The sequence below is a fragment of the Ambystoma mexicanum genome, chromosome 3p (genome assembly GCF_040938575.1).
Source record: "Ambystoma mexicanum isolate Mex_15411 chromosome 3p, UKY_AmexF1_1, whole genome shotgun sequence".
NCBI classification, from domain to species: domain Eukaryota; kingdom Metazoa; phylum Chordata; class Amphibia; order Caudata; family Ambystomatidae; genus Ambystoma; species Ambystoma mexicanum.
The window spans coordinates 184,238,697-184,310,785 of NC_090925.1; the positions used below are offsets into that span (position 1 = coordinate 184,238,697).

At 45.6% G+C, this 72,089-nt stretch overlaps 1 protein-coding gene across 1 annotated transcript; it reads left to right on the top strand.

Moving 5' to 3' along the window:
• The first annotated feature begins 17,863 nt into the window (after nucleotides 1-17,863).
• LOC138579849 (cylicin-2-like) lies at nucleotides 17,864-45,395 on the top strand. Its single transcript, XM_069650080.1, has 4 exons — nucleotides 17,864-17,957; nucleotides 29,293-29,373; nucleotides 43,357-43,446; nucleotides 43,906-45,395. The coding sequence occupies exons 1-4, from the start codon at nucleotides 17,864-17,866 to the stop codon at nucleotides 45,393-45,395; spliced, it is 1,755 nt and encodes a 584-aa protein (XP_069506181.1).
• The last annotated feature ends 26,694 nt before the right edge of the window (nucleotides 45,396-72,089 follow it).

The window sequence follows — 72,089 nt, forward strand, 5'->3', positions numbered from 1 at the left end:
TACTCTCAAGCCTTGCTACTGCTACCGAAGAAACACAGTAGTGGAGGGCAGAGCTAGCTTTCAGCAGGGCTCAGACTGCCAACATGAGAATCTTTTGGGTTCTCCCTGCTACCTGAGAGTCACCAACATAAGATTTTCTGGGATCTCCCCATTAGTTGAAAGCTGTAGATATGAGAATTAGTTGGGTTTGCCCCACTACTCAAAATATATGCCGACATCTCACTGGTGAGAGTGGGTAAATGATTGGACATTACCTGAGGACAGTTAACAGACAAATGGATGACGAAAGACAAGCATTTTTAGGGAGACTTCAGCAGGCATAGATACAATGGTTGTTGGGGACATGGGATACGATGGAGGAAAGAATGTTCTTAAAATGTTGGCTGCTCCTTTCAGAGAGAGTCAGGGGAGTGATACAATGTTGAATATTAGGGGGGTGTTGTAAGAAATAGAAGCAGCCAGGCAGTGGGAAGCTTGTCCATGTAAAACTGTGGAACACTTTTTGATCTTTCTCCCTTTCTCAATTTAGTGGGGGTTGTCAAAGTGATGGGTATGCAGGTGAGCATCAAGGGCACCTTGGACTGCGCTGTACTCCAGCTCCACCTGGCTAGTCATCGCTCAGCAAACCAGGAAAGGTGTGCCTGAATGCCAGAACATGTTATCACCCCACCTCTGTCTCATGGCACCATGCTCAACGCTGTGATGCGGAAACATCTTCACCACCAGATGTGCTGGCAGATACTTCCTCTATGCCACTGGAGGATGCTACATTGGCAGAGGTTGTGGCGCATGGCACATGGTTATAATATATCAGATCATGCCATTCTGAAATGTCTTCGCACATTGCAGTTTTTTCAATGTATAATTCAGTATTCTTTTTAATTGCAGAATTTGCACACACTTCCCACTCCTCTGCCTGTACCTTCCCCTAATGTAAAAGGAAGTGCTGCCACCCCAGGAGGTGTTACCCTTTTCTTTGCCCACCACACAATAATCCAGAAATTCCATCTTTCCCCAAATAACAATAGCATCTCATCTCTAAATAGACCATGTTAAAGAGGCTATTTCCTAGCCATAACTCCTTGCAGTCAGCCATCCATGGAAATAAAAACACACTGTGCAAGGAAGAAAAAAAAGGACAGCCGGCTGAGAGCATCTTGTTTAATCAAATGTCTTACAAGCTTAAAAAAAGAATATCTAGCTGTATTTCTGCATCCTTCATGGTTTCATAAGATGACACGAATTGCACAATAATGTAATGCTACTATGAACCTTATATTTTGATAGGCTAATTTCCTTAAAGGTAAAATACATTTCTTGTTTTCAATTGGACATAAAAACTTCCTGAAACACATGATCATTTCCTGTCACAATAAACTCATTGATGCTAATCAGTATGACTTTGCTATTTTCCAAATTACACTGAACCACAAGATATATTTCGCAACCTTAAAAGAAAAAATAACAGTTTTGGGGATGACGCATGCTCCAGACAACTGCCATATACATAGATTAGGTGTCTGGTTTCTCATTGGCTAACTCACCTAGCTTATCTTTTTCTGACTCTATGCCAGTTTCATTTGTGAGCAACACTGTTGGAAATAATACATTCTACTAATTCATTCTGCTAACTCACTGCACCTTGGCTTGCTCAGGCCCCAGCTTTTGTAAATAACCTTGGATGCTATCGACTGTCTGCTCTCTGCAGCTCTGTATTTTCTGTGCTTTAAGCAATTTAAATCTTCATGAGGCTTTGAGGCCTATGGCCATTTGTGACACATGCCGTGGTGTTCATTTTGAAAAGAATGTATCCCTTTGCTATTGTTATGGGGCTTATTCTGATATGTTTTTCTAATTTATATTGGGAGTGGATAATAATTCTTATGTCAGGGAGCTATATTCTATGTTTTGTATGTTGTGCACAATGTAAACATTTCTTTATGTGTTTATGTTGTCCTAAAAAAACGTGTGCAATGTCACCTATTTTCTAATGTACCTACCTATAATACGGGCAGCATGGCTGCCTCAATGGACAATGCTTCTGACTTTTACAATGTTGGAAAGGAGGGTGGGGCACAGGCCCTGAATGCAATTTTCACCTGTCTATCGCCAGAGAGAGAGGGGGAGGATCTACACCTCTTCTGCTACAACCCTCCATCACACATACGTACACACACACCACACACACAGCAGCTTTATACATATCAATAACACTATGCCATGCTATGCCAAAGCTCACATCATTTACTCTATACTCTGTCCAGCCCTCAGGACAGGAGATAACCCAGCCTTGCAGAGCTGTCATTTATCAAAACTGGTGATCTCCCCTCTGGATAATACACATACCCGAGTTTCATGCCAAACCACAGAATCATATAGACACTCAGGACTTTGGTACTTCTACCTGGCACTCATCAACACCACAGGTTTTGCACCTGCTGCCCTTTGTATAGAACTAACTACTCATATGCTGCTCATTTTTTGCAGAGCTACACGCTAGCAGCTGCAACATGCAGGAAGTGTGCTGTGCAAGACCACTGTAGGATACATCACAGGGCGGGTTCTGCCAGCACCAGCTTAGTCTGCATATGTGTCATCCTCTTACTCTTTCTTTGGCTTTATTCCCCTCTTCCTCCTTACCCAGATATGCATTCTCCTCCTGCCGCAAACCGGTTTGGGTTCCATCTCCTCCTGCTCCTCCTCCTGTCCCTCATCCACATAGTCCTGTTCCTCTTCCTGCCCTGCATCTACCCTCTACAGTTTACCACCTCTTCATTTTCCTCCTCCTGTCTATCATCCACCTCCATGTGTTCCTCCTGCTGCCTCTCATCAACTCCTTTTGCTCATTCTGCTGCCTCTCATCCAACTCCTTGCACTCCTCTTGCTGCCTCTCATCCAACTCCTCATGCTCCTCCTACTGCCACTCATCCATCTCCTCACTTTCTCATCCTGCTTTTCATCCAGCTCCTCATGCTCCTTCTGCTGCCTCTCATCCAACCTCTTGTGCTCCTCCCGCTGCCTCTTATCCAACTCCTGGTGCTCTTCGCGTTGTCTCTCGTTCACCTCCTCACGTTTATCCTCCTGCCTCTCATCCACCTCATCACATTTTTCCTCCTGCCTCTCATACACCTCCTTGTACTCCTCCTGCTCCCTCACTCCTTGCGCTCCTCTCGCTGTCTCTCATCCAGCTCCTCACTTTCCTCATCCTGCTTTTCATCCAACTTCTCATGCTCCTCTTACTGCCTCTCATCCACCTCCTTGCGCTCCTCCCGCTGCCTCTGATCCACCACCTTACGTTCATCCTCCTGCTTCTCAGCAACCTCCTCTCCTTCCTTATCCTGCCTCTCATCCACCACCTTGCACTCCTTCTGCTGCCTCTCATCCACCTCCTCATGTTCCGCCTCTTGCCCAGCATCTACGTCTTCATGTTCCCCTCATGTTCTCTTAATCTCTGCATCTTCATGTCCCACGTAATGTAAGGAGGTGGATGAGAGGCAGTGCGATGAGCATGATGAGCTGGATGACAAAAGCAGGATGAGGAAGGTAAGGAGGTGGATGAGAGGCAGGAGGAAGAACTTGAGGAGGTGGATGAGAGGCAGTGGGAGGAGCGCAAGGATATGGATGGCAGGCAGCAAGAGGAGCGCAGGGAGTTGGATTAGAGGCAGCAGGAGGAGCACAAGAAGGTGGATGAGAGGCAGGAGGAGAAATGTGAGGAGGAGGATGAGAAACAGGAGGATGAGAGGCAATTGCTTGCGCTTCTCCTGCTATCTCTCATCCAACTCTTTGCGCTCCTCTCGCTGCCTCTCATCCACCTCCTTGCGTTCATCCTCCTGCCTCACATCCACCTCTTCACATTCCTCCTCCTGTCTCTCATACACCTCCTTGTACTCCTCCTGCTCCCTCACTCCTTGCGCTCCTGCAGCTGCCTCTCATCCAACTCCTTGCGCTCCTCACACTGCCTCCACCACCTTATCTTCCTCATCCTGCTTTTCATCTACCTCATCATGCTCCTCCTGCTGCTTCTAATCCACATCCTTGCACTCCTCCTGCTGTCTCTGATCGACCACCTTACGTTCATCCTCCTGCCTCTCATCCACCTCCTCATACTATCTCTCATCCACTTCCTCGCGCTCCTTCTGCTGCCTCTCATCCATCTCCTTGCAATCCTTCTGCTGCCTCTCATCTACCTCCTCATGTTCTGCCTCTTGCCTGGCATCTGCCTCTTCATGTTCTCCTCCTACTGTCTCTTAATCTCTGTCTCTTCATGTTCCACATCCTGCCGACCTTCCTCCTCATCGAAAGATCACATGCTCCCAAAGAGAACCATTTGTTTCTTGGCAACAGTTGTCATGGGGCACTAAGGGAAAGGATTTCACAAGTCTTTCAGCAAAGGGCTTCAAGGAGGGTTTCCCTTGATCTATTTTTGGGGTGAAGTAATGGAAAAATATTAAAACAAAGCAAAGTCAAAGATGTTTCCCAAGTGTTGTGTGGTGCACATGGGGCAAGCGCGCCATGAAAGCAAACGGACATGGGAGTTGTTGCTTGCTTGGTTACTGCTCGTGCATGTCCTGGTGTGACGAGCGGGTACCTATTTATTAGAGCAGTGCAGTGACGTGTCTACACACTGCTGCCTTAAAGGGGACCACACCACACTCCTCCTTTTTCATAATAACAAATAAAATAAGCACAACTGTAAACTTAATAACATAACAGCACAATAGCATTACGTCAAGCTTGCACTCATGTCTCATATTACTCATTAGCTATATATAATATAGTCCTGTAGCTATGCCGGCAAGCACCTGGACCCTCTGACTGGATGTTTCCGTACTTCTTCTTTGTCGTGCTCTATTTCAGTGTGCTCTCCTCTTTCCGTTTGCTCCAACGTGCTGTTCAAACCATCCATGGGTTGTGGATCACCACTCTCATCGTCACTCTCCACCACCTCCATCCTTAGGGTCTGACTTCTCATCTGCTGAGTATCGTTGCTTCCCTGGTCAAGGGACCTGCTTGTTTTCGAAAGTAGCATGAGTTTTGCGTGACAGTACCTTGACCATCAGACACCATCACAATGGATCCTTTCATATCCACCGCTTGAAATGGGTGGAGCTCATACGTGAGGTACTGAATACACAAATTGGGCCACCTTTATCTGCGGTACTGCACCTTCCTGTAATATAATAAGTAACCAAATATGGCCATTACGTGTGGCTTTAGGGACACGATGGTCCACATCAGTAGTGATGTCCGAATTATGCATGGCCGTAAGATATTGGAATATATTGGGTTTCATTCATTTCTATATATTCCATTTGACATTGTGTCAGTGATATGGCTAGAATAAGAGTTCACTCCACTACATTAGGACATCATCAGTCCCTTCCAAGATGGCGGCCCATTTCATGCCTGCATCTCTGCCCCGCGGATGCTCAGAGGATTGCAGCCAGGCGGTCACCATAGCAACTGATGCCGCAGTAACAGAAAGTCAATCCTCATTCTGTTGCTGATACCCACACGGACACAGAGGTGCCGCACAACTGTACTTAGATTACCAGTCACACGGAGGTAAGATCTCCCATAGATTCACTCAGTACATTAGAAGATTGGCTGCGGTACGTCAACCCAGCGTCTTCCAGCATAGATGTTCAAAAACAGAGACGAGAACACAGTCACTCTCGTGTTTTCTTTTCTCCATAGGTTAGCCATAATTTATTGACAGCAACAATGCGGCCACAGATGCCGTCCCATTAAAGAGGCTTTAACCCTCCAGAGGACGCATTGATCATTCAACCTCCTTTGCCTATTTAGGGTAAGATATTCCACCTTGTTGCATACATATATCTGGATTGCCCGATTATACGGACAATCAAATTATGGCGGCCATTACATCTATGCCTGCCTTGTCCTTCCATCCACAGAGGCATATTTACTTTGCTGCACCATTAAACCCCTGCAGGGACCATTCCCTGGGACACGTTGCTTGCTGTTGCAGGGTAAGAGTCTTCTTTATCACCACCCTTACAGCTAAGAGGTATTACTAAAATACAGTTGCATTTTTCAAAACACTGACTGATTCATGTCAGTCACCATTAAGGACCCGCCATGTGCATCTTTTCACAGGCGCACATTCACTTTGCCATATCTTCACACACTAACTTTGACTGGGTTGTTTGAAACAACACCTGGTTAGTTGCATCAACTTTTCGTGCAACGTGTTTTACAGCACGGTAAGTGAGCTTTTCCAATCCCGTTTAAAGATCGGACCTTTAAATACTTACAGAGCTTATTTTATCCTTGTCTCGATAACAGAGCACTGAATGACACTCTTTTCATTTTCTGTAGAGACATACCACAGACAGTGAGGAACCTTCAGAACAATTCATGTTCTGATGAAGGCTGTTTTATTGGAGCTACCCAAAATGTAATAGACCGAAACACTATTGTGTCGACTCTTGTTTGTCTTTGTATGCCAATGCGGCAGATAACATCCCTTGTTTAAGTCTTTATTATTTCACTGCAACCTTGTTTAATAAGACATAGCTGTATATGTAAAGAATCACCAGACAATTGATAAATGTACCTATGATAGCAACTGCTTGTTTCTTTGTTTTGAATGTGGAAGGTTCACTATATATGTTTTCATGGTATGTCATGTCTATGAACTTATTTGCAAAAATACATAAAAAATGACATTTTATGTTTGAAAAAGACTACTGAAGGGTTAGTGTGTTTTTTACTGTGGTTCCATTCGGGATCGTCCTGACCAATTGTTTATATATAGCTCATATGTGAGGGACAGCAGTTTCCCAGCGGGGTATCGAGAGCGCACCCAGACCTCATCTCCAAACGCCAAGTGTAATCATGTAGCCCTCTCCTGTTGGTCTCTCTTTCAATCACTTTATTCCTCTCCTCCCAGACCATTTTATTATTATTTGCACCTGGGGATCAGTTTTCATGGTCTGGGATAAGGCCTCAGGGCATCTCTGAAACAACGCTTCGGTCGGGGCCACACATGAGGAGCAATGGGACGTTGTGCAGTATTCGAGCAAGAAATGGTACGATGCTCTTTTTTCGTACATGTCTTGGCCATGCGCTATTCTTAAGACCTTATTTAGCGTGTGCATTAACCGCTCTGCTACTCCATTAGCCCTGGGCTAGCCTGAGGTGATATTCCTATGTTGTACCCGATTGGCATGCAGGAATTCTAAGAATCTTGCGCTTTGGAATGGTGAGCCATTGGCCAAGCATGCTTCCACTGGCAGTCCGTGAGTGGCAAATACCTTTCCCATGACCGGGTCACCATCATGCAGTAATGTTGATGCCACAAACTCCACCTCCTTGATACCTGGACCACTGGTCCACCATTACCAGAAAATGTGAGTCACTGACGGTGGACCCAAAGTACATGTGTATGTTTCCCAGGCATAACTACTCCTTTCCAACGATTCAATGCGTGTCTCTTTCTGCTCTGGGGCTACCGCTTGCCACTACACACATGCTTTTGACGGTTCTAGGTCATTTGTTCGAAAATAAATGGTCGTCAGGACAAATTGTCGACACCAAAAGGTCGACAGGTCAAATGGTCGAATTTCTTTTTTTTTCCACTTTTTTTTTTTTGGGGGGGGGGGTCCTACGCCCAACCCCCTTTTTTTTGCTAAAAACCCCTTTTTTCCCTAAACAAAAACCTAAAATATATATATATATAAATAAAAAAAAATCGACCATTTGACCTGTCGACCAAATTATGTCGACCATTTGTCTGTCGACCATTTGTCTGTCGACCATTTGACTGGACACCGCTTTTGACAATATTCTCTACTTTCTCTTCCAATCTGGGAAACCACTCTTTGTGACGCAATCAGGTCTTGGTCTTGGCTGTCCCTTGTGGGCCATGATGCACCAACTCTATTAACTTGGGTATTATCTTAGTGGGCACGACCTTCTTTGATCCTCGCGAATGGATACCTTCCTCTGTGAATACGGGTTCCCCTTTATGTATGAACATTGGTCAAGAGCCACCTTTACATTATTAGTTCATCTCTTTAGGTTCACTAGGACCCCTCTCCACACACCCTGGGTCAGGGGGACTCGTAGGATTTGGAAACATTCATCCTTTTCAGACTCTCTCTTCAGTTCCTCTATCAACATTGAGTTAGGGATTGTGGCCTCTGTGACCATGCAAACAAACCTTTCCATTCCTTCGTGCTGTACTGGTGCAATGAAAACACCCTCTAGGGCAAGGGTGCACAACTGATTTTGGCAGAGGACTTAATGAAACCTACATGCGGCCTATAGTGGGATGAAAAGTAAATCTGTTTGGGGTGGGGCGGTAGTTGGGCAGAGCAGGAGCGGTTTTCAACTGCAATTTTTATTCAATGCATGGCCCTGGTTCCCCCCACTCCATTCCACATGAATGGCATTGCACTGGTTTCCCCTATTCCCAAGACACCAAAATGTATGGCCATTGCCCTGGTCTAAGCCCCCCACCCACTAAATGGCATATCCCATGTCCCTTGACGCCCAACAAACTGCATGTCCCCCCCACCCACCACTAACTAGCATGGCCCGTGTCCCCCACCAAACTGCATGGCCCTGTTCCCCTATGCACTCCCATCCCCAGCAGTGGCATGGCCCTGGATCCTCATATCCCCAACCCCCACCAATGGCATGGTCATGGTCCCCATCCTATTCCCCCCACCAATGACATGGCCCTGGACCACCCTAAGACACACACCACCCCACCAATGGCCTGCCTCTAATTCCCCATATTGCCCACACCCACCAAACTGCATGGCCCTGGTCCCACCTATCCCCATCTAAGCCCACGCCCCCACCAATGCCATAACCCTGGTCCCCACCCTATTCCACCCACCAATGGCATGGCCCTAGTCCCTCATTCCCATATCCACCAAAATGCAAGGCCCTGATCCCTCCTGTTTCCTCCCACCCCCACCAATGGCATGGCCCTGGTCCTCCATGTACCCCCCACCCACGAAACTGCAAGTCCCTGGTCCCCCCTACTCCCTCCCACCCCCCACCAATGGCATGGCCCTGGTCCCCACCCTATTCCAGCCACCGATGACATGACCGTAGACTCCACCTAAAACCACAACCCCCCCAATGGCATGGCACTAGTCCCCCATTTTGCCCCACACCACCAAACTGCATGACCCTGGGACCCTCTATTTCCGCCCCACCCATACACTACACAGTCTCCTACATGTGTTAAATCATACCCACATTGTGGCCATATGGGTGTAGGTACAGTTTGTGTGTTCTTTTTCTGCCAGTTCGGTCTCTTCCCCACTTGTTTGATGACTGTGTGCCCACAACATGTACCTTTATGGCAGTATCCATTTTGGACACCCTGACATCCGTTAGTTCATGCGACTGGCCGAGCTCTAGAATGCGAGCCAGTGTGATGCCTGGCTCTCTCGGGATATGTCTCCTCTTCTTCCCAGACAGGCATCCTTGTATTAGCTGCTGTCTCACCTCCTCGTCCTCATTGGCATATGCACAGGTGAATGCCAGCTGGTGTAGCCTCCCATGAAAAACATCAAGGCTCTTGCTTTCCTTCTGTGTCGCCGGCCTCATCACAAAAGTTTCGTAATCGACATTGACCATGGGGGTAAAGTACTCTCTCGGGGCTGCTGCAGCGGCAGCATGGGAATTGTCAGTTGGTCTCGGGTTCTTGAACACTTTATGAACAGCTTGCAAGGACGGATACAGAATGGTGGACTTATTGGCCTGATCACTCAGCTCACCCGTGACATCAAAGTACCTTTGAGTCTTTCTATCTAGAGGATCCAGCATGGACCCAGGTTCGAGAGGGAGCACCTCAATGTCAAATTCAGTCAGGGGGGCCAGAGAACCATGTTGGCGGGCCAGTCTGCCAGCTTCATCTCCTGACATGGTTGCCTAGGAATGAACCAGAAAAGTCTTACACTTGCCCAACAACAGAAGGCCAGGGGCTTTAATGTGGATGTAAGATTGTACTTACCCAGAGCAGCCAGATGGCACTGCTCAGGGCATGCCACTGAAGGTGGCAGGGCTGTAGAAGGCAGTCAACGGGTGCACAAGCACTCAGAATCAGAGGTGCAGTCCTCCTGTGGCCAACCGCTGGCAGATGGCAGAAGTCGTATGGAGAGCACGCCACGTTTCCCGAGCAGTGGGCTGTGAAGTCCCAAACTTTTTTCAGGAGAAAATATTTTTGTTCCCATAAGCTCCCAGTGCTGGGCAAATCACTGCCTCAATGGGCCCGGGCATGGAATGAGGGAATCACCCCACCACAACCTACTCACTGTGTTGTCGGTGAAGAGACACAGGGCCTCATTACGAGGACGGCAGTCGAGTCCGTCATCGCTGTTATAAGGCTCTGGTCTCATCCGGCACCCATGTGAGTCCCCCACCACACACAGACACACACTGAACACGTGCGTACGGTTCAGGCTCCCCGGTCACTCTGCTGAGGCCGGGGAACGCCCCATTTATTTATACCACACGCGGCAGAGTGGCATCACTCTGCAGTGTGTGTACGCCCTTAAAGGAGCAGCCACCACACTCCTCCTTTTTCATAACAAAAACAGCAAAGAGATAAAGTACACACAAGGTATAACAACACACTGCACACAAAATAAATGACCCCTTTAATCACAGTCACCCCCCAGCCCATGAGTCACTTTCCAGTCCATGGGCTGGTCCCACCCATTCAGGGGTCCAAAACATAGTCACTCAGGTGGGCAGGCTTCCCCCTCCCAACCCTTTGAGGATACCTCCTGCCCATCTCCCGGATTGGGCCTTCCTCACCTGTGTTTCCCTGACCTGGGGAACTCGGCGGATGGGCCAGGCCAGCGCCCTAATCTGGTACATCACTGAAGTGCCTTCTCTGCAACACCTCCAGCCTGGTTTGTCTGACTTTCTTAAATAAGCTGGCATTGCGGGTGACAGAGGCAGTCCCATCTGAAGCAGTCACCCTTGAGCCATGCACCGCCACCACGTCTATCGGACCAGGCTCATATGTTAATGACAGTTTGCCTTGAGGGTGCTGGTTCTCTACCAGCTCCTCATCCTCCGGGGCTAGTTGCTGGGGGCGGAGTCCTCTCCTGATTTTCTCCTGTTCAATCCTGAGGCTCCTCTCCCATTTCACCTGCGCATTGTCAATGACGGCCGGCTCTTGCTCTCTCCCACTTCCGGGATAAGGCCCCTAGGACATCGCTTGAACATGGCTTCAGCCGGGGCCATTCCGGTAGATGCCTGCAGGGTTGCCCTGTACTCCCTTAGGAACTGACATAATGCCCTCTACAAACCATGTCCTTGGCTATGAGCGAAGACCATATTTAGTGTCCTCATAAAACGTTCTGCATCGTTGTTCACCCTATGCCAAAGAGGAGTGATCTTTCGGTGCTGGATACCATACTCCTCCATCAGTTGGGGCAAAACTATCCCCCTGGAATGGTGGTCCATTATCAGAACACAAAGTCTGAGACAGGCCATGGGTAGCAAAAATCTTCTCCAACGCCACGGCCACCCTGTCGAATGACACAGACTCAATGAATTCCACCTCTGGATACCTGGACCAATCGTCCACGACCACCAGGAAGTGTGTGTCCTGGCCTGTGGACCCGATGTCGGTGTGGACAATCTCCCAGGGTTTGGTCCCTCTTGGCATGGTCTCAATCAGGGGCTCCCTTTGGGGCTGGGGATACCGCCTGGCACCACACACAGGCTGCAACAAACTCCGCATCCCACGTCTCAAGGTCTGGGACCCACACCTTGTGATGCAGGCAAGCCTTGGTCTTGGCAATTCCCTGGTACCCCTTGCACTGCGGTATCACTATTCGATCCGAAGAGAAATGGCCCCGACTCCACGAACGCCAGCTCGTCCTTGACCCTCCATAGCTGTTCCTGCACCAATCTCACTTCCTGGGTCCTCAGAGCCAGCGTGTCCACAACCGACTTCCATGAGCGCTGTTGAAGGGCTGCCTTCAGGATGTTAAAGCATTCGTCAGCCGCCGCCGCCTGTTCCAGCTTGTGGATAGGCACTGAGTTAGGAGTGGCCTCCTCCAACACACATCTCATTTGCTCCTCAGCCTCCTCCGCACTGATGTCCATCCGGCTCACACCGCGGGTGTCTAGACAAATAGTCAGCAGCATTGTTGCTGCTGGCCTGGTACACCAGGTAGACACCATATTCAAGCAGCACCAACATCCACCTTTCAATGCGGGCCAGAGGCTTAGATGATGACCCAGCCAAGCTGGGCAAGAGGGGCTTGTGGTCTGTGACCACAGTCACCGGCCCTGCCAGCACGTATAGTCGGAAGTGACGACATCCGCACAGGACCTCCAGAGCCTCCCTTTCAATCTGGGAATACCGCTGTTCCGTCTCTGATAGCAACTTGCTTGCATAGGCGACCAGTTGGACCTCACCGTTGGCATCCATCTGTGTGAGAACCAAACGTCTGGCATCCACCACCATTTCTGATGATGGGGCCGGGTCGAAGAAGGCCATTGCTTCCTCTTCTGTCAGTGCCCCCTTCATGACTTCAAATGCAGCTTGCTCAAGGGGTCACCACTGCCACACAACATCCTTCTTGGTTAACGCACGCAATGGTTCTGACCGGGACGCGAGGTTCCTTATGAACCGGCTATGATATGTGAAAATTCCCAAGAAGCTTTGGACCTCCGATACGTTCTCCGGGGGCCGTGCCTCCACATGGTCCTTTACCTTCCGAGGGTCCAGCGACACGCCCCGTTCCTTGAACATAAACCCAATGATTCAATAGTCTTCTTAAGGAACTAGCAATTGTCCCTGTGTAACGTTTACCCAAGTGTCTGGAGCCGTTCCAAAGTCTTGACCAGCATGCCTAGGTGCTATGCCTCCGTCCTCTCAAACTCTAGGATGTTGTCGCTGATATTAAAGACGGCATCCAAATCAGCGAGGGCCCCACGGGTGATGTTCTGAAAGACCTCTGCCACCGACGACACATCAAAGCTCAGGTGCTTGTACCTGTAGAGGCTGCGGTGTATGGTGAATGTTGTTATATATCGAGAGTCCAGGTGTAGCACCAGCTGATGGTATCTGGCCCGAACTTCGAGCTTGGAGAAGAAGCGCGCCCCTTGCAGTTCAGTTATAATGTCGTCGATCGTGGGGGTGATGTGATGTTTGCGCTTGATCGCCTTATTCGGGAGCCTCATGTCCACACAGATGCGCACATAGTCTAGTTGTTTAGGCTTTTTGGCGATGACGATCGGAGACACCCAGGGGGTCGGGCCATCAACCTTCTCAATAATGTCCAACTCTGTCAGACTGTCAAGCTCCTTGTCCACTAGGTCCAGCAGATGAAATGGAACTCAGCACTGTTTCAGGGTGATGGGTTGGATTGACTAGTCAATGTGGAGCCTCACCAGATCTCCTGCCATGCGGCCAATGCCTTCAAACAGCTGGCTTCACTTCACCAGGAGCCCCTGGACATCCTCAACGTACACTGCATACGCAAAGCTCACAATGCCAAGTGCCTCCACTGCTGCACAATTCAACAGGGTGTGACATAGAACTGGGACTTGATGGACGACCCCCCGTGCTCCACGTTGACTACAAATGCCCCAGCCAGTGGGATAGGCTGTTCACCACCAAACATGAAGATGCCTGCTTTTGGCTTCTGTAGCTTGGGTGGTACCACCACCATAGCATCGTAATGCACCCTCGCCATAACATTGACAGACACCCCTGTGTCCACCAGCACCGGCACCATGGACTCATTTACCTTCACCAAGCAATGTGGCTGTCTCCTGTTTGTGGACCGCAGAGCACTGACACTTGAGATGAAGAAAATGTTCTCTTCCTCCTCTTCATCGTCCTCCTTGTGGGAGGCACCGTCGTCGCCTTGGTCGATCTGGGCGACACTGGGTGGGCGCTCTGACCTGAAGAATCCTGCTTTTACAGGCCCCCTTGGGATTACCACCGGCATCAAAGCTCGGCACATTTGGCCGTAGTGATCCACCGCCCCGCAGCGTCCATATGACTTCCCTTGCACTGGGCATTCAGTCAGGGGTGGGAGATCATACCCACATTTCGTACACAAGTCCATGGCTCTCGCACCCCGGTCCCTCTGACTGCCACTTGGATGTATCGCTCCTCTCTCAACTTGACCACAGTTCACTGCATACACATCTTCCACTTTCCCTGGGCGCACAGCCACCTCCATTCTTGACGCCCTCACCTCAGATATTAGCTGGTTCTGTATCATCGTGTCCACATTCTCCCAGGCACACGGCAGAGACATGCAGCGCAGCCTGCCGTAGAAGTTGTCAAGGGACTCATCATCCTTTTGGCAGGCACTACACATGACAAAGCACTCGTAAACTGCATTGGCAAGTGGCATAAAGTACTCCCAGAACGCATTTTTAGCTGCGGCATAGGTTGAATTTGCAGGCTGCAGGGACTGGAAGGCCTCATGAATTGCTGGTCCTGCCGAGTAAAGGAGCGTAGCCACCTTGCTTCCCTCATCCGTCTCTCCAGTGGCCCTGAAGTACATATCAAGCCTGTCAATCCACATCATCCATCTCGGTCCCAGGCTGGATAGGGCCCCCGAGATGTCGAACTCGAGCATTGGTGTAAGTGTCCCTAGCTGTCTCGGCACCTCTGGTGCTTGGGGAGCAGTGAGTCCTGCAGCACCCTGGACGACGGCATCAATGCCAGTGAGCGCACAGGCACCTCACACAAAAAGAAAACTGGGGCCGCAACTCACTGATATGCTTCTTCAGGCACAGCTGCACACAGATGTTGAGTGTGATAATGTTATACAGGTACCCCTTCCAAATACTTGTGATGACTTTCCTCCACTGGCACACAGCCAGCCAATTGCCCTCCCAGGCATCTTCTTCAGCTGTCCAAAAATGGAGAAGTAGGGCCAACTGGCATTCAACACACTAGCCCTCCTTCACCACTGTCCAAAACAGCCAGGAATAACAAAGAAGGAACTTCCATGCCACACTAGTTACTCCAGAAATTGAGTGGGGTGGGCCCAGGGGATCAGAACAAAGATGGTAGGCCCCCCCCTGCTCCTCATCTCACACTCGATGTAATTAAAATGTCCAAAACACTTCAAAGATAAGAAATATGAAGCATCAGCTGTCCCTCAGCAGGGAATCAAAAAATTACATGCAGATGGGCGCACAAGCACTCTGGAACAGAGCCGCGACCCTTATCAGCACATGTGTAAAATGGCGGCAAAGCCACGTAGACACCGCCGTCTCCACGGCATTCGGAATGTGGAGAATAAAGAAAACAAGTTCACCGCCCCTCACCGCCTCTGCCCGGATTGGTGTCCCGCCTCGTCGCCACTGTTACAAGGCTCCGGTCTCATCCGGCGCCCCCGTGACCACCCCACAGTACACAGACACACACTGGACACGTGCGTACGGTTCGGGCTCCCCGGACGCTCTGCTGTGGCCGGGAACGCCCCCTTTATTTGTACCACACGTGGCGGAGTGGCGTCACTCCGCCGCGTGTGTACGTCCTTAAAGGGGCAGCCACCTCAATTGATGTGCTGCAGGTCCGTCATCACAGTGCGATCACGCAATATGAGCTCGGCCCCCTCATCGCTATTGTTATTTGGTGCACCTGTGGGCACGTGCGCCAAAAAAGAAAAGAGATGGACACAGGAGTTGTTGCTTTCTTGGTCCCCACTCATGCATGCCCTGGCATGACGAGTGGGCCGCTATTAATTTGGACGATGCAGTGACGTGTCTACACATTGCCGCCTTAACGGCGACAACAAGGTGTTTAGTTTTATGGGTGGAAGGAGGAAAAGCAAACGGAAAGGATTAAAAAAAATGAGCAACAATGCAGGGGTTTACAAAGGTTTTTTTAAAGTGAGGGGCAGACTTTAAGGAACTTTGTCAAACCAAAAATAAATCACAAATTAAAAGAAATGTGAACAAGGCACATAATTATACTCACAGTGACAACAGCAACATTACTCGGCCCTGCTCCTCTCTCTAACTCCAAAGCACAACCCGCAGAGAACCATGAAGCGGGCTCTGAGTTTTTACAATGCCCTACCACATCCCGCGAGATTCGGGGCCTTTGGTTTGCCCGCCGAAGCTCTCCTTGAGGTGAATTGGTCCATCAAAGGATGTTCTGCCTGTGAAATCTCGCATGAGTTTGGGTACAATTCTGAGATGCTGGGGCGTCCTATGAGATCTCCCAGTCAGGCCTTCCAAATACCTACAGTGATGCTGATCCTGTGAGAATGGACTGACAGGCGTTCCCATAGCCCTAGCCGTTCATTGCGCATTCCTTTCTCCTCCTGTTGCCAGCAGAAACACTGAGAAAGAGGGTATTTAGTGAGAGTGTAACAAAGGGAATAGAACTGGTGAGGGAACGGCGGCAGATAACAAGTGTGATGGAGGAAAATACTCTGTGAGATGTGATCTGGGACACAGAAAAAAGAGAAGGCAGGCAGCACTAATGCCAAGCAGATGGGCTGATGCTTGTTGTATTGTATTCAAATGAGAATGACAAACTATTCGGCTGGAGCCGATTAGCTTTTTTTCAGCTGGTTTTCGCCCGAATACTTACTCGAAGCCGAAGTTCGGTACACCCCTAGTGTCAACTGAGAAAGATGAAAGGTCATCCAAAGATGGAAGAGACAAAGTTAAAGAAGAAATAAATAGAGAAATGTCAATGGCAGGTGTAAAAGCCTTAAGGCCTTTACGCCTTCCATCAAAATGATGCCCCCATAGAAAATGAGCTCCTGCATGTCCCTGAACAACAGCATTCAAGAGAACAATGCAAATGCCAAGGAAATGTGGTAATGACCAATCTGAAAAAAATGGTAACATGCCTATCTAATGTGGTCAAATAACTAACAAGAAATGTGGTAACATACCCATCTAAAATGTGGTAAAATGCTAATAAATATGGTATGAATCCCATTGCATATAGCAATAGATGTGTTTTAGTTTTGTTACACTGAATCCCCTCATACACTACACACCTTTGAAATTATATGTAAGTGTTGCTGTGATTATAAACCATACTTTAAACAAAGGAAGATTCTAGGGGAGGCCTGGAAGCTGTTCTAGGAAGATATGTTCTCAGAGCTGTGATTTGCATGGCTGGTGGCATTCACTGGAATAATTGCCCATGAGGGGAGGACATCTGTCCCCACAAAATACCTCAGAAGAACAGCAGGGGCTGTACATAACACTGGCATAGCACTGAGAAGCAGGAAAAGCACATAGTAGTCAACTGTTCACTGGAAGTAACAGAAGTGCAGGAACAGTACATCAACCCCTGCACAGTGCTCCCTAGTAAGGCAAGCACAAAGGACTTGCTGGACCACTGCAAACAGCAGAATGGCAGGAACACTAGATCAACACTGGCCTGTAGGAGGAAAAGTGCTTATAAGTTTTGTTTTTTACTGTAAGTCAAACAAGGACAGAAAACTGCATAGGAGTCATTATCCACTACAAGTCAAAGAAAGACAAGAACTACATGCAAACACAGGAAGATGGCATGGAAAAGAAGGGACTGCGTGAAATGCATGGATAGCACTCAAAGCATAATCATTACTTAGAAAAGGAAATCATTATACAACAAGTTTGTGCAAGACCACACATTACATTAGGAACAGAAAAGACCATTTAGCAGAAACAATTTTTTGAGATGACACAGTTATCCAAAGTGTATTTACTTCTCAGAAGAGAAGCCATGCAAGGCCACAAGATGTATACCAAGTACAGACAAGGAGAAAAGAAGAGGGTGCAGGAGCCCTCAAGGACTGATAAACTCAGATCATCAAAGTGTGTGGATTCCTGTAAACGCGGAGTAGAGAGCCGCTGAAGGGATCGTTAGAGGATGCAGGAACCCGTCATACCATGGACAGATATAGAAGCAGAGAGGAAAGACACCGAGGAGATTAGACGAGAATGTGGTTATCCCTTAAACCCAGGTCTGAGAGTGAGGACACAGGGACATGGGAGGGTGCTGGAACTCTTTCAGCCTGGAACTGAGTCACTGAAAGAAGCCCTGAGCAGAACGGCCGCCAAAAGTGCGGGAATCATTTCATGCCCACACTTTGTTTATTCTGGGTGCCCAGCCCAAATAAATAATCTCTAATTCAGTGTTAGTTCTCCCTTATGGCACTCCCTATTCCTTCACCCTGCAATGTGATTGATACTGAAGTTTGCTGCCAGTCATGAGAATCATAGGTTGGATACTCTAGTGACACCTGAATTCAGGGAATTATCTAATGGCTCCTAGTCTAGAAGCTGACAGAACTGTCTCCCCATATTCATGCCCCTAAATGCGCTGTGGCTCATGCACCTGCCATCTTTTCCTTTAATGTGACAGAGTAGGTGGTTCTGGCTGTGGCCGAGGCCTATGGTGATTACTCCACTGCTTGTTTTTCTCTCCTGATTTCCTGCATCCACGTGGCCCCGCTTCTGTTGCGTTGCATGCACACTGATGCAGGGAGACAACCCTGGTCAAATGGCCACAGACCTGCTGATTTGATCATTTCTTCTTTCATTTGAAGGAAAGTGCCTTGCACCTGCGGGGCCACATTCACTCCACCTCTTGTCTGCAACAGATGCTTCAGCGCCTCAGTCTTTATGGAGAGTCTTTCACCACATTTGAAGGAGTGCTCCATTGACCTCAGGAAAGACCTCAGCTGTGCTTTTGATTCTAGGCCAGGCGATGTAACAATGGCTGTTAATGTGGATGCAAAATGATTCATACACATTCCACTCACGTGAACTCATTATGTTGTAGATTCATCTTTACTTTTATTGAACATTTTTTCATAGAACAAAGGAAAGATAGGCATGCAGGTTGTTGTAACCACAAAAAACATCCCCCACTCACTCCCTCCCTCCGCCCCTACCCTTTCGCCCCCCCCCCTCAAGAACTACCAACCACAACCATGTGTTGGGGACGAACGAGAGTAATCAAAATACTGAGAACAAATGTAAAATCATGACTGACGTAATGGGTTCTACAATAATGCAAATGCCATTCAATGGTTACATGTCTTAGGGGGCCATATGAGTCCTACGGGGCAGTGAATCAAAGTCTAAGGGTCCCACAGCCTTCATGCAGAAAGACCGTGCTCCAGCCCAGCAGAAAGGAGTCCATCCTGTTATGAGTGATCGCCGTTAGGTTCTCATATGTAAAGATAGTCCACAGTTTAGCGAGCCACTCTTTTTTGGACGCAGCAGAGGAGTGTTTCCATTTCTGGGCAAGAGCTAGTCTCCCGGCCTGCAACATAGCCCCAATCACCTTTGCAAAGCTGGTGGGCTCTGACTCAGGGGAAGGGACGCCAAGGAGCAATTTGAGTGGGTGTAAGTCCGGGGAGATGCACACAATATCTTTGATCCAGCTCAAAAGTTCGCACCAATAGATCTGGAAGGATGGACACTCCCACCACAAGTGATACCAAGTTCCACGCTGTCCACACGTCCTAGGGCAGAGAGGGGATACTCCCGTAAACATGTTTGACAACCTATCAAGGGAGAGGTGCCAAGCATGGAGAATCTTAAAATTGTGTTCCATAGCCGCTGTATAAAGGGTCCCCGAAAATAGAGTCTTGCGGGCATATTAATCTTTTTCTGTCTTTAATATTGAGAGTATGTTTTCTAAAAAGAATTCCCCAACTCTTATAGTAGGAGGTGATACCGTATTGATTATTATGAAAGTAAGTCTGTCATGGAGAGCGGGAGGTAGCAGTCGCAGATGCACCATTTCTGTGTGAGGCAACATGGGTGTCACGTGGTATGGACTATTGGCCTGAAGGATTAAGCAGGGAGCAATGGAAAAGTAGAGACACAGGGAGTATGGAAGAAGAAGATTCTGGTGGTTGTCTGGACGAGAGAGTTCTTGAAAGATCCGGGTCAGGTGATCAGTGTGGTGGTGGGGCCATCTGCGTCAACGATGGACTTGCAGAACATTCTGGAAAAGATCAGACCTAGAAGGCATTACACCTTTTAAACACTGTGGCCAGTGGACCAATATTCAAACGGTCTTCTTTTAAGTTTCAGTTCGGTCAAAGAGTCATACCCTATAAAGGTGGAGGTCTGGTGGGTGGGTGAGGTTGTTGCGGGATTGTTCTAGCAGAGTAAGCATGTAGCTCTGTTGATTGTCATGCAAGAACATAAAACGGTCTCTATATTTTGTATCCACGCTAAGCTGACATGCGTGATCTCTGTTTCCCCAACATCACTAAGTACTGTTTCAGTCTCCCCCCTCCCTGGATATGGTGTACCTGAGGTGGTCAAATTCTTTTTCTTCTTAATTTGCGTTTTTCTTTACACAGATTTAGGCCTTCTTCTTGGAACTTATTTACTGTACTTTAGGGCAACATTTACACATATTGTTCTTTCTTATCACACGAAACATCCATCTCACCAACACACAATTCCTCTGCTCCAGCACCCCCAGGGAGTCACTGGTGTTCCTTTGCTCTGCCGCCTTGATCTGGGAGGGCTGCTCGTCCTCTGGTGTTGGGAGTCTCTCTCCGCTTCCTTCCCCGTCACTGCACAAACGGGCAATGCACTTCAGGGGGTCTCCACCAACTCAATACCACAATGGGAAGTCAGAAACAATGCTCAGAAAATAATAACCAGGCCTTATTGGTTGGCTTCTGCAGCACTTGCTTTAACAGCGTGGTCCTATCACTATTATACCCTGTAGGTGCACGTGCTCCCATCCCTGTATTTTCTGTAGTTTCATGTGTTCCTATCCCTACTGACCCATATAACTTGCTTTTGCCCACCCCTATTCCCCTTTGACATGTCCACTGCTCCAAACTCCCATGCCAGTTATTATTCTCCGATCCCTATGGACCCCTATAGTTTCCTGTGCGCCCACCTCTATTCTCCCATGCAGATTCATTCTCTCCCATCTCTTTTTCTCCTTGTAGTTTGCTGTGCTCCCATCTCTACTCTCCCATGCAGGGTCTTCCTCTCTCATCCCTATAGACCCCTGTTGTTTGCTTTCCACTCACCTCTATTTACCCATGCAGATTCCTACTCCCCCATCCCTGTAACCCTGTTGTTCCTTGTGCTACCATCTCTATTCTCCCATGCAGATTGTATTCTCCCATCCCTATAGACCATTGTAGTTTGTTGTACATCCATATCTATTCTCTCATGCAGATTGCCCCTCTTCCATCTATGTTGCCACATCTAGTTTCCTATGTTCCCATCTCTATTCCCCAATGCAGATTCCTATTCTGCCTTCTCTATTGTCCTCTGTAGTTTCTGGTGCGGTCACCTCTATTATTTGTGGTTTCTTGTGTGCCCATCTCCATAATAGTTTCCTGTCACCCTTTCCTTATTTTGCATAGTAGATTTATTTGTCCCAATATATAGTCTTCATTGTTGTTTCCTTTACTCCCACTCCTATTCACCCACAATAGTGAAAAACCAAAAGAAATATTGAGGCTTAGTACCACCAAAAATGAAATACGCCAATCACGAGTTCAGAGATACATGTATTATTTATTTCTGTACAGATAGCTATCTGGCTCCCAACACCTCACAGTGTATACCAGCAGACATCGTGAGGGGAGAGAGTGCTAGACATTACAAAGTATGCGTCTTTTATACACAATCCCGGTTACATCATCCAGCCCTTCTCCAAGTCAACAATTTGCTAGGGTTCATACCGAGTTCACATTGCTAATACAGAACCAAATAACTATACATTGCACAATGTTTTTCTTAAACACTTGACATGTTTTTTCTGCACACATAACACAGTGGTGACATTTGCTTTCCGGCTTAAAGTAAATCCAGTTTCAAGAATGACCACACTGGATTTCTGCAAAGGCATACAGTTTCAGCTATTCAGCATTCAGATCCACATTTGAACAAGGATGAAGTTATTGGTGCAGACAACATCTACAGTGTGGTTCAGTTCAGCTCCAAGGTTTCTTAGTGCAAGACAAACATTCTGCTTTTGGCAGCCTCAACATGTTGACACAGTGCAAAGTCCATTTTCTCAGCTCGAGCCAAAAACATAGTTTAACATGAGACAGAAACCAGGAGTTTGATCAAAATGGCGGATGATTCTAAAATGGCGGGGAAGTCAGCTTCATTCAGGTTTATTCAGACGCAGTTTTTAGTGCGATGCAAATGTGCTTAGGCCAATGTTCATTATCAGACGGTATTATGTGAAATATGGTTTTACAAACCCTCCTTTTGGCCTAAGCCAAGAGCATTACTCAAACATTTTCACTATATAAAGACCATGTATAATTGTCAGAACAACCTGAGCCACTGGTTTCAGAGATATCAATCGCCATTAACTCCTTGATTGTAATATCCTGCATTACTAAGGCATTAGTAGTTTTCCCGGGCATATATGTCTTAGGTTCTAGTGTACCTATTGCCTGTGCACAACTCCCTTCTATCATAGAACAAATGACAGGCAGACATTGTATGCAACAACAGCAGAAGAGAAAAATGCCCAGGATTACCATTAAGACTGCAAAGATTTTCCAACTCCAGGATTGCAACAAGTCCCAGAACCATGTACTAATATCCCAGTTTCCCTCTGGAACATCTACTTCAGTACTTAAAACATGTAAATTCTTAATTGCCTTAAATATAGTGGAGGAGGAGTCGGGGGCATAAACGCAACATGCAGATCCCACCATTTTGCATACCTCACCATGCTCAGCTAGAATGATGTCTAGCACCATCCTATTTTGGAGAGCCACTAATCTAATTGCCTTCTGTTCTAACGTCATGTTATACAAAATGTCAGTGGTCCTATTGATGGTTTTCTCCAATACTCTTGCCAATCTCCAAATATCTTCAGAATTCATTATCTGTCCCCAGAATGGCACAAAGGATTTGACAACATCACCCAAGACTTGTGAAGGAGTATCACCATTCTCATCCCGCCTGGGATGTGTTTTAGAGATTTAAGTGGTGGTGGCAACATATACTCCTGGTAACAATATACCCAAATAACAAGTACCTTCCCATTCCCTGGGTAACCACGGATATGCCTCATTGCCGCAAACAAAGTAAACAGGATCTCCTACATACAAAGGACTAGTTAAATCTGCAATATTTTTGCATCCCTCAAACGTATCCATTGGTTAAGAACCTTCCCTTTGTATGCAGAATGGAACAGAGTTTGGACTATGATTGATAGTATAGGAAGGAGGCATGGCATCCCTGTTGCCTACAGGAGCCATCTTGAACGTAATCAATGATTAAAAAAGTCTAGAGAGTCTGTCAGAGGGCCTAATAGAAGCAACATTTAGCTTACTCCTATTTGCAAACAAAGAACATCCTAAAGGTGTTAAGACTCGTTTCTCAAATTCATTAAGATCAGTCCTGACAAAATTCCCAGTGACACTATCATTCCAACGGCCAAAGAATAATGCCCTAAGTGAGGCATAACAGGCAGTAGTCAAAGGAAGAGGAAGTATGTACCACCCCAGTCCTTTTTCCCCATGTTGTGGCAAATGCGAACACACCCAGCAATTTGTCTTATTTAGAATCGCATGGGTAGCGTTCATGATCATTAAAAGAGAGTTATTATAATAGCCCCCTCTGTGTTGGAGGTCTCGGGGAGGAAGAGTATGAAAATGCACACATGGTGGAGACACAGTGGAGATACTTGCAGTTGGTAACAAAACATCAAGTGGATGCCCGTTTTCCAGATACCAAAACCCACATGTCAATACAACCTGAGCAAAAAGACTCTTTGAAACATCTTATCGTCGAGTGTCCAGCCCTGATAAATCAAAGAATCAAACACTTCAAATCAGCACTGAGTGAGTTTAGTGAGCCTACTCCTGATCTTTTATGGGTCATGATACATTCAGGATTCCTTATGCATTTGCGAATTAGGGCTATAGAATTTTTGAAGGGCTTAAACTTAAAAGAAAATTGAATATTCACTTAATTGATAAATGGTTGAGTCATGACATTAACAAAACAAGTGGTTAACGACATAAGAAGTCAGCACGTAGCAAGCTTATAGAAGAGCCTATGAATTGATTGACAGACATTTGGTTTTATATTTTATATTGTATTTTTTTCCTTTTTCCTTTCCTTTTTTATTGTGTCTTGCTTTTTAATAAGGTGCTTTTTTTGTTTATTGAAAGCAACTGAAATGACATTTTTTAACTTTCTTCTTTTACTTTCTAAATTTATGTATGAATAATTTGCTATATATTGTAAAGTTGAATGAGTTCAACTAAATCAATAAAAAAATAAAATTAAAAAAATGATAAAACATACTGCTATTGTAACCAGTAACCATTTGGTTCTCGGGGACCATGCGCCTTGATGGGCAGATTCATCATCAGAAGAGTGACCAACATCTCTTTTCGTACGAGTGGACTTTACAATGGGCATTGTTTCTCAGTGTCCGTTAAGAAGCCTCAATTTTAGGCTTTTTTAGTTCATCCGGCGGTGGCTCCTGACCATGTGGCCTATCTGGATTGAAGGTAACTTTGCCAGTCCCTTCCACTTATTTGATGCAGCAGAGGAATTATGAGAACTTGCTCAACGGTGGTTTCTTGTGGGTTTCTTGTGGGCACAGCCTTTGCTGCACTTTCCCTATTTACATTAACGTAAATGTCAGCAACTCTAAATCTAAATCCGATTCCGTAGTCGAAGATCGTACCTTGAGACTCCAGGTACGGTGTGATTCGTGAACAAAGTGTCATCATTTCCTGAAGGCAATGAAGAGACAGAAGCAGGATTGAGCAACGGTGAAGAAGAAATTGAAGATGCAACAATCTCCCCAGGCCCCACGGGCTCAGGAAGCATTTTCAAAGAAGAAACATCAGACTCCCCGGGTTGCACGGGGTCAGGAAGGATTTCCGTGACACCCTTGGTGTCTATTAGAGCAGGCTCGTTGTGAGCGTCAAGATCACCAATTCCCTTCTCTCCGTTGTCGTAGGGCAGAGGAAAAGGAATCCTCTTCACGTGCGTCGGGTAGATCCAGTTTGTCTTTCCTGCCACTCGTATGGCGGTCTGCGTGGCCAAAAGGATTTGGTGCGGTCCCTTCCAGTGAGGTGCGAGACGGGAGGAACTTTCAAAATTCTTGACCAAGACCCATTGGCCAGGTCAGAGTCGATGACCTGGACCCTCGTATTTTACTGGGAGGGCTTCTCGCACCTGTTGATGAATCAAATACAAGTTTTGAGTTAACTGGTCACAATAGTCAGAAAGAAGCGAATGTTCAAAATTCTTCAACCGTTTGGGTTTTGGTATGTTCCATATATTGGCTGGTCTCTCCATGACAATTTCATAGGGGGAGAGCGCTGTCTTTGATTGAGCGGTCGTCCGCATTGATAATAAGGCTATTGGTAAGGCGTCAGGCCATTTTCAATTACTAGGTGCACAGACCTTCTCTATCTTATTCTACAATTTTCCGTTATGGCATTTTACAAGTCCGGCACTCTGAGCGTGCCTGGCCGAATGAAACCGTTTATCGATCTGTAATCCCGCGCTTACTTGCAGGATGACAGTAGCGATAAAATGTGGACCATTATCAGACCAAATGACTCTCGGCAAACCAAATGTAGGAAAATATTCCTTAAGCATGGCTTTCATCGTTGACATTGCTGTTGCATCTTTTAGAGGAAAAGCTTCAACCCATTTACTGAAGGCACAGATGACAACTAAAACATACTTATAGTTCTGACAACGCTCCATCTCAATAAAATCAAAATGAATAACCTCAAAAGGCATGGAGGGGGGACCAAAACTACCCTTTGGTGTCAGTGTTCCTTTCCCAATATTATGCTGCAAGCATATCATGCAACTTTGGACAAATCTGTCAGCAGTCTTCTCTTCTGAATATTAATATTGTACCAGACAGAATCTAACAGTTTGCAAATCTTTTTGGCACATATATGCGTTGGACCATGAGCCATTATCACCATGGCGGTAACATAGGCATTGGGTAGCATCCATCTTTGCTTTTCACTATCTACCCAACAACCCTCATCATCTAGACTCGCTGGACCCTCAGCCCATTGTTTAATTTCATCTGGAATAGTGTCAGCCTGAATTTCTTTTATACAACCAGTTACTTCATCTATCATACAAGTGTCAGTGACCCCTTTTGTTGGATCTAAAACATACATCTTTGAATGCAAATCAGTGTCAGTCTGTTTAGCTATATTGTCAGAAAAAGCGTTTCCTTTTCCTACATCATCCGTCACCTTCTGGTGAGCGGCACACTTCATTATTGGTAACTGTGTAGGAAGTGCAAGTGCTGAAAGTAACTGAACTATTAAAGTACCATGCTGTATCTTTGTTCCATGTGAGGTCAAGAAACCTCTCTCAGCCCATAGTCGACCAAAGTTGTGAACTACCCCGAAGACATATTGGCTGTCCATGTATATGTTGACACTAAGCCCTTCAAAAAGTTCACAGGCTCTAATCAACGCCATAATATCTGCGGCCTGCACAGAATTATGCATAATTCGTTTGGTTTCCACTATATTGCTTAATGTGGTGATTGCGTAAGCAGCGGTGGATGTACCATTCGGGAGTTTAAAGCAGGAGCCATCACAAAACAGCTCCCCTTGCGGATTCTTTAAAGATGTATCACTTAGATCAATTCTGCCCTTAGTTTCTTGTTCTGTGGTATAGAGGCAGTCATGTAACATCTTGTCACTACAATCAGTTCCTGGCGGAAGAGGCAATAGATCGGCCAGATTTAATGAGCAACATCTCTTAATTTGGATATGCGGAGCAAATAGAATCATCTTGTACCTTGTTAGTCGTGCTGATGTGAGATGGTGCATCTGTGTTCTGTTTAATAGAACGCCTATGGAGTGGGGTACCATTACGGTTGAAGAATGACCTCAAACCATACCGTCACATTGTTTCACGGATGCATCGGCAGCAGCTACAGCTCTCAAACATCTCAGCAAAGAGCATGCAACAGGGTCTAACGTGGAGGAAAAATAAGTGCACTGTCTATTCTTGCCCCCATGTTCCTGTGTCAAAACAGCCAAAGCGCATCCATCACAATCATGCACATACAACACAAAGATCCTTTCATAATTTGGTGTGCCCAAAACTGGGACTGAACACAACGCAGCTTTAAGCAGATCAAAAGCATTCTGGCAATCCATGTTCCACAGTAAAGGCAAAGAAATGCCCTTCTTTGTCAGTGCCAACATGGGTTTTATCATTAATGCAAAATTTGGGATCCACTGTCTACAGTATGAAGCCATGCCTATTAATGCTCTGACCTCTTTCTGTGTTTTTGGGACAAACATGCTAGAGATGCTTTGTATCCATTCAGGTGTCAGTCTTCTTCCTCTCCTTTGACAGGAGGTAGCCTAAATAGCAATGTTGTTCTGCCCTGAGAGTGGAATAGCCGGAACCCGGGAATGATCAATAGAACACTTCTGTGCTCCTGAACTATCAAGAATAGATGCTCCCTATTTCCCACCTTAATTTCAACGTACGGCCCTTTCTGATCGATGGAAATAGGTACAGGTTCCAGACTCTGCTTCGAGCTGTCCTAGCGGAACAGTATATCGTCAAATGCAAGATCCTCAGAAAAATAGACGGTCGAAGGATTATCGAAAAAATGTTCCCACTATTAACAATTTGTTGCTGATTATCTTGTGACAGTGTCTGTTGATCCTGTGCAAACCGACTTCTACCATGACCCCCTGTCCCTGGACGGCCTCTGGATCATCTACCCATGGCACCATATGTGCTATTCGATCTCTGCTGAAGAATCGGGCATTGTGCTCGCCAATCATCTTCCTGTCGGCAATATGCACATTGGTTCATGTGTACAGGATCCAGTTGTGCATTACTATGTGGTGTAAATTTACCTCTAAACTCTGTATTCCCACCTCTGGCTCCTCTAGCAATCATCTGCTGCAACAATACTCTAGTTTTCAAGTCTCCCTTCTTCTTTTCCGCCTTCTCCTTCTCTGTATTAACTCTATTTTCACAATACTGAGCCATATGTAATACTTCAGATTGTGATTTCGCCAAGCGCTTTCAGAAGAGATAATATGTGATTTCAGGCAACAATCCGCGCACAATCCTGTCTACGAACAGCCTTTTACCTTACTCAAGTCTTGACCACTGAAATCTGAAAATACTTGCTCAAATCTCTTAAAATAAACTTGGTTGCACCCTCTGACTTCAATTGTATGTAAGCCGTAAGTTTATCCCATATGATTCTTATCTCAGGAACCAAAGTTTTTAATTTAGCAACTATTCTCTCTGGCAACATCAGTATCACTTGTGGTGGTTTCTCACCAGGATTCCTTTCCCCATTTATTCGCACCAAGGCATCCCATGTATCACCCATCCCTTCCTGATCGTCTACAGTTTTAATCTGCTTTCATAAATCAGCAGGAAGGATCACGGGAAACAATAAATCTATATCACCCAGCATAAAAACGGACTAATGCAAGACAGATTCAATTCCTTTATAAAATCCTGTTGGATTCTTCCGAAAAACTGGAATTATTTGTCTAATGGTATTCACTTCCTGTCTAGAAAATGGAACATGAACAAACTGAGAGACATAATGTGCTGCAGGCGTTCCTGCTATGGCATCAGCTGGAATTTCTACTTTTGGAAAAAATGTCAGAGGAACCTCCCTCATCAGCAATTGTGAAATAGACAAATCTGAACGCTTATTAAGCAACAAAGCTAAATCAAGTGACAAAGTAGTCAAAGCGTTATTGGGCGAAAATGCTCTCTTATAAATGACCATCAAATCTGCGGGACAACAATCCATTTTCTTCATAAACTCATCTTGTACATACCCTACCACCACCTCTAAACGTTTCCTTTGCATTGCCGGAGCATACTGACTAAACATGTAAATCACTTCATTGGGAGGAATTGAAACATCCGAAATCCATCTAAGAGCTTCTCTTATGCAAATACACATTTCTTCACTCATTGGTTTCAATGGAGGAAGAAATTGTTTCTGCACATATGAGGCTTCCTGTCCATTACCATCCAATTCATCTTTCTGTAACCGATCTAGCTCCCTTTTAAACTCAAATACCTTCTCTACATGCTCATGTACATTCTCTGCAGTGTCCCTTGAGCCAGGAAGGACATTCAAATCCCTTAACCCCTGTGGGACATTCATGTCCGTCAAATCTCTCCATATATCAGCTAAATGCGTTCCCATCTGTTCTATCACAATAGTCTATTCAGGAATACTTCCTGGGAGAGAAATCACAACTAAAACAGCTGATTCATTGCCCTCTTCTATGTATTTTTTAGCCCACTTATCCAATTCTCTTTTTCTAGCTTTGGATACTGTGCCACGAGTCACTATTCTTGAATCAACTTCCGCCCCTTCAACTACTACAGGTGGAGCAGAACCACTTGGTAAGGAATAAATAGGTAACAAAGGCAATACCGCTAGAGGAGCAGATGGAATTATGGGCCCAGCAACTGTCGGTAAGGGTGGAGGTGTAGGAGGAGGAACAACAACAACAGGACGAGGAACAACAACAGGAAGAGGAGGAACTACAAGAGGATGAGGCACAACAACGGGAGGAATCACATAAGGAGGCAGTGCAGTGGAAACAGTTCTACGTTCATTCAATAATTTATTAATCAACTTGTCTGAGGTATGAAAATCCTGAGACGGATATATCTTTTGTACATCAAGTGAAAAAGCCCTATCCATACTTCTAATAGATTCTGACTGTGTCTGCTGATCATGCAATAGTGCTTTCTCAGCATTTGTCATGTGTCTACGTGCATGTTTTTCTTTACTTCTGAATTGCTGCATAGCTTCCTTTCTCCAATCTTTAATTGCATCAAATGCTGCAGGCCTAGCTTTTTTTAAACAATATAGATTCTAAATACACTAGGCGGGCCATTTCAAAACTGCCATAGACTGGCCACTGAAGTTAGGAAACATGTCTAGTCTGTCCTTGCCAAATATCATTAAATATGATAACTCCTAGGCTGTACTTACAATACATTAAACAAGCCGGTTACCCAACGGGTGGCGCCGGTTGGCCTCGTCCCAAAGATTGTCTATCTCTGAGGAATAATACCCTGAAATAGGATGACAAATTCCCAGGCATATCAGATCACTCGTGTTACCTGGCGTTGTTTGTATTCGCGAAAAAAAATCTGCAACCAATATCAGGATTCCTAGGAATCGGGGCACAACTCAACTGATTTCAAAGACAAGGGGTCCAATCGGATTACAAGGATCGTCGTGGCTGGTGATTTCGGCAAAGAGCCCACCTCGATATGAGGACCCTCGTCAAGATGTCCTCCTGAACCGCGTGCTCACCGTCCAGGGATCGGATCTTGCAGTCTTCTGAGGAGTCGCGTATCGCTTTGCAGAGGCCCCTTCACTCTCCGATCCCTGTCCGGTAGCTGCGTCTCTTTTTCAGCAATGCAACATCAATCGTGAGGGTCCCTATTCGAGCGCCATCTGAAAGACCAAAAAAAATATCGAGGCTTACTATACCACCAAAAATGAAATACGCCAATCACGAGTTCAGAGATACATGTATTATTTATTTCTGTACAGATAGCTATCTGGCTCCCAAAACCTCGCAGTGTGTTCCAGCAGACACCATGAGTGGAGAGAGTGCTGCACATTACAAAGTATGCATTTTTTATACACAATCCCGGTTACATCGTCCAGCCCTTCTCCGAGTTAACAATTTGCTAGGGTTCATACCCAGTTCACATTGATAAAACAGAATCAAATAACTATACATTGTACTCTGTTTTTCTTAAACACTTGACATGTTTTTTCTGCACACATAACACAATGGTGACATTTGCTTTCCGGCTTAAAGTAAGTCCAGTTTCAAGAATGACCACACTGGATTTCTGCAAAGGCACACAGTTTCAGCTATTCAGCATTCAGTTCCACTATTTGAACAAAGATGAATCTATTGGTGCAGACAACAGCTAAATTCAGGTTCAGTTCAGCTCCAATGTTTCTTAGTGCAGGACAAACATTCTGCTTTCGGCAGCCTCAACATGTTGACACAGTGCAGAGTTAATTGTTCTCAGAACGAGCCAAAAACATAGTTTAACATGAGACAGAAAACAGGATTTTAATCAAAATGGCGGATGATTCTAAAATGGTGGTGAAGTCAGCTTCATTCAGGTTTATTCGGACGCGGTTTTTAGTGTGATGCGAATGTGCTTAGGCCAATGCTCATTATGAGACGGTATAATGTGAAATATGGTTTTACAATAGTTCACAGTTTTCCAAGTCCTATTCTCCCCTGTAGCACTCATCTATATTCTTGGTTATAGTCTGTACCATCCCTACTGTTTATTTTCTCCCTTGTACATTTCCTTTCTCCTGCCCCCATCCTCAACCACAGTATCAAAACATCTTAGCTGCAGAAGCTCAGTGTATGCTCTGAGATCCCGAAAAAGTATAGGCTGATCACTGGGTTTCCCTGCAATTCAAAGATCCTGAAAACATTTGCTACACCTTTCATTTGTTCATCTGGAAATGAATACCTTCTTGGGTGACTTCCAATCAGGATTCCTTCCCTGCAATGAAACTGATTCTAGTCTAACGAGCAACAGAGGAAAGCTGTTTACTATGAATTTATTGACTCTCCTCAACCTGTCTTTGACTTTTTGCCTGGCAGAATACACTAAATATCAATACAGCCTTTGGATTAAATGGCATGACCTTTCAGTGATTCAAATCATTCCTATCTAACTGCACCCACGTTTATTTTCTCCAACTTGACCATGGTCCCCTATTGCGTACTGCATAAGCTAGTACCATTACTGCCCCCATTCCAATGTGTACATGACAACCCTCAAGCTGGTCCAAAGCAATAGAAATGTCAGCTTCCATGATATTTTCAAATATCCAGTGAACCAAGATGTCATTGGATGTTATTGTAACTTTACGGAATACGTCTATCGAGTGCCATATTGGATATACAGGAACCGGCTCCATCGCAAGGCGTCTAATGATTCCAAAATGGAAAGCCGGCTATAATGCGCCAGTGAACCTACATCAGTCCCACTTGGTTTTCACCCTAACACGGCCACCCACTACCCCACATCACACTCTTGCTCAGTCTGTAACCGCTGAAATGTTGTGTTTGACGTCAAGCTATCATTTATCCCACTAGTTTCCTTTCATCTGCTCCTTCTTGCAGATTCCATCAGATTGTCTTTGCCTGGGAAGTAGTCTGATGCAGAGTGACACCTGCAACCGGAAATGATGCTAAAACTCTAATGGGCACAACCTACCATCCCGACTGACTTTCAGTTTGAAGTTGAATGATCACTTTAACCCTCAATGTTATCGTCAATGGTTGCCAAACATCGAATTGCATTCAGAAAGTCTGCCTTAGACAGGAAGCACTTCAAGGCCATCTTATGTTACAAATCTTCTCAATCTACAGCACTGTCCAGTCTCATCCCTGCCATTGATCACCACATTCAGACCAATGTCAGAAGTTACCGCAAATGTTTGAAAACTGATCTCTTCTGACAGACATATGATTTCTAGACTCCGCCCGAGGATCATATAAGTCCATCATTAACTCTTCCACACCCTTTATCACCTCTCCTCTGCTATGTTAAACACTCTGAAATGGCCGACAAGCAGGCTGCGCACTTACTAAATACAATGAACACAATGTAACAAATTATGTTATTTCTATATGCAGTGGTTGGTTTGCCAGAAGGTTTTCTACAACATTCATTGGTTTGATTTTATTCTACTATTTTGTCTGTAGAACAACTGAACCCAGGGAGGTTTCAAAGTACTTCACACTTGGCCGGTTTAGGAATGTTTAGATAATGACATTGACATAACATTGACACAACATGGGGTTATGACGATTCCTGGTCCTTAACAGGTACTTTTGGTCAATGTGAGACTTGGGTATCAGAATTTGGTTTAATTCTTTTGGAGACAGCAATTTATATAAAGGGGAGGTTACACAAAGGGAGAAGTATCTGGGGAGCTCCAACAAGGAATTGTGGTTAAAACATTGAAATCTTGTGTTGTGTGTTTTAAATGGAGAAGAGCATTCTGGAAAATGTTGATTGGCTGTGTCATAGAGGTTTTTTAATGTGAAGGTGTACTAGGGAAGAGCAAACTATTCCCAGTATGATGTCTCTGTTTGAGGAGAGAGGGCTGATACTGGTGCAGCATTTGGCAAGCCCTGTGCAAAGTGGCACTGTCAGAAGTCTTCTCTCTCAATGTGTTTACATGTCTGATTGTGTTAGTGTGTGTCTGTGTCTGAGTGACCTGGCCAATGTGGGTTTGTGTTTGTGTGACTATGTGTGTGTGTGTGTGAGAGAGAGAGAGGGAGAAAGAGAGATGGAAGGAAAGATAGAGAGAGACAAAGAGATTGGAATCAGTGATGTTGGTGTGTGTTTGAAAGTGTGGGTGCATATGTGTGTGAGCATGTTTGCTAATGTGAGTTTTTTCTGTGAGTGCCTATGTATAAGCATGCTGATTTATGCCAGTGTGTCCTTTTGTGTGTATGTTTGTGTATGTGTTGCTGTGGAAAAATGACCACTGACTATTCTGGATAGGTGAACTATTTATTAGTAAAAAGCAGATAGTAGAACAAAACAAACCAACGAAAGTATGAGATTTTGACGCCAGTGAGAAACCCCCTCCCTCTAAGCACTGTTCTCTTATACCCAAAAGAATACATGCATTTCAATGGAAATGGAGGTACAGACAGAGCAAGCAATCATACTAAAACAATGTTACAAACAAGGAACAAAAAGTCTGTCGATGCAAGTCTCTGGTACCAGCTGAGTTCTTCCTTGTAGAACAGTGTTACCAGGATGGACAGCATAAAGTGATACATTTAGTGAAGCTAAATATATCCTCAAAGGTTCACACACGGTCTGAGGCAGGCAAGCATGCTTACAGTATGATGACTTCCGTCTACTAAAGATGCTTTTCCTAGGAAAGCAGGAGCTGACAACACCCTTGCATATGCCAAAAAGGAAATACGTCAGAAGCGAGAGATGTGGAGGCAAGCATACATACAAAGTGAAAAGCCGTAATTGTAAAGACATATACAGTAAATCCTAAAAACTCACCTTGCACAAGCAAAAAACAATTGTTTAAAAATGGAAGAAGGCAGTACCTACTTGATATTAGAATGCAGCAGTATACTAGGGGAGTACATACAATTTTTAAGTCCAAACCTTTGTGACCTTCACTCCAGTCTCATTACATACATCTTTAGGGGAATAAACACTACATTCAGGCAAGCCATAACATATTATTTCTTCTGTTGCATGATAGTAGAGCATTTGAGCAGTCTTAGAGACTTCAGAGCAGGTGTTGCATACTCGATAATAGAAACATTTACAACCCATCGACAGACAGGACAAGCTGGGGTCTGACCAATAGACACACCCAGAGGTCCCAATAGACCCTCATTTCAAAACCCAAAAGTCCAGGGAGCCTCCGGGCCAGTATAGAGGAGGCTTACAGTGTGGCACATGTGATTGACAATGTCAGTAATATTGCTTGAATGACTAGGTAGGTACACAGCACTCACAATAGTGAAAATGCCTCCTTGTGAGGCTAAGATAATATCTAAAGCCATAAGATTCTAAAGCACCATTGTTTGGATACCTACTTGTTCTTGGGATAATAGAATCAAGGATGACGCAGTGGCATTTGAAATATCCTTTACAAACCATGTCAATTGGGTCAAATGTCTCTGTTTATCTTAATCCCAAGAGTTGGTATAAGATATCATGCCCAAGCAACATGCAGTGCTTCGTCTGAGTCGGGGCTGAGCGGGAAAGGTGGGAGTATGACTCACTGCAGGCAGAACATACCCCATATTACAACTGCCTCCCTAATTATTTGGCAGCCACGGATAATCTTTGTCCCCACAAACAGGTAGTGTACTCAGACTGGGAAAATGAAAAATCAGGGTCATAGGAAATTGTGACATTGTTAATACCTACACTGGTCTTGGTGGATAAGTAATAATTACATTTGCTAACTCCCATAAACAGAGGAGCTGGATTAGGGTACCATACCAAACCAGTTGCCGAGAGGAAATATGGAGTGCTGCTGGCTTGATGCGTATTTGGTCTGGAGTGGGGCATTCGGAGGACCAGTAAAACGCAAGTGAGCATGAGTATCCTCACAGGGTTCTGGGTCTTGGGACTGGGGTGACCAACTTCAGATTCAGACAGACATCCCCCCACTGGAAGGGAATGGACACAAAAATGAACGGGTAAGACAAATCATGAGGCAAATTAGCAGACGCAGCAGTTTAAATGAAGGCATACTGCCAGGAGAGGTGCATAGACGTGTTTTCACTCTGAACCCATGGATGTGCAGAAGGACTGCCGTTTTCATGACAGGTTCTACGGAAAGCAGGAGCCACAGTGAAATGATAATATATCAATGTTTGTTTTAATCTTTTATCTTTGGAATGTGGTATATTATAATTGGATTGGTTATTTTTATAAATTATATATATATGTGTGTGTTTATAAGTTTAAACCAGATACACTTAATAAAAATAAATAAATATATAATATAATTGTACAAAAGTGCCAATCCTAAAATATTCAGGTCAGAAAAATCAGGTCATAGTGCCAGTGCAAATGTTTGTGGCTAGAAGACAAGAGTTTGGTTCACTTCATCAAGGCAGGTGATGTGCGGTGCACAAGTGAACTAGGTTTGCCAGGCCAAAACGTCCAGTTCAAACCTTTTTAGGTTCTGAGAAAATTGTAGCAAAGTAAACATCACTGTTCAAACGTTCCAACAGAAATCAGGTAGCAAACGAAGAATTCTCTGGTCCACAGTTTGTGCACAAAAGTTTCAGCAAAAATTTCAAAGTACAAATATCCAAAGTACCAGAGCCATGTGCATATGAAGGTCTTTATAACAAAATGAATGACCAGCAAGTGATACCAACAGGGGCCATAACTTGCATGTATCGGTGAATCAACAGTGGTGGTGTCTCTTTACAACTTTGGACAACCTCAACTTAAAATCCCCATTGCACCATTCTAATTTGAGCTGAACTGGGGGTGGTAAGTGCAATGGAACTGTTGAGCTATTACTAGAGCTTTGCACACTTCTTCAATAAAATGACCAGTAAAATGAGTTCCTTGGATGCTGTCTATAATGAGAGGCAATCAAAATCAAGGTATGAACTGTCAACAAATTCTTTGCCATTGTAACAACGTCTGCCTTTCTACATGGGCATGGTTTTACCCAACCCAGGAACACGTCCACCATGACCAAGTAGCAAGTGAACCTCATGCAGGTGGGGCGCTGCATGAAGTCTGTCTGCATGCGCAGGAAGGAACTTCAGGTACTGAATGTGTAGACAGTTTTGTAGATACCTCTCTCCGAACATTATGTGTTAAACATGTAACACGATTCTCAAAATAACTTTGAGCCAAAGAGTCTAAACCAAGGGCCATCCAATCTCGCTGCAATCAGGTAATCATATCATTTTTACCTGAATGGGCTGAGCCATGGGCTTCACAGACCAGGTAGTGGAGGAGTACCTTGGGTGCCACTAGGCAACCATCTGCTGAAAGCCACAAGAAATCTACTCCCAATCTACAATACCACTGGGTCCAGGTCACCTTTTCAGTTTTATGCACTTGATCTTGAAGGATTGTCAGCCTGAACAGGGAAGCAATTGGTGACCGTTGGATTGCAACACAAACAAGACATTCATTAGGAGGCAGAGGCCCATTCACTCTGATAATGTATTTCCTTGGGCTGTGAATGACTGAGACGGATCATGTCCCTTACAGCTGCAGGAAGTAACTATGCATTCAATAAAGCTGACACATATTTTCCATTCATAATGGAGTGCCCATGGATGTTAAATACCCACGCTGCTTCCAAAGAACTCTGAAGTTGTGGACCACCCAATGGGTGCATCTGGAGTCGGTATAGACTGTGGCCAGTTTATCGCGGGCCAAGGCACAGGCAGGGTGAGAGCCGTGAGTTAACAAGCTGCCCCAAATTTGCCATAGCTAATCAGTAAGCTTCTAGAACATTGTGAGGGTTACATACAGAATATCCAGAGCACAATTCCTCCATTTCTGGAACATGGATGCAAGAACCGTCCATGAAGAGTATCAGATTGGGGTTCAACAGGGGCACATCTGACAAATCAGCATGTGGAGACATGAACGTCTCCACCACAACCGGACAGTCATGTGGCTCCCCGTCCTGTGGAGTCAGCAGCAAGGAGGCAGGATTCAGGACTGAACATCAATCCAAAGTTACATTGGCAGCAGAAATAAGTAACTTTTCATATTGGATAATACGGGAATCAGACACATCCTTTATCCGCCCTTTATACACTAATGACAAAACAGCATGGTGAACTGCAGTCGTGACATGATGGCCCTGCATCGGTCTTCTCTATCAATAATGCAGCAGCGGCAAAATCTCACAGACAAGATGGGAGTCCCGCTGCTACTGGATCTAAAGCTACGATGTGCTAGGATACAGGCCAATGCTTATCACCATGTAACTGGTTGAGCCCACGTTCAGCAAACCTGTTGTGCTCGTCGCAGTAGAGCACAAAGGGCTTACTATAATCTGGCAGAACTAAAGCCAGAGCCATTGCGAGTGCTTGCTTACTGGCAACAAATGCATCAGGGGTCGAATCATGCATGAGGTTCTGAAGCAGATAACTATAGATACATATCCCAGAACCCGCTTTCTGCAGTAACTCACCATCCTGAGGAACCCCCTCACCTGCTTGGGGACTTTCTGGATCACTGTAATCTGATCTTGAAACAAATGTCTTTCCCCAGCTGAAATCTCATGGACGCGGTATTGCACACAGAGCAAACACGACTGTAACTTATCTTTAGATGTCTTGCGACCCTTTTCAGCAAGTGCTTTGAACAGAATGACAGAGTGTTCCTCACGCAGAGAGGGAGACTAGTAGCGGATGGTCTACATACTGCACCAGCGTCGACCCTCATGGTAGTCAGGATCTAACTTTAGAATTTGGGAGAACAAAGTAGGGCTTTATACATATCCCATTGGAAGACCAGCAAATGTATATTGTGTGGTTTTATGGGTAAATGCACACAGATACTGGCTGTCAGGAAATATTGGTATGGAGAAAAATGCTGAACACAAATCTACAACAGTAAAATATGCGGCTGATTAGGGATTGCATGACAGGATGGTAGCTGGATTAGATACAACGGGAAAAGTCAGTAACATGGCTGCATTAACTGCACACAAATCCTGAATAAAATGATACATCTCTTTACCTGGCTTCTTTGTAGGTAGAATCAGATTTTACAAGGGCTGCGAGTTGGTACAATAATAACTTGTTCGAGAAGGGATTCTATTACAGGATGAATGCCTCCTTCAGCTTGTCAAGAAATAGGATACTGAGGTACACATGACAGAGGCCTGGCATGATTAGAGCAATTTTTACTGGCTCGGCATTGACCATATAATCAGTTTCATTTGCATTAGTTGACCATAATTAAACAGGGACTCGGCCCAAGAGTTCATGCCACTAGCAGGAACTGTCAGGCCGGATCTCTAGGGTTTGAATGTGTAATTTCCTGTAATACTGCCAGCACCTCATGTTCTCTGTGAGTGGGGATGTCAATGTATACACTATCAGGGGAACAGTAAATAGAACACCTTAGCTTACACAATAAATCTAATCCAAACAAATTCATAGGAGAACAGAGACTAAGCAAGAATGCATGTTGGTCAGAAATCGGACCTATTGTGGTGACCATAAGCAGGGTAGACACAGGATGAGGTATTGGCAAACTTCCGATACCAACAGAATTAAGAATGTCATCAGGAATGCTCTGTTTGTGAACACTCAGAAGCTTTTAGAGTGGAGCATGATGCTCCAGTGTCAACCAAACATGAAATCTTTTGACCAGCAATAACTCAATCAACATATGGATCAATAGGATCAATCAATATTAGTGGTGCAACCAGTTCTGTGACCCCTTGGAAAGCCTAACCATTGGACTGAACAGGTAGTGGTGAAGGCTTGGACCTTATCATTCTGCTTGGCGCGGATAGCTGTCAGCCTCGACCATCATACTGAGACCGATGTGGACTCTCGGCTTTCCAGGTTCTGAACTCTTTGCAATGATTGCACTGATTACTGTACACATTCATTTAATTCCTTTCAGCAGTTTGCCCTTGTTCATAGGATTGGGGTTCTCCTCTTCCTGTTCCCAATCATTGCTCTTCTGGCATGCGGCGAAACCCTCCCCTTCCCTGGGAAGTTTGTAAACTCTGTATCTGCAATGTCATAAGTATGGCTTCAGTAGTTTCCTTCTGTCTTTCAACCATTTCATCACAGTTTTGTGCATCTCATAAAACCTCTACCAAACCCTTTCCTTCCCATCCAATTAATACTGCTTTCATATCTATTGATACCTTAGGTTGCAAACCCATAAAAACTGAAACACCACAGCTTGAGGTGCTATCAGAGCTGCATCAATGATCCCAGAGTATTGTTTACAACATCGTTACAAAGGCCCGAGAAATTCCATAGAATTTCTACCCTTGGATTGCTTGTATGCATTAATTCTAGACCAATCTGTCTTTTGAGGGCACATTTCAGTAATAGTTTGCACCCACCTATCAGTAAAGGTTTCCAGATCCCTGGCAGTGGCAGGTTCTTCAGCTGGCCAGTTGGAACATACTTTCAGCTGGGTAAATGTATCTGTGGGCAGCACTGCTCGCAACAATTGATTCCAATCAACACACGTAGGGTCATATCCTTCTATTATAACCTGGAGTTCTTCTTGAAATTTAACAGGGTCTTCTCGTGTCTATGGGAGTCTCTGAGCAATATTATACAAATCAGTAGCACTCCAGGGGGCATGTACAGTAAATAGGGTATCTCCTCCTCCAGGAAACTGTCTGAGCGGGAGTGGACCAGTACCGGTATTGGGTGTTTAATTTGGGAAGCCTTCAAATGTGGCTGAGGAAGGTGAAAAATGTTTAGAGATCTGAGCACGTATTTCAGTGGTAAGCAGACCGACCACAGGGTTTATTGGGGTTGACTGGTGATAAGTTGGAGGTTGGATAGACTTGAGCTAATCAGTTGATGGTCGGTGCAACATTTAAAATGCCAGGGCTGTAAATGTACAGGAAAACCTCAAGACTTTCCTTTAAAGGGGGCTCCCCTTGGGTTGCAGCATATAATAGTTTGTACTTTAAGAATCAGTAACTGCAGGCTGGATCTTAGCGGCTTTGGTATACCATTCTAGATAGCTGTCTCACTGGCGTTGGTGTATACATGCACCTTTCTTTTATAACGCGTTATGCAGGTTCACTATCTTATCTAAGTCAAATGTGCCTTCCTGAGGAAAGTGTCTAGGTGAGTCATTCTATGTATATTTGTGCCATTCATCCAGGCAGTTAAATACTTTGGGTGTGTAGTATGTAAACATGTAGTGTGCTTTAAGAGGAAGTGGCACTCATGTAGATAGCCCTGACCCATTCTCACAGGGAAAAGACAGGTTTGCACCCCATTACGAATATGGTGGAGGGCATAAAAATTGGCAGTAATGGAATTACCGCCAATATTTCCACTCTCCCATACTACGAAAATCGTATTGGAGGTAAATCCTCCAACACTCCACCGATAAATCATCAAAATCAGTAGAATTACTGCAGTGGAAATACCACCACCCAAAAAAACCATAAAGAACTATGAACTCTGAAAAATAGGGATTTACACCACCACCAATGATTATACTGCCAGACCAAGTGGCGGTAACAGTAATTCAGGCGGGACGGCATTCTGGCGGATTTACTGCCAGAACATAGCAGGTTACAGCTCCCGTACTAGGATAGAGGAGAGTGTGAAAAATAAAGCAGGGTTGTTACTGAGTTGCACATTTAGGGTTTCAAGTATCAAGCTATGGGTTAAGACGACAACTCATGGGGCTCACATTCAAAATATGTTCTTCACACTCATATAGAACAGATCCATCAAAATCCCTGATCAATACTAGACTACTCTGACCGGCGCAGCAGTCTCATGTCCTCTGAAGTGATTAGGAAGCATGGACGTGCTGCTTTTAATTTTATTTTAGACTGCGGTGGCCAACTGCTCTTATTTTTTTTATTATTCAGATTAACAGCTCTGTAGGCAGGGTAGCTTCCCTCCTGGGTCCTTGGAGTATCACAACAGATTTCAAATTTTCTTAACCAGAGACAAACATTTACCGCAACATGTTTCAAACAATACTATACAAAACATGACAATACACTAATGCAACTGATTTTCAGTGGCCTCTACTGCATCTGCTCTGTTCACATTTCTCTAGTCCCCGGACTCTCTGGCCATCTCTCCCCTCCAATGAAACCATCTCTCCTGGGCCCACAGGGATCACTGGGAGGTTTGACCGGCGGCCTTTGGACATGGCTGCAAGCAGCGGGAATTCATCATCTCAGGCACAAAACATGTTGTGGAACAATTACCACTGACTATTCCAGTGGATTGGTGAACAATGTATTAGTAAAAAGCAGAGAGCAGTACAAAACAAACCAATGACAGCACAAGAAGCAAGCGAGAACTCCCTCCCTCCAAGCACCAGTCTCTTATACCCAAAAGAACACATGAATTTCAATGGAATGGGAGGTTGAGACAGGGCAAGGAATCATACTGAAACAATGTTACAAACAAGTAACAAAGTCCCTCTATCCAACAATTTGATACCAGCTGCATTCTCTTACATGAAGGACAGTGTTATCAGGAAGGACAGCATAAAGTGATGCATTTAGTGAAGCAGAATACTCTCCTGAAAGGTTCACACACAGTCTGAGGCAGGTGAGTACACTTACAGTATGACTTCTGTCTAATAAAGCTGCTTTTTCTAGGAAAGTGGGAGCCTAAAACACGCTTGCATATGCCAAAAGGGAAACACATCAGACCCAAAAGACGTGGAGGAGACCATATCTACACACTAAGCGAAAAGCCTTCATTACATATGTATGCGCAGAAAAGCTTAAAACATCGCCTCGCACAAGTAAGAAACAGTTCTTTAAACATGGCCATTGACAGTACCATTATTATATTATAATGCAGCAGGATACTAGGGGAGTACACACAATTTTCTATTCCAGACTTTTCCCCATCAGTGTTATGTTATACTCTTTAGTATTTGTAAAGCATTCAAATGCAAAGAGTGTGACCTTATAGTTCTGAGCGCCATTTGGAAGTGCACCCAACTATGTTTCCAGCAGACAATTCTGAAACATACAATGCATTACATACAAAATTACAGAGTGAATAAAATATTTACAGATGGACTGTAGGTTTAAGCAATGTATGGGTTTTGTGATGAATTCATGTAATTTGTGCCTTTCCCCCAAGAGGGAGCAACCCAGACACACGTTCTGGCCTTATTGTGCCTCCTCAGTGAGGTGAAGCTGAACCTCTCTAAGGTACAATGAGCAAGGGGTCAATGTCGGGATTACCCTTGGTTACTTAGGTTGAAACCCCAAGTTTTACTAAAGTAAAAAAGGAGTGTGGTTGCCCCTCTACTGAGAACGTACCCTGTTATATGGAATGTCTTCCACTTGGGAATGTCTTCTGCTACTTTTTATCTCACTGCACCCTTCACAGAGGAGAACTATCCATTTGTATATCAGTCTGGTTCCCCCACAAGGGCGGTCCTGCACCGAATTGCTAGGCAATACTCTTCTGAACAAGAGTACCTTCAGCAAGCCAGACTGATATACAAATAGTTATTCCTCCTCGGTGAAAGGTACGTGGCTGTAGACCAGGGTTGTCCAACACCAGGCCTTGGGGGCCGGGAACATGTTGGATTTTCGGGATATTTCATTGATATTCAGGAGTTCAATTTGCATACAATGATTCTAAATGTATACACTTTTTTATGAATACTAATGAGGGATTTCCTGAAAACTAGTCAGTATTCCGGCCCTCAAGACTGGAGTTGGAAAACCCTGCTGTAGACCCTCTCGAGTGGGCACCTTCCCAAAGAGCAGGTTATTTATTTGGCCATGTTTGTTCTCATTGAAGGGGCTCCCAGACCTCTTTGTGTGTGTCCTTTTATCAAGCCTTGTGCCCCTGCTGGTTCAATGAGACACTGAGTGAGGTCTCTCAATTAGGTTCTCATTCTCCCTCATGGTTTGTGTTTGTCTCCCATTGTTACTTCCTTGTTGTCCCTCTAGCACTGTCTTTGTGCCTCTCCTTAAATCTTAATTCTCCCTACTTGTCAATATTTCTGTCTTGTCCCTGAGTCTCTATCCGCCTACCTCTGCCCGTCTGTGGCACATTGTTTCTGGGGTGTGTTTTCTCTTTCCTATATATTTGAATATCTTTGTTGTTTCCCATTTAGCTTGTTTTGATGTTTATCTTCTGAAATGTCTAGATAAGGCCTCAACGTCTTATATGGTAGCGTGGCGCCTGGCCTCAGTGCTGAAATCAGGTAAGACTTCTACAGACCTACAGCACATTGTCTCCTTTGCCGGACCTGACGCATGCCCCATCTGATCTAAAGGGCAATTCAATAAAACACGTACCAACACTTCTAGGCGCAGAATCCTGGATCTTTATTTTTGTGTTTTGCATGCCCCATCTTAATTGAATTTAAGTCTGAGACAGTTTGAATCCCTCCTGCCAGGGTCTAGACTGGAATGTTACTGCTGTCTACAAAGTTTTCAGACCAGTCATCCTTTTGGCAGGTTGCAGTGAATATCAGGAGGAGAGTAACATCCTCACCACCTCTTTCTTTAGTGCAGATGGAGGTTGCAGGACAGGAGGGAGTGGTTCACATGCCTATCAGTCATAACACTGTTGCACCCTCTGCAATAACTCAGTCATCAAATTATTACCTAGATCCCTTTCTTAACATTTACTCACTTCCATTGTTATTATTTTTTATTAGATAACCACTTACCAAAACCAGAGGAGCAAGTGCCTAATGAGTCTGATACTAAACCCAAAGCAGAAGACAGCGAACAGCATGAGGAAGTCAGACATGAAGGTGCAGTAATCCTAACTGAAGAAACAAATGCAGCATCACCCCTCAAACTCGAAGGATCAGAAGAACCAGTGACGGTAGCAAAAAATGAAGTAGAACAGGGACGGAGGCGAAAACGACAAATCGGCAAACAACGTAATCTAAATGGGAATCAAGGAATGAGCCAAAAGAATCTGGAAAAGGAAATAATGAAGGCGATAAAGGAAAAGGAAAAACAAGAGAAAAAGGAGAGGGAGAAGAAAGAAAAGAAAGGAAAGGGGGAGCCCAGTGTCAAAAACATTAAAAAAAGTACTGCAGGAAATAAAGTAAAGGGAGACGGTGATGGAAAAGTGGGCAACAGAGGAGAAAGCGAGGAGGAGGAGGAGCAAAGTACTGATGGAAAGAAAGCAGAGGGAGACAGCGATGGAAAAGTGGCCAATACAGGAGAAAGTGAGAAGGAGGAGAAGGAGAAACGTACTGAGGGAAAGAAAGTAGAGGGAGACAGCAACACAAAAGTGGGTAATACAAGAAAAAGCAAGGAGGAGGAGAAGCAAAGTACTGAGGGTGCTAAAGCAGAGGGAGACCGCGTTGGAAAAGTGGCCAATACAGTAGAAAGCAAGAAGGGGGAGGAGGTGCAAAATACTGAGGGAAAGAAAGTAGAGGGAGACAGTGACAAAAAAGTGGGTAATGCAGGAAAAAGCAAGGAGGAGGAGCAGCAAAGTACTCAGGGTGCTAAAGCAGAGGGAGACCGTGTTGGAAAAGTGGCCAATACAGGAGAAAGCAAGAAGGGCGAGGCGGAGCAAAGTACTGAGGGAAAGAAAGTAGAAGGAGACAGTGACAAAAAAGTGGGTAATGCAGGAAAAAGCAAGGAGGAGGAGCAGCAAAGTACTCAGGGTGCTAAAGCAGAGGGAGACCGCGTTGGAAAAGTGGCCAATACAGTAGAAAGCAAGAATGGGGAGGAGGTGCAAAATACTGAGGGAAAGAAAGTAGAAGGAGACAGTGACAAAAAAGTGGGTAATGCAGGAAAAAGTAAGGAGGAGGAGCAGCAAAGTACTCATGGTGCTAAAGCAGAGGGAGACCGCGTTGGAAAAGTGGCCAATATAGGAGAAAGCAAGAAGGGCGAGGCGGAGCAAAGTACCGAGGGAACGAAAGTAGAGGGAGACAGTGACAAAAAAGTGGGTAAGACAGGAAAAAGCAAGGAGGAGGAGAAGCAAAGTACTGAGGGTGCAAAAGCAGAGGGAAACAGCGTTGGAAAAGTGGCCAATGCAGGAGAAAGTGAGAAGGAGGAGAAGGAAAAAAGTACTGAGGGACATAAAGTAGAGGGAGACAGCGACAGAAACGTGGCTAATACAGGAGAAAGCAAGAAGGAGAAGGAGGAAGAGGAGGAGGAGGTGATATTTATAATGGGAGAGTAAGAGCATTTCCATAACATTGTTGATTTTGATAGTCTCAAATATGTCCTTGAATTATCAGTTTTGAGGGAAAAACACAGTTTTATTTGGCAAACTTAGAAATAGAATAAAAATGGCAATTGTAAACTATGTGTTGACCTGTTGATTTTCTTACACTGCCTCCTATGCAGTTCCAACACTTTGGCAAACCCGTAATGAGCCCCATTGTATGCATCTCTCTCAAGTATGGATGAGAATTCACTGCAATACTGGTTCAATAAGTGGTCTTTCTGGCCAGTCTTGTGAGATTGGTCAAATAATTCTTAGGCTGCCTCCCTCCCTGGGTAGATTCTGAGTGAGTCCTTACGATGCTGTGGGTATTTTATCTGACCACAGTAGAAGCCTTGCAGTGCCCAATGTTGAACAATTAACATTCATTAAAATGATCAGCGCGTTATAAAAGTAGACTACTTCTGGACACCTACACATATCCAGAACACTAACTCCAATGATGATATCTTGTTATGCAATTCAAACCATACACTACTCTGTACTTTAGTCCTACTCTCAGGCCTTGCTACTGCTATTGAAGAAGCACAGCCGTGGAGGGCAGAGCTAGCTTTCAACAGGGCTCAGAACTGCCAACCTGAGAATCTTTTGGGTTCTCCCTGCTACCTGAGAGTCACCAATATAAGGTTTTTTTGGGATCTCCCCGTTAGCTGAAAGCCATAAATTTGAGAATTATGTGGGTTTGCCCCATTACACTAGAGATATCAAGACATCTGACTGGAGTTAGTGGCTAAATGGTAGGACATTAGCTGTGGACAGTTAATGGACAAATAGAGGATGAAAGACAAGCATTTTTAGGGAGACGCCAGCGGGCATAGATAAAATGGCTGTTGGGGACATGGGATACGAGGGAGGGAAGAATGTGTTGTGAAACTTTGACAACTCCTTCCAGAGAGATTCAGGCGAGTGATACATTGTTGGGTGCTAGGGGGCGGTTTGGGGAGTTACAAAATATAGAAGCAGCCAAGCGGTGGGAAGCTAGTCGGTCTTTCTTCCCTTTTCAACTTAGTGGGGGTTGTCGAAGTGATGGGTATGCAGGTGAGCATCAAGGGCACCTTCGACTGCACTGCACTCCAGCTCCACTGGTTCCATGTCATTTCATCGCAGGATGTTTTTTAGCCTTTTTTTCCATGATTTTTTTTAACAAAAAACCCATCAAATTATTTTTACATCATTTTTGGCGGGGTTCCACCCCCCCAACCTCTCCATTTTCTTTAATTTGTATTTATTCCCAAAACCCCACACGCCATATATATAATTTACTAATCCCCCCTAAAAAAATCAATGGTTTTTTCAAAAGAAATTGGTGGCAAAAAACCCCAGCAAAAAACATCCTGCGATGAAAGGACGTCGTACCGCTCCACCCGGCTAGCCATCACCCATCACCCAGCAAACCAGGAACCTCTGTCTCATGGCACCATGCTCAACGTTGTGATGCGAAAACATCTTCACCAGATGTGCTGGCAGATACTCTCGCTATACCACTGGAGGATGCTACATTGGCAGCGGTTGTTGTGCATGGCACATGGTTATAATATATCAGATTATGCCATTCTGAAATGTCTTCGCACATTGCAGTTTTTTCAATGTATAATTCAGTATTTTAATTAACTGCAGAATTTGCACACACTGCACACCTGCCTGTACCTTCTAAAGTAAAAGGAAGTGCTGCCACCCCCAGAAGGCGTTACCCTTTTCTTTGTCCATCACACAATATTCCAGAAAGTCCATCCTTTCCCCAAGTAACAATATCATCTCTAAATGGGCTACAATCCTCCATCAAACACACACACATCCCCACACGGCAGCTTTCTACATATCAGTAACACTATGCCATGCTATGCCAAAGCTCACAATATGTGCTCTATACTCTGCCCAGCCTCCAGGACAGGAGATAACCCAGCCTTCCAACGCTGTCATTCATCAAAACGCATGATCTCCACTCTGAAAAATACAAATACCCAGTTCCATGCCAAACCACAGAACCATATAGACACTCAGGGCTTTGGTACTTCTACCTGGCACTCATCAACACCTCAGGTATTGCACCTGCCCCCCTTCTATAGAACGAACTACTCCTATGCTGCTAATTTCTTGCATAGCTATACGCTAGAATCTGCAACATGCAGGAAGTGTGCAGTGCAAGACCACTCAAGAATACATCACAGGGCAAGTGACACCAGCATCACTCAGTCAGTCTATGCAACGCCCTCTTACTACTTCTCTGGCTCTCTTCCCCTCTTCCTCCTGCCCCATATCGGCATTCTCCTCCAGCACTCAGTCCAGTATGTTTCACCCCCTCCTGCTCCTCCTCCTGTCCATCATCCACATAGTCCTGTTCCTCTTCCTGCCCTGCATCTACCCTCTAGTTCTCCACCTCCTCCCGCTCCTCCTCCTTCCTCTCATCCACCTCTGTGTGCTCCTCCCACTGATGCTCATCCACTCCTCAAGTTCTTCCTCCTACCTCTCATCCACCTCCTCATCTTCCTCATCCTGCTTTTCATCCACCTCATCATGCTCCCCCTGCTGTCTCTCTTCCCCCACCTTGCACTCCTCCCACTGTCTCTGATCCACCTCCTTACGTTCATCCACCTGCCTCTCATCCACCTCCTCATCCTGTCTCTCATCCACTTCCTCGTGCTTCTTCTGCTGCCTCTCATCCATCTCCTTACACTCCTTCTGCTGCCTCTCACCCACCTCCTCACCTTCCTCATCCTGTCTCTCGTCCACCTCCTCGCGCTCCTTCTGCTGCCTCTCATCCAACCTCCTCGTGTCCCGCCTCTTGCCCGGTATCTGCCTGTTCGTGTTTCGCCTCCTACTGTCTCTTAATATCTGCCTCTTCATCTTCCACATCCTGCCGACCTTCCTCATCAAATGATCACATGCTCCCAAAGAGAACCATTTGTTTCTTGGCAACAGTTGTCGTGTGAAAACAAAAAGAAGATACCGAGGCTGAGTACCCCAAAAGGAAATATACCAAACGCGAGTTACAAAGGAAAATACAAAGATCTTTATTTTATACTGAACAGTTTCAAGGGACAAAGCAACAGATAGCTATCGGCCCTCAGTACAACACAGCGAACTCCAGTTTGGTTTGGTGTGCTCAGTGAGTGGGACTGTACATTAGAATAGTCACACTTTTTATACTCTCGAAATCATGATGTTCAACCCACCTACGAGTTAATACAAGTTAACACACCACGGATCTAGGGTTCGTGCCGAGTTCATGCATCTATACATTTAGAGCTTACCTTTAATACATTCACTAACAGATTATAATAGCAACAGATTGTTTTAGGATTTCTCGCAGAGCCTTCTCAAACAGTTTTATACAATGCAGTCAAACAAGTGTTCATATTTTGTTATTTAAATACATTGTGTTTAACATATGCTTGCGAATTAGCTTCGTTGGCGCAGGTAATCATCTATACACAGGTCAGCAAAGGACAAGGTCTCAGTTCATGACCCCAACATGTGGCCTGCAGGCAGGTTACACATTAGTTTGTACACAGAGGTCAAGACGGCCATGTTACATTCGGAATGACGCTGTCCACCATCTTAGAACACAGGGTGACTTTAGAGGGAGAATCTAAAATGGCGGATAGACCTAAAGTGGCGGATTACACTGATCTAAGGTCAAGACCTTGCAATGCGGATTTCTTCGCAAGCAGTTTGTAAGCAGCTTGGCGTAGGCCAATATACATATATTCATACAGCATAGGAGGCACAATATGATTTTCCGTTCGACAGTCGGGGCACTAAGTGAAAGGTTTTCACAAGGCTTTCAGCAAAGGGCTTCAAGGAGGGTTTCCCTTGCTCTATTTTTCGTGTGAAGTAAGGGAAATAGATTAAAACAAAGCAATGTCAAAGATGTTTCCCAAGTGTTATGTGTTGCACATGGGGCAAGTGCGCCAGGAAAGAAAAGAGTCATACATGGGAGTTGTTGCTTGCGTGGTCCCCGCTTGTGCATATCCCAGCGTGACAAGTGGGTCCCATTTACAGTGCAGTTGCGGGTCTGTGCACCGCCGCCTTAAAGGGGTCCACACCACACTCCTCCTTTTTCATAACAACAAATAAAATAAACACAACTGTAAACTTTATAACATAATCGTACACTAGCATTCCGTCACGCTTGCATTCATGTCTCATATCACTCATTATCTATAATATAGTACTGTGGATATGCCGGCCAGCACCTAGACCCTCTGACTGGTTATCTGTGTACTTCTTCTCTGTCGTGCTCTGTTTCAGTGTGTACTTCTCTTTCCGTTTGCTCACTCGTACTCTCCAAACCTCCCATGGGCTGGGCTCATCATCACTCTCATCATCACTCTCAGCCACCTCCCTCCTTGGCGAATGGCTTCTGAACTCCTGCTGAATATCGTTGCTTCCGGGGTCAGGAGAACTTGTAGTTTGCATAAAAAGCACACGTTTCGCGTGACAGTACCTTGGCCATCAGACACTGTCCCCATGGATCCTTTCACATCCGCCACTTGAAACAGGTGGGGATCATACGTGGGGGACCGTTTACCAGTGGGGTATTGAGAGCGCACCAGGACCTCATCTCCCTCACCAAGTTGTAATCGTGTAGCCCTCTCCTGTTGTTCTCTCTTTCAATCACTTTATTCCTCTCCTGCCGGAACATTTTGTTATCAATCACACATGGGGCTCGGTTTTCATGGTCTAGGATAAGGCCTCAGGGGCACCTCTGAAACAACGCTTCTCCGGGGCCATGCCGGTGGAGCATTGGGACATCTTGCGGTACTCAAGCAAGAACTGGTACAAAGCTTTATTTTTTGCACATGCCTTGATCATTGTGGGGTACATTTAAAGCCCAAAACAGAACTCTCCTACAAGCCAAAAATAGCATTTACACAGGACCGCAATGACAGCTGTACTTTTGTCTACTTAGCACATGTGTGGCGAGATTTGAACACAGCCACCACAAGAATGGCTGCATTTTGTTTTACTTCATGTGAATCCAGAGAAAATGACCTAAATTCAGAATAGCTCTGCATTGCTGTTCAGCCATTTAAAGACTAAAGGCAGCGCACCACATTCAAACAGGCATTGCAATTTGCTCTTTCTTTCATTTTTAAACACTATAAAATGTGCGCTCCATTTAAACAGAGTCCTGCTTGCTTTATTTCTGCAAACTGTCAATGAGTAATTCAATCCATCTCAAGAATGGCATTGCTTCACCGAAATCACTTGAACAGCGAAGGATTCTGTTTTCACTCAATGGGGCTTTTGTCTTCTTTTGGAAATGAACCATCGCACTCAAAAAATGGCAAAGGAAAGAAATAACGTGGCTTTCTCTTGCTCGTGTCAATTTCAAAGAAATTCTTTGCAGGATCCATTCTATGTCTGTGAATTTACAGTGTATGCGAAAGCTCTGCCAAAGATAAAGTTAAACATAATCCCACGGGCGGCAGAACCGCATTTGCAAACTGAAAATGAAAAAGCCTGCACCCTGCACACGTGTGATTTTGTTCTTCAAAATAAGGAAGAAAATGTTGTTCAAAAGCCAAATGTTAAATGACAGCGTTTTGCTCGCACAGACATATTATTGAACATTGGGTGGGGGGTTTGGCTGTGTAATGTACAGTATATTTGTTTCCACAAGACTTGGTTCCCTGGGAAAAGGCTCAGAAGCCTGTCATACTGGTTTTTCCGGCACTGGAACTGAATTAAATAACAAAGCCCTGCCTTCAACAGTGGGAAAAACTGCATCCCGAAGGGAACCAGCCCACAAGGACGCATGAAAGGACCCAGAGTGTGAAAAGTCACTGCCCCACCAGGCTGACTGGCAGCCCTGCCAGAATGAACAAAGGTGGGCAGTTGGGCTGGGCATAACAGTGAGGTGTGATTTCCTCCAGTATCCCTCTGAAGGGGAACTGTCAAAAACTTCAAAAGACAACATAAAAACTCTTTGTTGCCAGTGAAGCTTGGCAGAGACAGTTGCTGTGGGGGTTTGTAGCACCGCCCAAATCTTGGACAAATTTAACCCATTGACAATACAGGACATATATACTTTAAGACATTTTTCCCAGAAACCTGAATAAGCAGCAATGTGATACTATGACAGTTTTCATGTAATTTTTAGACACACAGAAAGAGACTATGTGCATGTTTCTAGCACGTGAGGAAATGAAACGGCCATGAGAAATGCATTTTGGGGTGAATTACAAATGGCAAAATTAGGAAACTAAGAGGAAAGATGCAAAATGAGGTTGGGAATAGGTGTAGTCACCGGCAGATTAGTATTATGTATCTCATACAAAGGGAAAAAATGTGCCAAAAAGCGATGCTACCTCACACAGAGTCGGCAATCGGCTTGCCCAATTCCCTCTCACCCATTGAGTCTGAACCTCTAGTTCTTATGATGGTGACTATTCTAGATTTCAGGTTTTGCTCCATAACTCATTTTGTAAAAAGTAGCTTTGGGGAAACAAAGAAAGTCATAAATGCACACACATAAATGAGGTCATTCTCCCCTGAACCATTCAGCCCAGAGGGAGGAGGGAACATCAGTAGCATGCACTATCCTAGGAGAGGGGTAAGTCCAAAGTACTTGTACCCAGATTGTAAAATTCTATGATGTCACTTTGGCAATATAAGTGGGAGACAGAGAAACACAGGGGATTCAAAAACTCAAAAACCAGATGCAGAGGCAGCTGATTCCATCCGGGCAGAACCACCCATCCAGATTAAGACATACCCAATAATCCAGGGAGAAAGGAGGAAAGGCAGCTGATCCCATCTAGGAGTGCCCAGTGACCAGGCCTTGTCCAGCTGATCCCATTCAGGAGAGCCCAGTTGTCCCAGTGACCAGATATCTTGGCCCGCTGTCCCAGTGACCCAATTCCTTGGCCCCGCTCTCCAGAGACATTGCTTGCTGTCCAAATGACCAAACTCAAGCTTACCTTGTAAGTATCACCTCATGCAGTACCTAAAACTGCATATCCCGCTCTTTTGACTCTTGCATCCTATTCAAACCCCATTAAAATTCCAGTCACTTCCCAAATTGCCAGTATCATCTGTTCTCCTTTTCCATAGAAGAATCTGTGTTAGTCCATATATGTTAGCGTATTCCTTTTATAATTTCTCCAGTTATCTATGTAATTCCTTAATACCATTTTGAAGTAAATTCATTAATTCCCCTATAAGGAGGTTCATGGTGCGAGCTGGTTAAAAATGTGAAATGAACCCCCTTGCATGCAGTGTCTTTCTTTAATAATATGGCCATTAAAATATCCTCAGTAGAACTAGTCATTATGCTAACAAAACCAAATTTGGATGTGCCTTGGGCTTTTCTATAAATCCTGATTTGCATTTCCCATAGAAAAACCCACACTACCATCATATTAAAAGTAATCCCTTTACCTCAGAATCCCATCTGTTATGGGCCTGTGTTTCTGATCCACAAAACCAATTTTTAATTCTGACAGCTAAGCCCCTTTTCTTAGCTGCTTGTCACGTTAAAGCCCATGTAGAAAAGAATTGAAATTCTGCTGCTTATGTTCTTCTGCATTGTCTTCTCAAAATCGCTTTTCTATATGTGTTCACATTGCATTGGTGCCCTACTCAGTAGTCTATAAGCTTCCTTATGACTTAAGTGCAGACACACAAATTTCTGTCCCTGTGATCCTACTGCAATTGTAAACTGATGAACAAATAACAAGTAAAATCTAAGTATGCCATTTTGCTCTTTTTGATGGTTTTCAATTTTGTTTCTGGCCTCCCATCTTGGGGTGGTAGGCTGAATTTTCCCTGTTCTTTCTAACTCCTTGCCACTGCTTTCCATCCACAAAGAATTCTGTTAGCAGGAGTTTGGGAAGTGTTGCAGGCAGAGTGCATAACATGTGTGCCATCTATCATTCTGAAAAAAACGATTTTGCTTCTGTTTTCAATTAAAGGTTTATGTAGATTATGGTAGGAATATTGATTTAACTGTGTTGTAAAATTGTTCTTTGTGTTGTCACAACAGTGGTGTCTGCTGCCCTATTATTTGATTTTGCTCTGATTTTTATTGAATCCTAAAATTAATAAATATTTCATTGTTACACACCGGCCAGGTTCATAGTCAATTGTGACACAGGGTATTTTGTTTAGGTGGGTGTGAGGCGGGTGGAGGCCTTTTCAACAAAGAACTGAGGTTTCAAATAAAAATAAAAAAGCATTTTTATCATGCATCACATTCATTGTCAGTGGAAGAAGTCACTGACTGGAGTGTGCTGTGTCATAAAACGGTTACACAGTGGGGGCTTGTGCCATGATTGAGCTTAGTGTTTCCACCGGTGACAGCTTAACACAACAGGCTAACCCAGAAAAGGTAGCGATACTTTTGGTGGTTAGAAAACTGTTTTACACTGTAAAAGCACCATCCCAAAACGTACATCCTGGGTATCAGTCCTGTGTGTAAAAATAAAGTTTTTTCTAACTCCTGGCCACTGCTTTCCATCCACAAAGAATTCTGTTAGCAGGGGTTTGGGAAGTGTTGCAGGCGGAGTGCATAACATGTGTGCCATCTATCATTCTGAAAAAAACGATTTTGCTTCTGTTTTCAATTAAAGGTTTATGTAGATTATGGTAGGAATATTGATTTAACTGTGTTGTAAAATTGTTCTTTGTGTTGTCACAACAGTGGTGTCTGCAGCCCTATTATTTGATTTTGCTCTGATTTTTATTGAATCCTAAAATTAATAAATATTTCATTATTACACACCGGCCAGGTTCATAGTCAATTGTGACACTTGGTATTTTGTTTAGGTGGGTGTGAGACGGGTGGAGGCCTTTTCAACAAAGAACTGAGGTTTCAAATAAAAATAAAAAAGCATTTTTATCATGCATCACATTCATTGTCAGTGGAAGAAGTCACTGACTGGAGTGTGCTGTGTCATAAAACGGTTACACAGTGGGGGCTTGTGCCATGATTGAGCTTAGTGTTTCCACCGGTGACAGCTTAACACAACAGGCTAACCCAGAAAAGGTAGTGATACTTTTGGTGGTTAGAAAACTGTTTTACACTGTAAAAGCACCATCCCAAAACGTATACCCTAGGTATCAGTCCTGTGTGTAAAAATAAAGTAAAGTTATCCCTAAACTGTACAAGAGCAGGGTACAGATTTATCCTTGCATAAATCATTAGATAAAGGAAGAACACTTTTCATAATTAGCAGTGTGGAGATTAAAATGGCTAGGCAGCATCTTCTGTCCAAACTATTCATTGGAGGGGAATGGGCAGAGCAGGAGCAGGCAGCCTGGCTATCAAGCATGATGCAACAGGTCACCTCCATGAACATGGATGGGTGGCAAGACAGTGTCCTGTTACATCAAGCCTTGACTGAGTTTTACATGACTCAGAATATTAAAGAGGAGCAGCTTAAAATGGTCCAACTCACTACTTACATATACCTCGACATGGTGCTTATGGAAGAAAAATACCAAGAAAGCATAACCTTTTCACAAGACCAGTCTGGTCCCTTAAATCAAACTCAGAGTGAATTAAAGCAGGTAGAAGAAAAAATGGAAGAGAGACACAATTCTGAGTCAGAGTTGAGAAATCTCATCCAACAGTTAAAGAAGAGTTGGCAGTACAGCAACTAACTAACTCAGAACAGGAGTCCCAATTAGCTACATTAAAGGAGGAGTGTCAGGAAAAGGTTGATTCCCTGAAAGAGCTTCAACAAAAATTTAAGCAACAAATAACCTACAACAGAGTCTGCTTAGAGGACATGGATGTTCTACAAAAACAGATTGACAAGTTGGACCAGGAAAATAATGAGTTAAACATTAAAGGAGTCCATTCCCAAACAGAATTTGACCAAGAATGCCCGAAGTTAGGCACTATAAAGCAACTGAGGGATAACCTGACTGAACAGATGGGCGCCCTGTATCAGGAAAAGGATGCCCTAGGCCAGGAAGTGTGCAAATTAAAGACAGACCTGAAGAGACGGGCATCAGATCTTAAGGAACTGACTGACCTAAAAGCAGAGTACAAAGAATGAATGGGACATAGGAGACAAATTGAACTTGTGTCTAGAGCAGGCCATAGAGGCCAAAGCTGTTCAGAATGAGGAGATGTATCTCCTGCAACAGAAATGGTCCCAGTGTTCCCAGGCAATACAAGAAGCCCAAAAAGACAATGAGGCCCTTTGTGATGAGAACAGGGGACTCCAGAGTCAGGTGGCAGCACAAGGGAAGGTAATAGAGGCCAGTCAAGCCCTGATAGCAGAGCACAAGGCTCAGGCCTTTGCCTGCTATCAAGAGGTAGGGGCTGAGAGGGAAAAACTTGGGAAGTTACAAAAAGAGTGCGCTAGGTTGAATCAAATCTTGAGGGACCCCGAACAAGTAGAGAGGGACAGGGCCACCCCTTATCACAGTGTGATGCCCTCTGTACCAAGGGCCTCAAACCCACTTACCACCTTGTATGCCCAAGGCACTGCTGACTTCATGTCCAACAGTTCACAAGAACCGGGAACCATTAGGCAGCCAGCCATAAATAGGCCTAGCATGACTGAGCTGACAGGTCAGCGTCCATCAGAGACTAATGGATGGGCGTCTGTGTTCAGGTTAAAAAATGTCATGGCTGATGGATCTGACCAGGAAAGCTCCTATGATGAGAACATCAGGGAGCTAGATTTGCAGAAACATCAGCTACAAAGGAACCACTTGGTTCGCTTTGCAGAGAAAAAGGAGTATGAGTTGAGGCCCCAAAAGAGTATTTTGAAAACCTCCAGCCAATCAGGGTGGTGAGGGAGTTCTCCACCAACCCTTGAAGCACGGAGTAGTTGGAGACTACTCTCCTGTGCGAAAGAGTGATTTCAAGGGGAGTGACCCAGAAAGCACATTGCACAACAGGGGAGATGAGACTAGGCCCCATCTTTCTGGGAGAAACTCCCAAGCCCAAAGAATTAGGGAGCGCCTCGAGGATAGGAATGGGACGATCAAATAGCAGTAGCTCTGAGTCTGAAGGCGAATGGACTCAGGTGCAGTGGCAAAAGAAGGCTAACAAATAGAAGAAAACTCTGGTGAAAGACCCCATCAGACAGATAAAAGCTGTTAGGAGTTTCATGACTTTGTACCACAAAAATGCCAAATATTCTGTTTGGGAGCATCTGGAACTATATGAACAGATGATGACATCTTTTGACTTTAAAAATTATCAGGATTCTATAGAATTCGCAAAATGGATGTTCTCTCCAGAGTACTTCAGCTTCTTTGCTGGGCTGGAAGACCAGAACCATTCAAGGTGGTCCACCTACAAGGCGGCCATCTTGAAGCACTTCTCCATGCAAAGAAACCCCCAGGATGCCCGCAAGGCTGTCTACAATCTGCAGTGTGGAGAGGATCAGTGTTAAGATGGATTTCTGAACTGTGACCTGGTCAGAGGTTCAGAAGGCCAGCCTAGTTTCTTGGAACAGGGTAACCTTCTGGACAAGCCAGACCAATCAAGGTAGCTTTGGCGGCGGTCAGAACTAGGTCTCAGGAGGGGTGAGGATGACTGAAAGACCTCAATGAGCACACTGTGATAAAGCACCAAAGTATTGACTGAAAAGGATACGGTGCTCAAAAGGATACAGATGGTAGGGTCTTCCGGATCCCTGTTCACACGATTTGATAGTTGTGAAGTCAAGTTTAGACCTTCCAAATGATACGACTCTCTGACTGATGAAACAGGCAGAGAGATGGATCACTGGAAAGGGCATGGGTAAAGTATAGGAAGTCAGCCTAGAACAAAATAAAGTATCATAAGAAACTGCCCCAAATCGACACTCTATGATAGAACAGTATTTGGCATTAATTCACACACTGACCTTATGACTGGTGTAGAAGATTCTAACAGAAGTCTCTTGAGGAAAATCCGGAATTGGAACAAACGACAAGGAAGGGAAGATTAGTAAGGGAGACTTATACCGAACGGCACAAGGCTCCCGCTAGATACCGGGTTGCTGCACCACAGGATAGCGTCCAAAGTACTGTTCACTGTCACCTTCCAACAGTCCTTGAAAAGCTTCCTTCCCACGTAGAGAAAAGTATAGAAATGAATAAATCCACCTGTTAATATCACAGATGCAGGAGTTGGAAATAGCGCCCTATTGTGGAATAAACAAAGTACACGCGGTTCTGAACAGCCGCGAAGGAAATAGTGTGCGCGTGTGGAATTACACGCAAATAGGATTCACGCAATCCAGGCCAGCCGCGCTTGAAGACAGCGTGCGCTTGTGGAATTGCACGCGAACAGGATTCACGCAGCCCAGGCCAGCCGCGCTTGAAGACAACGTGTGCGTGTGGAATTACACGCGAACAGGATTCACGTGGCCCAGGTCCGCCGCGCTTGAAGACAACGTGCGCTTGTGGATTTGCACGCTGACAGGATACACGCAGCCCAAGACAGCTGCGTTTGAAGACAACGTGTGCGTGTGGAATTACACGCGAACAGGATTCACTCAGTCCAGGTCCACCTCTCTTGAAGACAACGTGCGCGTGTGGAATTACACGGAACAGGATTCACGCAGCCCAGGCCAGCCGCGCTTGAAGACAACGTGCGCTTGTGGATTTGTACGCTAACAGGATACACGCAGCCCAGGACAGCCGCGTTTGAAGACAACGTGCGCGTGTGGAATTACACGCGAACAAACAGCTCCAGGAATCAGCGTGTGGCGGAAAACACACTATAGAAGGCCCAAGAAGCAGCTGAGGAAAACTGCAAGGACGCAGATCGGAGGTTCAGCTACACAACGCCAAATGATTCGATCAGAAGCAGCGAGTGAAGTTTCCACGCTACTTATATACGTAATGCCGTAGCTCACGTGACGAAGCAGAATTCACGTGAATTTAGCGACGTGAAAAGTGCAGACGTCGCTTTCCCGGCAATGAATCGAACAACCGCCATTTGGAATAGAACGGTCTAGCTGTTCTATGAGCGTAAGAGGTAGAACCATGTCCAGCATGCATGACACACACAGAGCAAATAATACTCACAAATCACTCCCAGTCAGGTGTAGATATATTACAAATACAAATACATTTATCACAAGGCCTTTAAGTTTCAACGCACAAATCAAATCACAGTAATACTTTTAGACCAACACAATCCTATCTCAATACATAAATACAAGACCAATGGGGTCTAAAGGGTTAGTGCACAAAATGGGTCCACAACCTAAAAGGGGGAGGAAACAGGTAGTGCAAATAGTCTTTATTCCCTTCTGCATCCAACAAACTCCTAACTAAGAGGCCGTCCAATCCCTAAGAAGAGTGGAGCCTATTGCTCAAATGTACTTGCACTGCTGGCACACACGGCAGCTCAAATGGGCAAAACGGGGTGACTTCAAGGGTCTGTAGCAGCTCAGGAATGTGGGTGAGGCGATGAAGAATAGGTTCCAACTATTTGAGGGGAACCTCCGCTTGAGGGCAGAGTCGATTCCAAGAGTTGGGAATAGTTTGCTAGTTCTCACTAGCAGTGGAAAGGAGAGGGGCCCTCAGGGGCCCCTTATGCGTAAAAATGGATGGCTGCACTAGGGGCCACCAGTAAGGGTTGCAATTACTCACGAGTCCTGGAGCACTCCGGACCAAACTTCGGCAGTCAAGTCTACTCCGGTTGCAGGTTCAAATGCGCAATCTCGCGGCTCTGCAGCTTTCAGCGACAAAGTTACAGCGTTGATTCCCCTACGGGACAATGGTGATTTCTCTGCTCCTGGTCAACGGATCAGGCCAGTTCTGCTGCAGCAGGCTTCAGGGCACAGAGGACCATACCTGCAATGAACTTGCAAAGTTCTTCAACACGGCTGGGTGACACAGCAAATGTGTAAACTCTGGTTCGGGCACACTCACTTTACTGCAGACCTGGGAAGGCCAAGTGTACGAAATTTGGTGTGAAAGTGCCATGATCAGAGAGCTTGTGATGTGCCAGTTTCAAGGGGCTTCCTCAAAACGGCGGCAGTATCAGAGTCCAACAACTACCCAGGCTGGTCAGTCCACTGGATGGCCCAGGGGCACTTCCGAAAAGGCTTACTAGCAGGTTAAGAAGGTGCTGAGAATAGTTGGTCCCACTATTCCAATGGGTCGGAGCACCTTCGCAGACCTTCTAGGACGATTTGATGCAGAGGGGTCCAGCGGGACAACAGCGGGTTCAGGGTCCCAAACTTTCCAGCGTGTCACCAGTGGTTCCTCGACTCAGTTTCTTAGTTTCAGGATGCTTGGATCCTATCCTTCGTTCAGTGAGAACTCCAGAGATTGACCTCGTATGGGGGTTTGGGGCCTTCTCTTATCCAGAATCTCCTTTGTGCCAAAACAAAGAAAACCCAATGGGAGATCTGCTCACATACAGGCATACCATACGTGGACCAATCATGGACCACGGTGGTCCCAGGCATCACAGCACTCCAGACTCTCTGGCACCCAATATGTGTATTGGAATCAGACGTACCAGCCCACATCCTGGAGGCACACACACAAGGCATGCAGAAGCCCGCAAAAGCTTGACGCTTCGTGGGATAATGCATGCCCAAATAAGGATTGACCTGGGTCAGCCCGACCTGGGGAAGGTGAAGGGGCAAGATGGCCAAAGGACAGGACAAAGAACCTTTGGAGCCAGGCCACCAAACCGTGCCAAACGTGGTAATCACGGTTTACCTGGCAAGAAAGGGTTACAAATATGCGAAATGATAAGCTGCCACCAGCCCTGTCCAAGGCACATCTGCACTTCTCCTAAGAAATCCTTCAGGAGTATCTAGGGCCTTTGGAAATGACTAGACCCAAGTGTACTGTACTGTAAGGTACATTGTACACTTGTTACATGTTGCAGAAAAGTTGCAACATTGGAAAAAAAACTAAGGGAAACAAAGTCTTCCAGTACTGACTGTCTTTTAGGGCATGTCAGTTTCACCCTAAAAAGTGAGCGAAAAGCCCAGGGGAGTGCAGCAGAAGGCTGTGCTCCTCTGGTAAAGAAAGACTATGGTGTTCAGACATCAGCAAAAAGTTGGGGGGTACACAACTGGAGGGAAAATTACACATAAATGGGAATCTTTCCTAACAATCAGGCCCCAAGAGATTTTGTTCAGGAATAAAAGCGGGCATTTGCAACAAACTACTAGGGGGGTGCGCACAAATAGTAGGGAATTTATAAATACCTATTTTCATGCACTCTCAAATACATCATGCCACAGTTGGTAATGGATTTTCATGATGACAGGAACCTGGACTAGACAATAGAGCAAGTTACCCGGATCTACGAGGTCCAAAAGCCCATAGAAAACAAAAATCCAACCAAAAATCCCAAACCAACCAACAGCCCTGCTGCTGCCAAGGTGGAGGAGGTGAAGGTTGCCTCCATTTTGGACCTAGAAATGGGGGGCCTAAAAATACACCTTCCCAAAACCAACCAAATCAGAGGCAGAGAAGACCCTCTGACCAATCCCAAACAGGCAGTAGTCAGGTAGGGTACACCACAAATGTGCCCCATAATTCTGCCAATTACATCAGCCCTCTTGGGGTACATGTGGACTCCTCCGGCCCAGGTGGTGGAACCAATCAGGTGAGTACGGCCCCAGGAAACTTCCATCCAAACTTCCCTCAGGAGGGCACTAACCTTACAAATTCTCATTTAAGCTTCTTCCCTAGGTACCCTCAAAACCCCAACATCCAGGACAACCCTCCATACTCTCCCCACTTTCAGGAGTCCAGACCACCAAATCTGGGAGAGGGGAGGCCAAGGGTGGAGGGTTACTAGGGAAACTCTCAGTATCCAGGTTACTCCGGGAGAAGGGAAAATACCCTTCCTGAGAGCAACCCAAATTTGACACAAGACCTCCGTACCAGCTGGAGCGGGTCTCTCAACTGGAGCGCCAAGGCCAGAACCTAACTCAAGATCTGAACCGCATGTTGAGGGCTCAGCAGTACCCTCAGATGAACATGGCTGCTCAGAACAACCCGAATCTAGGGTCTGGCATCTCGGAACAATGACGGGGGGAGAACCCAGACAACTCACCATTTCCAGAGGAGGAGGCAAGACCCCTGGTCCATTTTTTAAAGGGGGGGTCAAGTGGAAGTGGGGTCCAGAACAAGCCGAGGCAGTGAACCAACTCAAAAGAAGCCTCTCACAAGCACCTTGTCTAGCTCATTGCGTCAAAAACAAGGAGTTCTTCTTGGAGACAGGGTTCTTAAATACATGCTTAACAGCAGTATTATATCAATAGCATGACAAGGTTAATAAAGTCCTCTACTATGCAAGTAAGACTTTATCCTCTGTGGAGGAAGAATTCAACGATTGTGAGAAGGCACTCCTGACAACAGTGTGGGCATTGAAAAATTACCGCCCGTTCATCCAGGGGGAGCACATCATTGTGGAGACACCGCACCAGCATTTGCAATACCTCCAAAGTGACAGAATCCAGGCAGGAAATGTAAGTAATTCCAGAATTACTTCCTGGATTCTGTCGGCTTTCCTGTGGAGGTCAGATATGGCCAAAACAAGAGGAGTCCCCTTGTGCAAGGTTTGGCTGACTTGCATGATTGTGCCCGAGAAAACTGTCTCGAGGACGAAAGTCTCAAAACCCAAGACAACATGGAGGTGTACCTGAATTCCCAGCAGAAGGTCTATGAAGAAGACACATGCAAGGGGATGCCCACAGTTTATGTGGACGTGATTTCCTACCATGTTGACAACAATGGGGAAAAAGAACTGGTGTCCGGCGCTGGGAATGCCTGGGTTGATGATGCCCCAGAGCCCTCCGCTGGGTACAAGATCGGTCCTCGCAGTAGTCAGGTGGCAGAGTTGATGGCAGTTCACCAGGCCATCCTCACTGCTGTGCAACACCGACTCCACGAACTGGTCATAGTCACCAATTCAGATTATGTCCGGAACGGGTTTGTGGAGCACCTGATTAATTGGAAAACCAGAAGCATGCTGTGTGCAAATAATAAACCACTCAAGCATGGCAAGCTCATACAAAATACTGATGATCTGGTAACCTACAACGGGATGACCATCTATTGGAAAATGATTAAGGGTCATTCCAGAATTGAGGGACCAGACAAAACTGGAAATGACCTGGCTGATCAGTTGGCCAAAACCGGAGCCAATCAGGGGGATCTTCTTGAGATCGGGACCCTGTTGGGGAAAATCCAGGTCACTGCTGTCACCAGGTCCCAGACACTTGCTCACAATGAACTCTGAACTGCCCAGTGGAGTAAGGAGACCCCAGATGCTGATTTAATCATGGCACAAAAAGGGGATCTGATTATGGGGAAATTTTACCAACACATTGAGGATCCCATGTACTTTCCTCTGATGGAAAACTGATTACATTGGGAAAGAGGATCTTTGGGTGTTGATGAAGTTTCCCAAAATGTTCCAAATCCAAGGCAGTTTGTTGGTAAGGAGATCCATCTCTGGATGTGACCAGTGGGTGGTACCTACCTCATTCCCAAGCCTGATGCTAAGTCACGCCCATGACGCGGCCACAGCCAGTCATCAGGGGTTTCACACTACTTTCAAAATCTTGCGGGCGGTCGCATACTGGCCACACATGGGGCAGGACCTCGACCAATATTTGAAGGGGTGTCTTGTGTGTGCACAATTTCAGCCAAGTTCACTCACACACCGAGTTCCCCTCCAGAAGAGGAGGATGACACTATCTTTGTCAGATTTACAAGTAGATTTTATCGGGCCTGTGATTCGCTCCTCTTTGGAGAACAAGTACATGTTACCGGTAACATGCTTGTTTACCAAATGGGTGGAAGGTTTACCGGCCACAAATTGCAAGACAGAAACAGCAGTTGCCCTGATGATCAACCACATATTCTCGTGGTTAAGCCTTGCCCAAAGGATTGAGTCAGACTGAGGAAGTCACTTCACCAGCGAAGTGATGAAAAAGAATTGGGAGATACTTGGGGTAAAAAGGAAACTCCATATTGCATACCGCCAACCTCTAGTGGGGGAGTTGAGCGGTATAATAAAACCATTGTGAGCATTCTAAAGAAGTTTGTGGCGGACTCTGGGCCAAGTTGGGACATCCAATTACTGCTTGTCCTGATGGCCATCAGATCTACACCATCTTCTGCACCCAAAAGCTTGAACTGATGACTGGAAGAAAAATGGTGCTACCCCAGCATCTGCTCTATAGAACACAAGAGCAGACATTGATTAACGCCTCCACAACTCATTAATATGTTCAGAATCTATGAAAACACCTTCAGCATGCAGAGGAATCTGGAGAAATCGCCAGAGGGGATGAAAACCCACTACGACTTAAAGACAACTAAAAAAGAGTACCAAGTAGGAGACAGTGGGCCTCATTACGACCCTTGCGTTAACCAATGGTGCTATTAGCGCCATGGTTAACGCCGGTAACTTACCGAATCCGCCATGGTGAAATGGGGAATTACCACCCCATTCCAAGGTTGGCGGGGCGGTAATTCCCTATTTACCATTGGCCCTCCCCCATTCCCAGTTTTGCCCCGTAGGGCTCAATGAAATGGGGAAGGTGGTAATTACGGTAGCGCAAATTGCGGTACCGTAATTACCTTCAAGGTCCCTTTGCGGGTCCCTACCCTAACGGCTGGTACAGACCAGCCGTTAAGGTCGGGAGCCGCAAAGAGACCTTGTAGTAAGGAGTTAAGGGGTTAATGGCGCCGCAACCTTTTACAGCACCGTTAACCCCTTAATGCCTGGGTCGTAATGAGGCCCAGGGTCTACTTGTACAATTTTCAGAGGAACCAGACTAATGAGAGGAAATTCCTCCCCTCCTGGCGCGGCCCCTTCGTAATTATAGACAAAATTTCACCTGTCACCTACAACATCCGCATCCCCAAAGGAGAGCTGTCAGAAGAGAAATGGGTCTGCATCAACCAGTTAAAAAGTTGTCACCCCAGACACACTTTGCAGCTGATTGATAAGCCAAAGGAACAACAAACAGAGGAAGAATGAGAAGAAAGGAATAGAAAAAGCAGAGGGAAGCCCTTAGGTTCATAGGTGTATATATATAACAGGTAGTATTTTTCTTTATGTTATTGTGAAAATGAAACCAAGGTGTAAAGGTCAAGTTAATGACCTTGCACAGCTGATCCCATTCAGGAGAGCCCAGCTGGTCCAGAGACCATATCTCTTGGCCCCGCTGTCCCAGTGACCCGCTTCCTTGGCCCTGCTGTCCAGAGACCTGGCTGGCTGTCCAAATGACCAAACTCAAGCTTACCTTGTAAGCATCACCTCACCCAGTAACCAAAACTGCATATCCCGCTCTTTTGACCCTTGCACCCTATTCAAACCCCCTTAAAATCCCAGTTACTTTCTCAAATTGCCAGTATCATCTGTTCACCTTTTCAATAGAAGAATATGTGTTACTCCATATCTGTTAGCGTATTCCTTTTATAATTTCTCCAGTTATCTGTGTAAGTCCTTAGTACCATTTTGAAGTAAATTAATGAATTCCCCTATAAGTAGGTTCACGGTGTGAGCTGGTTAAAAGTCGAAATTAACCCCCTTGCATGCAGTGTCTTTCTTTAATAATACAGCCATTAAAATATAGCCTCACTAGAACTAGTCATTGTGCTAAAAAACCGAATTTGTATGTGCCTTGTGTCTTTTCTATAAATCCTGATTTGCATTTCCCATAGAAAAACCCACACTACCATTCTATTAAAAGTAATCCCTTTACCTCAGAGTCTCATCTGTTATGGGCCTGTGTTTCTGATCCACAAAACCGATTTTCAATTCTGACAGCTGAGCCCCTTTTCTTATCTGTTTGTCACTTTAAAGCTTGTGTAGAAAAGAATTGCAATTCTGCTGCTCGTGTTCTTCTGCATTGTCTTCCTTCCACAATCACTTTTCTGTGTTCACATTGCATTGGTGCCCTGCTCAGTAGTCTGTAAGCTTCCTTACCACTTAAATGCAGCCAAACTAATTTCTGTCCCCGCAATCCTATTGCAGTTGAAAACTGATGTACAAATAACAAGTAAAATCTGAGTATGTAATTTTGCTCATTTTGAAGGTTTTCAATGGTGTTTCTGGCCTCCCATCTTGGGGTGGTGGGCTGAATTTTGAATCTGATTTTTCCCCCTTTTTTCTGACTCCTTGCTACTGCTTTTCACCCACAAAGAATTTAGTTTTTAGAAGTTAGGATTGAGTCAGACCGAGGAAGTCAATTCACCAGCAAAGTGATGACAAAGATGTGGGAGATACTTGGCATAAAAAGGAAACTCCATAATGCATACCGCAAACCTCTAGTGGTGGAGATGAGAGGTATAATAAAACCATTGTGAGCATTCTAAAGAAGTTTGTGGTGGACTCTGGGCCAATTTTGGACATCCGATTACCGCTTGTCCTGAAGGCCATCAGATCTACACCATCTTCCCCCACCAAAAAGTCTCCATTTGAGCTAATGCTTGGTTGAAAAAAATGTGCTACCGCAGCATCTGCTCTATAGAACATAAGAGCAGACACTGATTAACGCCTCCACAACTCATGAATATTTTTAGAATCTAAGAAAACACCTTCAGTATGCTTCTGCATACGCTGAGCGGAATCTGGTGTAATCGGCAGAGGGGATGAAAACCCTCTATGACTTAAAGACAACTAATAATCTACGGTGCCTCTAAAACAACAAAAACAGTCATAACTACGTGCCCCTCAGTTTCTAGGTCTGAGCATCCCTGTCACTCTAACATTGACCACCCCCTCCTTGATAAATCTGTGTGCACTGTCCAAGTCAAAGTCAATGTTTCTCTTACTTTCAAGTACCTAGTCAGCCTGTAGTACCTCCCAGTCAGTAGGTGCACCCACAGTCAGTGTTAGCAGCAACTTGTCAGCGCTTGTCATATTTCTCCCAAATATCACCTTGCATAGTGTATACCTGTTCACTGACCGCTCTCTCAGTAGTCCATGGAGAACAAACAACAGCCAGTCATCCCACTGTCTGCCTTTCCCATCCATCTGTTTCAACTGCTTCTTCTTTGGCTCATCTGTCTGTTTTTTCTCCCAATGAGCCAGACACATGTCCACATGCTCCTGCCAGTCTTCCTTTGCTGTGGGTCACCAGGCCATCTCTGTCGGGCACCAATACTCATTGTCTTGCTCTTTCTCTGCATTGATATTGCACCATTTGTTCATCCTCCCCTTTCCGATCGGCCAGTAGCCCCTCATATTTCCTTTGACCCTCCTTCTTGCTCTTCTGTAGGATAATCTTCACCAGTTCAAGCTGTGGGCCCTCTGCCACATGCCACTATATATCTTCTATGGATTCCATTAGCTGTGGCTGTAGGTCATTGTCAGGTGTTATGAGCCACACTCGCTCAGATGGAATTATCTTCTTTCTTCCTAGAGCCAACACTACTGATTGTAATTCCCCATACTGTGCTCTTTCCCCCAAACACTATTGAGTCGTGCTTACACTGACCATCTTCTTTATATGTGAGCCTGTCAATGTCCTTCTCTATTGCACATGCCCTGAAAATGTTCTTTTGTGTTTTGACAATCTCTGACCTGCCTTCCTCTTCCTGCAGGCCTCTATTTGTCAAATCCGTCATTGCATCCCTTTTTTCCAAAAGGGGTCCTCCCAACACTCTGTTGCACACAGTTGACTCCCCCGGTACCCAGCAAGCCCATGTCTCCCCCCTCTTCCTCTTCTTCTCTTTTCTCGAAAATACATAGAGCCACCCCCACAGAATTCTGATTCATCCACCCCAGCCCTCACAGGCACTGGGGCTAGCACCTCACAATCCTTCCCCTCTGTGTGTTCTCCTCCTCTCACTCCTTGCAATCCTTCACTGGCACTGCTTTTCTCACTTTCAGCCACGTGTCATCAGCTGCATTCAGAATATATGCCCACCCCCGGGCGGACCTGAACTTTTCCTCCACATACACCTTCCCTTCCCCAACCCTCATTATCTCGTCTGGCAAAAGCCGCCATATTGTGGCCCTCATGAAAGTTTGTATAAGCATTACTGCAAAATCTGAGGGTCTATGATCCCTCCCTATCTTCATCACCTTTCTGATATCTTTGTGTTTTCATGCAGTTCAGCACTATCTCCCCTGTTCCTTCCCTGTGGTACCCTTTATAACTGCTGTCCCTGGGTGACCCCCACCTCCTTATTCCTTTGTACTGACTGGGGGACCACATCCCAATTGTCCAGAATGCTCCTCAACCTCTCCAGCACTGCCCTCGACCCTGTCTTATATGACAGATATGCCCCCTCCTCTCACCTGGTCAGTTGACTGGCATCTGCCACATTGTGACCGACACTGTAATCTGTAACTGTAATCCGAAACTGTAATCTGAAACTATAATCTGAAACTGTAATCTGAAACTGTAATCTGTCCTACTATAGGTTAACTCAGGTTTACGACCCTGTGCCCTTTACAGCATCGACCCTACACCGTTTCTCCACAACAGGTGCTCAGACTGTATCACAGGTGGTTTAGAATGCTCTGACCTGATTGCAGTCCTGTAGTTGCCCTTGCAACCCTGTACTTTATCACTGCAGCACTCTGAGGCACTGTCTCAGCATTATTCATAGAGTCCCTGAAGACTCCAAATTCCACTAGTCAAACGTGCAACAGGTACAGCGAAAAACACTTTTTTCACTTACCCGTTGTATTGTTGTAAATCCCCGTTATGCACGTCAGGAAGGGGAGCTCCCGGGGATCAGCACCATCTGTTACAGGCTCGTCCTGCTCCCCACGATACCAGTGCTCATCCAGCTCCCCCACGCAACCTCAGGCGCAGCAGACACTCGACACAAATCATACACAGGAGACCAGAAGTAGAGAGAAAAGGGCTGTAATGCAAACACACACCAATGCAGAGGAGGGCTGCATTCTGCTCTGCCCCTCCAAGGCCTGGCTCATCCTTATGTACAATGGAGTAACTAAATCGGTTCTCCACCCATAAACCAGCATGTATAATGCATGTATGGTAACAAACAGGTCATTTTGCCGAACAGGGGGAAGAAAGTACATTTTGCAACTGCAAGCTGTTTGTACGAGGCAGGCTCTGGCAGCCTTGGGATTTGAGCCAGCAGCTTCATCACTGTAAAGAGCATATCCCCATGAGATCTGTACTACATTAGTCACTATGTAAAAAAAAACTATCTGTATTGCAGTCTGCTATTTGTATAAGAAAAATGTCTTGAACAACTGCAACGTATCAAATGATAACAACTGTAACCTAACAAATGTATCTAAGCATTCTTTCTTGGGCCGCTTATTGTAACCCACAAGCAAGCCTCCTTAAGCTTCCTTAAAACGCCTCGTTGCCTGTGGGCTGTAGTGCGCTTTATAAATAAAAAATAAATAAATACACTGTGTGCTTCTCAGGAGGGGCAATTCATGACCGGCAGTCTGAGGCCTCACCGGATTCCCCAGCTCAGCTGTTCTGTGCTCTGCGACATCGCTTGGCATAGGTGTTCAGCTGTTAGGGCAGTCTCTTAGGCAAGTCTTTAGGCCAGTCCCTTTTCAACCAATGAATCTCAAAGAAACCAAAAGAAAGAGCAGAATGAGAAAGGTAACAATGACCACTACCCCCAACCAAACACTATGCCCCATGACACTTACCCAGACCAAACACTATGCCCATGATGCCCACCCCCCCAACCAAACACTATGCCCCATGACCCACATCCTCCAACAAAACGCCATCCCCAGGACCCTCCATATCCCAACAAAAAGGCTATTCCCATGTATCCCAACAAAAGGCCATCCCCATGATCCCCTATCCCCCAGCAAAAGGCCATCCCATGGCCCCTCATCCCACAACAGAATGCCATCCCCAAACCCCCCCAAGCCCCAACAAACCATCCCCAGGGTCCTCCATCCCCTTAACAAAAGTCCATCCACATGACCCCCCACCCACCAACAAAAGGGCCATCCCCATGACCGCCAGCCCCCAGCAAAATGCCATCCCCCCAAGAAAAGACCATCCCCATGACACCACCACTCCCAACAAAATACAATCCCCATGACCCCCCAACAAAAAACGCCATTCCCATGACTCCCACCCCCTCAACTAGAATGCACTTACCTGAGAAGTAGGTGGGCAAGCTGGAGGAGGAGCCAGCTTGAAGACAAGCTGGCTGGCTGGTGAGTTGGAGTGCAAGCCGGCCTCTTCTGAACGTGTACCGTGGTTGGTGTGGCAAGGCTGAAATGCCTTCCGGCAACAAGCCTTTAGCCACTCCAGACATAGTGTGGGCCTCCATTGGTGCTGCACAAGCACTACGTGACTCGTAAGAGCCATGTAGAGCATGCACTGAACCAATGGAAGGTCAGTACTTTTCCTGACTCGGAAAGGCAAACAAAGACTTTCCTAATGGAGGGCAGACGTTGCTGATTGCAGGCTGCCCTCCATTGGGAGGCTTGACCTTGGCGGGCTGGAACAACAACATGCCGGTCGGCAATTGGCCTGCGGGCTATATGTTGTGCATCCATGCTCTAGGAGTAGGGGCGTCTTTCCTGAAAATGTGTAGATCTTCACATGTGTATTGTCAAGCGGCTGGGGATTATGTAGTGCTTTGTAATGGGTGTCCGCCATGACATTAACTGAGGCTCCGGGGTCATTTAGCACTGGCATGTTCATGTTGTCAATAGTTAAGACACATCTCGGCTGCCGTTTCCTCTTGCTTCCAATCTCCAATACGCTCGAAATGAAAAATATGTCCTTGTCCTCTCCTCCGCAATGTGGCTGCTCATCTTCTTTTTCCGTGGGCTCTACAAGTGCTACTTGAGTCTTTATTACCCTCTTGGATGAGTGGACGGTGTCGGGGCGCGGCAGATGCGGGCAAAATGATTGGGGGTTTCCCATCTTCCACATGTTTGCCTTTTGGCTGGGCAGTCTCCTGCAAGTGGTGAATCATACCCACATTGTGGGAATGCGGGTGTAGGTACAGTTTGCGTGTCCTTTTTCTGTCCGTTCGGTCTCTTGACCGGCTTGTTTGACGACTGCTTGCACACTGCATATACCTCTTGCAGTTTCACTGACCTCATGGTAGCAAAATAAATAACCTATTACATTACATTCATTTTGGGCACCTTGATGTCCACCAGTTCATGCGAACGGCCGAGCTCTAGAATGCAGGCCAGTGTGATGCCTGGCTCTCTCAGGATCTGTCTCCTCTTCTTCCCAGACAGGCATCCTTGTATTAGCTGCTGTCTCACCTCCTCGTCCTCATTGGCATATGCACAGGTGAATGCCAGCTGGTGTAGCCTGCCATGAAAAACATCAAGGCTCTTGCTTTCCTTCTGTGTCGCTGGCCTCATCACAAAACTTTCGTAATCGACAATGACCATGGGGGTAAAGTACTCTCTCGGGGCTGCTGCAGCGGCAGCATGGGAATTGTCAGTTGGTCTTGGGGTCTTAAACACTTTATGAACAGCTTGGCCGGATGGATACAGAATTGTGGACTTCTAGGCCTGATCACTCAGCTCACCCATGGCATCAAAGTACCTTTGAGTCTTTCTATCTAGAGGTTCCAGCATGGACCCAGGTTTCATGGGGAGCCCACTATGTCAAATTCAGTTAGGGGGGCCAGAGAACCATGTTGGCGGGCCAGTCTGCCAGCTTCATCTCCTGACATGGTTGCCTAGGAATGGACAAGAAAAGTCTTACACTTGCCCCACAACAGAAGGTCAGGGCTTGAATGTGGATGTAAGATTGTTCTTGCCCAGAGCAGCCTGATGGCCCTGCTCAGGGTACGCCACTGAAGGTGGCAGGGCTGTAGAAGGCAGTCCAGGGGCACACAAGCACTCAGAATCAGAGCTGCAACCATCCTGTGGCCAACTGCTGGCAGACTGCAGAAGTCGGAGTGGAGAGCACTCCATGTTTCCCGAGCAGTGGGCTGTGAAGTCCCCAACCCCCAAAAAATGTTCAGGAGAACAGTATTTTTTTCCAATAAGCTCGGAGCGCTGGGCAGAGCCCGGCCTCACTGGGCCTGGGCATGGAATTAGGTAGGGTGACCAGATTTAAAAAGGAAAAAACCGGGACAGGGCAACTAACATAAAAGTAGGACTAACTCTTGAAAGTGGCACTTTCAAGGCACTACACTTAAGTAGCGTTTGGAGGAGAGGCGGTTTCAGTGTTACTGTTAAAATAAACACATTTTATAATCAATTTCTAACAAACGAACACTATCTTAATTTGTAAAATGCAGCATTTCTTCTTTGCGAGCTATGCCTGCCAGCTATGAAGACACACTACCAAAAACCGGGACCACTGCTGTTTCCAATGGGAACATGATCTTGAGAAAGGGGGACAGAGCAGCAAAAACCGGGACAGTCCCGGAAAAACCGGGACGTCTGGTCACCCTAAATTAGGGCACCGCCCCCACCGCACCCTGCTCACCATGATGTTGGTGAAGAGACACAGCAGTCACCGGGTCTCGGTGCCTGTAGAGCAAAGTGCAGGGGCAGCTCCGGCACACGTCTGCGGGTCCGTCACCACAGTGCAATCACGCACAACGAGCTGAGACGCCCCCCCCCCCGTCGCTATTGTTATCTGGTGAACATGCCTCACGTGCACCATGAAAGAAAATAGACGGACACAGGAGTTGTTGCTTTCTTGGGCCCCACCTCTGCATGCCCCGGCATGACGAGTGGGTCCCTATTAATTAGGACGACGCAGTGACGTGTCTACACACTGCCGCCTTAAGGGGGACCAC

Coding starts and splice junctions, on each gene's coding strand:
- LOC138579849 (XM_069650080.1), top strand. CDS start 17,864: ATGCAGGAACCCGTCATACCATGGACAGATATAGAAGCAGAGAGGAAA. Junction 17,958..29,292: donor TGGTTATCCCTTAAACCCAG/GTCTGAGAGTGA, acceptor CTCTTTTTCTAG/CTTTGGATACTGTGCCACGA. Junction 29,374..43,356: donor AGGTGGAGCAGAACCACTTG/GTAAGGAATAAA, acceptor TTTCCCATTTAG/CTTGTTTTGATGTTTATCTT.